Below are 60,948 nucleotides of genomic sequence, written 5' to 3'. Positions count from 1 at the left end.
TGATAACAAGTCATGTTGTCTGGAGCACTTCCAGGCTTTATGCAGTGGGAGGTAGGTTATACTGGAGGGTGCCTCTGATGTGTCTTTCTTTTATTATTAAACTTTATTGTCATTGTACCTCGTACAATGAAATTAAATGCCATCTCCAGTGCACCTTATAAATATAAAAACCACAGAATAAAAACCATAGAATAAAATAGAATTTAAATACGATACTGAAGGATGCATACTTTGCACTGTTCCTGAGCTTGAAAATAGATTATTTCAATGCAAATGCTTAGCACTTCAAGGACTCAAACTTTCACTGTACAGTAACTTTATGAATGAGAGTTCAGTGAGGCTTCCTTCCAAGTATGCAAGAGATGAAGTGTGAAAACCATGGTTAGTCCTTTTTCCAGAATGTTTTTCAAGTCTAATAAAATGTAAACCTAATAATAATAATAATAATAATAATAATAATAATAATAATAATACTGGAGGATATTCACTAGTGCAACATACATATCATAAACTGAATTATCAGTAGCAGCATACCAATCCACAGACACCTTTATCAAGTTTTTCTGTCTGCCAATCTATATATAGTTATAGAGTGTATGCACACTCCATATAATTAGTAAGTTAAAAGATCTGATAACATGTAAATGATAAAACAATGAGATGATAGCATGTGCATTTCCAAAACAATTTATCCTTTTGGAGTGATTTATATCTAATTTAACATAACAATGCCACTTACTTCTCAATCATTTACTTTGAAATTACTTATTGTTTGCATTGGTAAAAGAAATTATATATAAATACCATGCATAATGCCTATTTCAAATGCAAATCTGTAAATGCATTCACCACTAATCTACACTGAAACAAAGATAAAAAGCTGTAAGCTTACCAAAGTGCACAGAAAGATCTATGAATCAATCTTTACTAGGTGTCCATTAATGACTTATCAGTCAATCACTAAGAAATGAGGCATCAATTTTTTTTTCTTTCAAAAAATGTAATAGAGACAATCCTCCTTCCAAACAAGCAGTCAAATAAAACCTGAGTCCACATAATTAACTAAATAAGCACTGGCTGGTAAAAATTATTAACTGATATATACATTCTCTTTTTAAAATCCAGAAACAGTTGTATGCATTTCAGCTTTATCATATTAACTTGGAATAATCTTGATAATAAAATCATCAATACTATTTTATAATAAAATCATATAAACATCAGCTATTTCACCTAAATTTATAAATCTGGCATGCTGGAAGTTAAGATTTATTACAGGCATTCTTATTTATTAGTAAGGCCTGTTGAACACAATATTTCTAAGATATATATATATATATATATATATATATATATATATATGATTTATATCCCAACTTTTTTTTTTATTTTACAACTCAAAGCAGCATATATAATGCTCTCGCCTATTTTCCCCGTAACAACAGCCTTGTGAGGTGGATTGGGCTCAGAAAGTGACTGGCACACCCAACCAGCTTTCATTCCTAAGGGAGAACTAAAACTCCATGGTATCCCAATTTCTAGTCCAGTACCTTAACCACTGTACCAAACTGGCCGTCTCTTTTTCTCTTTTTTTTCCCTCACTCTCTCTTTATATACAGACATTATGTACAGACACATACATATATGTTATGTATATAAGAAGAGGGTATGAATATTGAACAATAGTAGATAAAAAATTAAAATCAAGCTTACTATAGGGACAAATGCTTAATAAAAGTTTAACAACAGCAGAGATATGACAAAGATAATATAAGGTGCAGAATAAATATTTAATGAATACTCTACTGCTTAAATTGCATTGTAATTTTTTGGATTTATGTCAATTTTGCTACATACTACTTGATGAATGTCAGTAGGCATCAGCGCAGTGTTCTATAAAGCATTCATAAATGCCCAGTCAATGATATTTATCTGTCAGGGATTTCTGAACTGCACTCAAATTTTATAAATCCTGGATACGCTGGAGAAATTGCCTTAAATTATTTTCCTTGGGCAATAAACATATAGGTTTAATAACCCTCCTTAGTATAGTAAAGCATTGATTTATAGGCCTTGATTAATGGACAAAATCTGAATTTCAGGCAGTAATAGACTTCACTACAAACAATGGTGATTTCTTTCAGACAACGTTTGTACATTTTATATATATTATATGCACATGAAAAATCTCATTTGCCATTTAACAACCACCTATCTCGATAAAGTGACTGGGATACGCTGTTTCCTCCAGCAGGGTAACAATCACATGTAGAAACTATGATGTTACCTTTGGGATCTTTTGTAGTTATTCCACAACACTAAATGAAAAGAAAATGTTTTAATTAAATAATAGTTGATTATCATTTCTACAAATCTCTAAGGCTCTGTTTTTCTGGCCTTCTCTTCCTGTCTCTACTCTTTCTTCCTATCACTTTGCAAAGCATGCTGGAACTGATAGTTTGTAAAAATACATATAAAAACCATATTGCTGCAACAGCAAATCCCCAGAATTCTAGCAAACATATTGTTACCTGCCAATCACAATATTGATTGATCACAGAAAAAGTAACAGTAAAATATGGTGACCGAAGAAATATGCTATCATTTAGACCATTCCATATTTTTCCTCATGTAAATAGCACAAGCACACTTCCAGGAAATCCCCCGGTTCTTTTCCAATTGTAAGCTTCCCTAACCCAGAAGCCAGGAAGCTTGCAGATGGAAATCATATTCCACAGACTTCCAAAGAAATGATCCAACTGTGGTGCTTATGGTCATACAATATTAATGGCATAGTTCCCCCTTTTTTCCCTTTAATCTTAAGATTTATTTGCCCCACTTTATATTGTCTGTATCTTATCAGATAAATGTTCAGTGTCAGATTCAGTCCAATATATCTCCCTAAGTTGTTCAGGAGAAAAACTGAAGGCGAGAATAGCATGCCTGCTGCCTTGAGCTACTGGAGAAAATGTTGGATATAAATCTAACAAATAAATTTAAAAAAAATTAAAAAGTGTTAAATCAATATACTATTACATATGTAAAACTGTTATTAGGGGTTTTTTTTTTTGGCCACAATAGATTTGTTGCTCTTGATAAAGCTGTAAGCAACGTATTTGTACCAGAACAATACAATGCAAACCAACGTGTTATAAGGTAGGCCATGAACCACATGGTTGGAAAGGAATCTGCAGTAGCAAATAGGTTGTTCATTCGACTTCTGTTTTTCAGAGATGAAGAAAGTACAGTAATGGCAACCCCTTTCCTAACTGTTCCTAAGAAAACTACATGGACTGTTGCTGAAATCACTAGGCACTGAACACAACTTTACCTATTTTCAGAGATGAAGTGATTTTTGTAAGGCTTCATTTTGTTTTGGAGCAAGAATAGGCTTAAATGAAAAAGGAGAACACAGTGCACAACTAAAAATCAAATGTCCCTCCAATATGGTTGATATCCTTAGTACTAATAGAGCAACCATAAGCATGCTTACTATAGAGGCAAAGATCATTCTGCTCCATAACATTTGTTCCATAAGTTTGGGACTGCTGTTTAAGTTTTCTTTTTAAGAAGAATGTGGATTTTGTATGCAGATAGGCCACAATGTCTGAAAATCAGACTAAGAAAATTGGTTCTCTCACGGCTTCATCTTTCCGCAGCAGCAAACAGAGTAATGCATGAAAGGCATCTTAATTTGAAGAAAACTCTTTGCCAAGTTGTAAAGGTCAAGGAGTGGCAGTCCTGATTTGGGTGCTAAAGGTGATTCTGAGAAAACTATGAAGCCCTGTGTAAGCAGGAGTCGTCATATGCTCGAGGAGCAGCGGGTTGGGAGGCCGGAATTTAACGAAGCATGGTGGAGCTTTTGGGTCCTGCACAAAGGAATTAGAAGGATATTCGCCTTGGGCAGCCCGAGAGAGACGTGGGAAAAGAAAGTAGGGATACCCTCCTCCTCCTCCTCGGCAGCCGGCTGTCTGCTTCTGGCCAAAGGATCACCGGCTCCTCTCGCCCCCATCGCTACGTGCGGAAAACGCCGTCGTCCTCGCGACTCCTGAAAAGCTTGTTTCCCGCGTCTCCTCCAAGGCGCCTCTCTCCAATGGGAGGCGAGCCCGCTCCGGGGGGGGGTGAAAGGAGGGGGCTAGAGAGGCGGCCGCTCGGCCTCTCTCTCAGTCTCCGGCTCCGACGAAACCCGCCCTTTCACTCCTGAGCTCCGCCCTTCAGCCCGTTATAGTACGTGAGGGGGCGGGAGCGCCTGCGAGTCGAGGGCTGGAGAGCGACCGCGGGGGCAAGCGCCGCGTGTCTGGGTCGCTGCGTGCAACAGGTATGGCTCGGCGGGGCGGAGGGTCCCAGGTTCTCTCAGCGGACTGCCTGCTCCTGGAGGAGCCTGTTTAGCTCCACGTGGCGGAGAGGACCAGAAGGAACGGGAAGGAAGCCCGAGGGCGGTGGGCATTTCTCCCATGAGAGACGTGGGGGGCCTCCTTTGGATCTCCCCGGCGCTCCGGAGGGTGGAACAATGAAAGGGAGATGGAGGACGATGGGGAAACGAGATGGAGGAGCCGAACCTGAGGGGAGAGGGCCGAAAGGGGAGGGGATGCCTGCCAGGGCTGTGGGTGGCGGGTTTCAGCCCCCTCGCTAGGGATTTCCCGGCGTTTTACTAATAAGGTCAGCAAACGCGGAGGCCCGGGATGGGCGGCCATCGTGCCACGAGGCCCGTTGGAAGTCATTCCTTTACTGTAACGATGTTCGTGAGATGCTTTTTAATGGCTGGATATTTGGGATTGGGTCAGCTCATCCCTGACTGATGGAACTATTAGTGATAATTCTGGGCGTGGGGAAGATCGGTTCGTCTTCTGCTTTTAAATCCAGTACGGGGAGGGGGGGGTGTTAAGTAGATTTTGGATTTACAGCATGAACGAATGTTCATTTCAAACACAGCTGCGGTTGAGTAGGGCTCGTTTGTGCACGTGGTTTGCCTTGTGGGTTCGCATGCCGCTTGGGTTAGAGACTCAGCGATTTCCTTGCTGCCCATGTGCTTCTTAGTTCTTGAATAATTCATTTCCTATATAAATGCGCCAGATGATTTGTCAGTTTTTCTGTATACTGGAATTATTTTGTGTTAGACAGTATATTGTTCTGAAACACTCGACGATTCATTCTTCCAGTGCATCCCGTAGAGTTTTTATGGTAATTAAGACATCCATACTTAACTACTTGATGTCTCATAACTCAGAAATTTGCTAAATGAGCTGCTTTCATCTTACTAGCATTAAGGTAATATGAGACAGTAAAGGGAAGTAATGTATCCATCAGGCTGATGAGCAGTGTGTGTGAAGCAGCTCTAAAGTCTAGCCAGTGTTTACTTAGTGTGGAATGTTGAGGTATAATGGTACTCACGATAAGGGGTGAATGAAATTCTTAATAGGTACATGGACTGTTCACAAATGCTGGTTCTAACAAACGAACAAACCTTGCTTTTTGAATTGGTTGTTTCTAATTTTGGAAAAAGAACAAGATTTATGGGAGCAAAGCTGTGCCTTTTTCTTGTGTGAGGACATAAGTATTGCAAAATGGATGGGGGAGGAGAACTTTCTCTTATAACTGTTTACTGTGTCTTTTTTTTAATGATGAACTTTAAAGAGTGCTGACATATCATACAAGATGCTGAAACATACTTCAGTTTAGAAGCAATTATGCTCTATTTTCTTTAACCCCAAGTATGCTCTTTAGTTAAAGCTCTGAATAAATAATGGGTTCATTCTACACTTCCTGCTTTTTTTTTCCCAAATGAAGACTTTCATTTACAGTTCTGAGTATATTACAACAATGTAATACTTGAATTGCAAGTATTGAAGTATATATATATTTCCCATATTTCCAAAATAGTTTATGTAGATAATTTGCATAATCTAGAGTCTGTATAAGTCTCAGTTCTATATAATGAAAGTACTGAATGTTACAGAGATTTTCATGTACTATTCTGAAATGTATTAGGTAAGGCTATACTGTTTAAGGAGAATAAATTTGCAATAGTACTGGAACTTTATTCTTTAAGTATTAGCTTGGTTTTCCAATTCTATCATTCTCCCTCGTCCTACTCAGAAAGGGAAATTAATGTTCTGGGTTTTGTGAACAGCATTTCATGCGTATTGCTACTGCAGATGTGTACTTTTGTGCTATGATGATTAACTGACTAGCTTCATGTATATTTTTAGGGCTGTCACTTGTTATGTGTGACTGTTGGTTGTGGCTACAGCTGGGTTGAAGCTCTTTTATAAAAAAAAAAATAACTGATCAGTTACAAATAGGGTGACTTATGAAATCTTGCTGGGAAAAAAATTAAATGGCTAGGATTACAGTGAATAAAATTGCTTTTTGTTGGTGTTAAATTGTGGTACTCTAGAATAATATATTACTTAGTCATTACAGATTATAATTATTCTTTGGCAAGAGTCTTGGGCTTAGATCTTCAGTACTTATTTTTTTAAAAATTATACAAACAAAAGTGATAGTGTATATTGCATACATTATGTTCTATATTTTTTTTTCTTTCAGCAGGGGCCAAAAAACCTTGGCTAGATTTTTCTTCTATAGTGGCAGAGTAATTAATTGGAGGAAAGTGATATCTACAATAGTATGACCAAATGGATGTCCTGTAAAATAGCCATATGTGGAGGGTTGTATTTGGAAACATTGCTGATTCAACAAAATTACTGCTTATTGTGTGGTAAATCATCACCGATTTTAGCCACTTAAGAAATGGCACGTACTTTTCTTCCTCCACATGTACTAGTTAATACTTTCTGTGCATTTTCTATAATCATGTTATGCTAGAAAATATGCAGAGTGATGGTGCCATTTCTAGTTGATCAGGAAGGAAATAAAGTTTTCAAATATGAAAACACTGGAGTATTTACTAAAGTTATACTTGAATCTGGCAATTTTTATAAAAAATTATCAAATATCTATACCACTAGGCTACGCTATTCAGTATCATTTATCTAGCATGTGCAATTTTTTGTGGAAGAGTGCTAAAACTGGTGAAGGAAAGAGCAGCTTTATTTTAGTTAGCCTTTATAAGCTCTGGTCATCATTCCCAGTACTGTTTATAACATAGTGGCTACAAATGTACCTGTGCCAAAAAGTGTTTCAGATCTCACTGTAAGACACAAGGATACTGTAGTTTGAGTACAGTCCTTTGCATGTTTACTTAGAAGACTTACTACATTTTAATAGAACTTGTTTACATGTAAAAGCCCATAGCAATTTCTAGCCAGCTTTGGTTGATATTAGAAAAGTAAGTGGTCACCCAGCCCACTAATGCTACTACTTGACTGGGAGACCACAAGAAAATCCCAAGGCTGTAGACTAGATTGGGAAGTAAAAAAAAAATATTGGAAGAAGAACTGACAAACCACTTCTAAGTTGTTAAGAAAACTAAATGGTGTATCTGTGAAATCATCAGATGTCACATTTGCTTCAAAGAAGACTAATGTAAGTACATATTGGACTGCACTGTTACAGAGGATATGCAGGTCAGGTGTAGCTTTTAGTAGTGAAGCATGCTCTAAGTCAAGCTAACTCAAGATAGGATTGAGTCTGAATTACATGTTACTCTGGATTGTTGAATCATACTTCTTAAGGGTGTGTGTACCTGCTTTTGAATGTGAATATCAGGTATTCAAACAAGACCATTTATTTGTGATTTATTTACATTACAGTTGGTAATGCCATAAAACTTAATATCCTGACAGTATTTTGCAATACTCAGCAATGCTGTTCAGAGTTTTTGATAAAAAAGGGTGTTGACAACAGTGTTCTTTGTCACATGACCTCTCACCTTAGCTTTTGTTCTATATTGCCTTAGAATTACTGCATATTTTCTATATGTGCACACTTTCCATCTCAGAATCATAGTTTTAATTTTGTATCCCCCCTATCATAATGCTGTATTTCTGCAGTTATACTAGTTCACCGAGTGTATATTAATAGTTTTGTTGTGATAGCTGATAGCTGTACATTAGTGGAAGCAAATGTTTCTCTCTATGCAAAAAATTGCTAGGAAACATTAATGAGATGTCTACAGTGATCAGGCATAAGAGAGTAGTAAATAGAAAGTAAGACTTTGGATCAGACTCATAGGGAAATGTTCACATTTCTTTAATGAAATGCCTCCCTTTCTAAAGAAGAAATCAGGAAGTGAATTGCTAAATATAGACAATGTGTTTAAAACGTAACATGTCAGAGATACATGAATATTTCTTCATTCTCTTAACTGGTATGAATACAAGGGGTGAAGAGAGGTATTAACTCTCCTATGGCTTTTCTGATGATTTTTTTCCTAACATTGCAAATACATTTGGCAATTTACATTTTGAGAATCAGTTCAGAAAGCTGCTTAGGTCTTTCATAATTAGCACTATTGTAGAAGAAGAGTGAGAGTTTGTTAGAGAGTTCAGGGAACATTATTTATGAATAAGTAGTAGTTCCTCTGAGTAGTTCCTCTGCAATGCTGATCCATTGGAAAAGATGTTGGATGCATCTACAAGTTCTTTTCCTGTTCACCCTACTGGGAGTGCTCTTGTGCTCTTATTTCTGAGCAGATATGCATAGGATAGTGCCCTTAAACACACTGAATACTGCCTTCTTCATAAATTTAAATCCGCACAGTGGTCAGGATGATTAGGAGTTTCATTCTGATAACTCTTTGAATGCTGCACAAGAATTCTGCGCTCTCTGTTCTTCCCCTTGCTTCCTGTTCCTCAACCTCATGTTTCAAAGCTAGCTTGTTTGGAGGTTTGTTAGGAGTGTTTGTGTATAAGTAATAGCACAAGACTAGATCACAGAATCATATTAAGGGAGCAAGGTCCCTTGTATGGTAAGGGTTTTTTTTTTTTTTTTGCAGAGTATGCTTGACAAATCATTGTTTCAGTATTCAATATTGAATACTGCTATTACAAAACTTTTTTTTTTTTTTTTTTTTACATTTGCCAGTTTTCCAGCATTGCATCCATATTTTATTTAAGTATGCTGTATACTGCTGATAGTGTTTAACTACTGTATTTAGATTATGGTCTACTAATTTGCTGATTTTCTGAATTTTAGACTGTCATTTTGTATAGGCTATAGGCCATTTTAAAGCATTATACTTCCACAAAAAGAGCTCATTTCCTTGATTGGAAAGCCTAATTTTCAAAGTTTCCTAAAACCAAAACAAAAGGCCAATTAAATAATTTGGGAAGTTGTAGGATATCTGAAATAAATAATCCTGGAACTAGCAACATATGTCAAATAATGGAGCAAACTGAGCTGGTGTTCAGTTAGAACTATTAAAATTTAGACCTCATTAGATAGAGAAATCTCTTGCTGATTAATGCATGTTGATATTTTACTGTCTTGTCAGTTATAAAAACAGGACGTTTGTCTTAGAAGTATGTGAATGCCCTATGCTGATTCTGCTACTTGAGAGATAAACTCTGTCAGTTCTAATTAAAACCAAGCTGTGCAGTCAGTATAGCAGATAAGTAGAAACTGTTTAAGAGGTAGCACCAGATGATTCTACCTTATTTTTACCATTAAACAGCAAAATAAATGAGATTTGAGACTCACTGCCATGTATTTTCCATGCAAATGTAGATGAGATGGACAAGCTTTAGAATACTTTTGTTTTTAAAATAAAACAAAAATTCTCACAGAATTTTCTCCCCATGGAAGTATGTGCAGCTCCCACTGTCCAGGCATTTCATAAAGTCAAAACAATCTTATTCTGTGAGATGTCTGTCAGTCTGGAAATGATTAGTGTTTTTTCTCATGCTCTGCCTTAACCATTTTATTGGAAATTCTGTTACAATTTCTTAAATGGATTTATTTTCAGATATGTATTCTACACTGCATCTTGTGCTGTTGTTCATTAAATTCGTTAAACCAGTATTTGATCTGGAATTCATCCAAATCAAAAATACACAAAGTCAACTGCTTTACCCAATTTAAGTTATTTTTGATACAACTTTGGATGTTACAATAATTTTGGTTGAGTCAATATTGATTATGAATCAATAATTGATTCATGTGACTTCAGCATTCTTTATAATGTGATCCAAATCAGTTTAATTGCAGTTCTAAACATACTGCTTGTTTATTCTTTATTTATAAGATACATTTAGATCCTGCCATTACTGTTAAAGCAGCTTTTCCTAAACTAGATGTCCTTCAGATGAGTGGACTTAGACTCTCAGAATTTTCAGAAAGTGGGAATTCTGGGACTTGAAGGCCATAACTCTTGAAAGTAGGCAGGTTGAAGAAAGTGCTCTGAGAAGCTAAGATGGTATGTGTGGTGTTACTCTTCATTTTTATCCTTAGAACAACAATCTTAAGAGACAAATTTGAGAGATTGTAATTGTCTCAAAGGCATTCAGTGAACTCCATGTTCAATTTTGGGTCTCTGATTCCAGTCCAATATTCTAATATTATGGTATATTGATCCTGCAGTGTTTTTAGGAGGTACATTTTAGCAGTGACATCACAGGTACTTTCTGATAAAATATAATAAATAATACAATTTATTATCATATGACAGAGCTTAAAGCTCCATTAAAAGCCAGAAAGTTGCCTGAATATTTGAAATCAAAATTTCAGTCTCCTCAACTGTGTAACCCCTGCCAATGTGCATCTTTCCTCAGATCATGGTTTCTCAATTGCCCGCCTCAACGTCTGTGCTGTTCAATATTTTTTATCAGTGATTTGGATGAGGTTGTTGAAGGGATACTTGCTACATTTACTGGTGACACTGAACTGGAAGGGGTGGCTACTACTTTAGAAGAGAGAGAGATTTAAAAAATTTGAGGCAGACTTGAGCAGTGTGAGCAGAAATGAATAAAATAGAATTTAACAAGAAATGTAAAGATCTGTGTCTGGATGGAAAAAAAATGTAAGATGGAAATATACATGATTAGGGAGAAAATCCTGGTAGTGATAAGCTCTTTTTTTTTTTTTTTTTGCTTTTTTAGAAAAGTGTTGGCATTTGTTCTTATCAAGCATTTTCTTCTCTGAGCTACTTAAACAAAAAGTGTTATTTCCCATTTAACTACCTTCCAGGTTTTTTAACTGATCCAATTATCTGAAGTGTGGGGTGGTTTTTTTCAGTAGAAAGCATGGTGACGCAACTCCATTTTGAAAGTGCACATGGACTGATAAAAGACATTTAAACATAGTATGACCTGTGTAAACTAATCTTGGGTAGCAGAACTTGGGTAATTGCTTTGTTGATAGAGAAATATCTATTTTACAGTAGGATGGTAAATTTGTTGCTGGAAAACATGTTCTTAGTTATGGTTTACTGTTTGAGGTCTGATGCTGAGTTGGTATATTATAAACATTTAGTGTAATGTCAGAGTACAATTCCTACAATTAGGCTGACTATCCAATTTGGACATTAAACTTCGTTGGATTGTATAGCTTGAGATAAAACAAAACCTACTTATATCACTTAAATTGTAGCTAAATTCTTTGTAGAAAAAAAAATTAAGATGTCTTCTAACATGAATTCTTGTAACTCTTAGACTGCTGAAATGGAATAAGGATGAAGGATTAAGTTTGCTGATTTCCTCTCTTTAATTATCACTATCATTTATGTAACATTCTTCTCAGAGGATCCAGTAACAGTGAATGACACAATAAAAATATAGTATTGCATAGCAAATATCCAACCACTTAATTAAAAAATACAGTGCTCATTAAACATAATCTCTTCCCCTTTATAGTATGACAAAATATAATAAATGAATAAACAGATTAGTATTTGTCGCTTCCTAATAACAAATATGAAATGTAATGGGGCCCTGACTTTGTAGTAAAACTTGGAGGGTTTATGGATCAATAAACTATTGATTATTTTCTTTTTGATTTAGTTTAGTTGTAACCTGGCTATTAACAAGATTTATATTTGTAGATTCCAGCAATAATTTGTTCCTCCATGTTGCCCAGAAATGAGAAATTGCACATATCTGTATGTAACACCCTGGAATTTTCCCTGGTCACTTGGAGATACACCAATAGAAAAATCAGGCATTGAGATTTCCCCTCAGTCATATGCTCTGCCTTCTAGAAAAGTAAACAACCTCAACCTAATGATTCACTGCCTTCAGGTATATTTTTTTTGTATGAACATAGCCAGGAACAGGCTGGCGTCATTTAAGCAACTTGTACATGAGAGAGTTACCATTAACAGAGAGAAAAAGAAGTCCTAAGGGTGTACTTTCAGTGTGAGAGATTGTGAGGAAGCTAAAAAAGAAACACAAGGAGCTGTTGACGTAAACAGTCAACAGATGTCAGCGTTTGTTAGTAGCTTATCTAATAAAAAGCAGAGTCTGAGTTTCAGAAAGCCTGGAAAGAAGAGATGCAAAACTTTCAAAGGGACTCTACCTTAATGAGCTCATAATAAAAGAGACCTGGATGTTCATATTGAAATCAGTGTAATTCTTACAGGACATGATGATCATAGCACTGAGCTCATGCACATGGTACCGCTTCAGGATCAGATTGCCAGCAGAACCCACTTGAACACGAACACAACAGTTATAAGCAAGGTCACCCAATGCCTGCATTGATGACTAGGTCCAACCAGCTTGGCGCAGAACCTAGTCTAATGGGGTAGGAGCTTATTTCCAAAACAGATTTGCACGGGGAATATGGTCCTGTTCCTAGTCAATTCTACCAGTCAGCCATCTGGGAATTATGGCAGTATGACTGGCTGGGAAAACACTATCATCAGACCAATTGGCTTGTAGGAACAGACAGTGTTGCAGCAAAATCCTACATGAATCATTAGGACAGTTCATAGTGCCTTCAGAGGGAGACCAAACACAGGGAGAAAGGGCTATTCATATTGGCGAATGCATAAAGGGGGTTGCTGACCACAACAGCAAACTGCCCAAGTCACCAATATCTGTCACAGTTAAAATATATCCTACATCCAGGGATTTTCTTAGACTTCAGCAACAAGCAGGTGAAGTCCTTTTTCTAGTTTCAAGACCTCTATAGCAGAGGGGAGCAATGCCTCTTAGCCTGTGGCTGAAAAGGTTGCTGTTTGTGCTGCCACATTTTCCAACACTATCCAAGGTGATGAGCAAGATGAGCTGTTCAACACAGGTAATTCTGATTGCTCCATTCTGTAAAGATGAGAGGCACCCATGTGTCAGCCTTACTAGGTAGACCAGACAGGAAGCATGATACAATGAGCTAATTCTACTTCCTTGTAAAGCAAGTCTGAAAGTACAATTCTCCCCCATCTCCTTTATAGATCAAGAAACTAGGAAAGGTCTCTTCTGAGTATCTTGCCCTGCCCACTATCCAGCTGTGAGTTATGCTGTCTCTTATCTGACCATTCCCTAGGCAGTGTCTCTTGGCCCAGTCTCCTAAGGTCTTTCCCGCATACCATTACACCATGGCACCTCACAAAACACAACATCCTGTCTCAGAGTACCATACTATTTTCCTAGTTGTAATAGCTACATGACTGGCAACTGAATGGAACAATTCCTGAGCATGGATCTTTCAGGTTCAATGTTAGGGACTATCTAACCAGCATCTGTCACTTGATTTGATATGCCTTTGAATGATAGTATAAAACCAGAAACATATGGCATTGACAGCAGATGTCCCTATGCAGGTAGTCCTTAGGTTATGATGGCAGTTGGGACCAGAATTTCTGTTGCCAAGCAATGCAGTCATAAAGCACAATGTCATGTGACTGCATCGCTTAGCAACGGCAATCCCAGAAGTCCTGGTTGCCGTCATAATCCCAGGACTGTGCTGGTCATTAAACAAGGACCCCATGACTGCTATGTGGGAAGAGGCAGGAGTCCCAGGCAAGCAGGTCTGTGAGTGAGAGCTGTGGGTGGATGCCACAGGAGGTGTTACGGAGCATGGGCGGACCTGCAAAAAAGCAGGGAGAGCAACTTGCAACCACTTGCCGGTTTCCCCATTGGTTCTGCTTATAGGAAGCCAGCAGGGAAGGTCACAAATGGCAATTCCACGCCCATGGAACCCTGCAGCCATTGTAATTGTGAGCTTGTTGCCAGGCACCTGAATCGTGATCATATAACTGTAGGGACGCTGCAGTGGCCACAACTTTGCAGACCAGTCGTAAGCCCCCCTCATTCAGCATCATCATAACTTTGAACAGTCATTGAATAAGTGGTGGTAACCTGAGGACTACCTGTTCTATTGTGCTTCCTGCAAGCTGCATTAAGACAGGCAGTCACTTTTTGGGACTTAGAAAGATTTCAGGCCAGCAGCAGGAGTGCTGATTTGTTAGTAACACACTCATTGTCAGTGATTCAGTTTTCTTGCATGGGATTTTGCTGACAGAGGATCCAAACATTGCCTTCTTCAAACCCATTACACAAATCCCTATTAACAATTTTACCTGGAAGATTTTCTTTTGTGTAGTTTAACCTTGCCTTGGAGGGTTTGGGAGCTAAGAATTGGGAAGAGCTATGTGTGTTTCACCTAGGACTAGTTGGTTTTAAGGGCAGATTGTTGTTTCAGGCCCAAGGTCAGTTCCAGATTTTGTCAAGCACAAGAGATTGTGCTCCCCACTTTCTATCCGGGCCCAATCTGCCCCAGAGAATGTACCTAGTTCAAGCTAAATGTGTACTGGTATGTTAGAGGGACAAAGGACTGAAAGATCAGGAGAGATGAGATTATATAGCTTGAAAATGAAGAGATCAGTGAAATATTCTTTCAGGATGTTAAGGGACAGAAAGAAATGGAAAAGAAATGGAAAATTTAGGTATCTGCTACTTTCAATTATCTTTCAAAAGAGATGCCCTGCCAATGTATAAAACAGTTCTCTAAGGAAAAGACGAAATAACATTACTGCAACTCAAGATGGGAAACACATTCACAGCTTCCCTTAAATGTTGCTATCTAATGGAACCTAGCAAGCACAACTTCCTGGTAGTGGCCCCTGCCCTTTGGAGCACCTTTCCCCTGAGATTTGGCAGATCCCTATTCTCCTAGCCTTCCAGAAAGCCTTGAAGACCTGGTTTTTCTCACAAGTATTGGGATAGAGCTAGGCTGTAGCCCAGTTAAATTATATGTTGAGGGGTGTGTTGTTTTTAGGGGTGCCAGGACTTTGGGTAATGATTTTTATGTTTCTTACAGTTCTTATTGTTTGTAAGCCTCCCAGGGTTATGGTGCATAAAATGGGCAGCTATATAAGTCTTTTAAATAAATAAAAATAAACAGGGACAAAACAGGATGCATATTTGATCATCTATATGATATAGGTTTTTCAGTGTTTTATTTCAGTCTCTCACTCCTTTTTTTCCTCTTGGAAAATATGAGTGCATCCATCTGCTAATTCTCCTTTGTCTATTAGTTTACTTTGTTTCAATTTTTTTTCCAAAGTCTCAAGATAAAAATGATTTTATAAAAAAAAAATTGGATGTTAACTAGTAAAGTGTATGTGTTTAATGCACAGTTTAAGGTACAAAAACATTGTAGGTAGTTCTTGCTTAATGACTATGTTCAGGTAGTCCTCGCTTAATGACTATGTTCAGCAGCCATTCAAAGTTACACCAGCACTGAATTAATGGTAGTTATGGCAAGTCGTTGAAGTTATGCCATTACAACACCCCCATGATCATGTGATCAGAATTTGGGCACTTGGCAGCCCACCCACATTGACAACTTGCAGTGTGTGCGTCAGCTCTCTACCACCCACCTATCTCTCCCCCATCTCTCCCCTTTTGACTGCCCTGCACTCCACCACTTGTCCCTGCCACCCCCAGCTGACTTTTGCTGTCTTCTTCCTGCTACTGATGAGCATCCTTAGGTGAGGCAGCTGCTGGTCCTGTGTGAGGTCCTCACCTAATGATGGTGTGGTCCTCACCTAACAACCGCAGCTGGGACTATTGGAATGGCCATTGCTAAGTGGTGCGGTCACGTGATGTTTCACTTAATGACTGATTAGGTCCCAATTATGGTCATTAAGCAAGGACTATCTGTATTCTGTTTCTCAGTCTGTACATACAGGTAGTCTTTGCTTATCAACAGTAATTGGCACAGGGAACTCTGTCACTAAGCAAACCAGTCATAAGGCACAATGTCGTGTGACTGCAGTGACTTACTCAGTGACTCAGGTAGTTACAGCAGTCCTAGCTACCATCATTAGGTGAATCCTATGCGGTTGCAGCAGTGACCTCCTGCAGGCTTCCATATTGACTTTGCTTGCCAGAAGTTGGCAGTGAAGGTCACAAATGGCAATCACATGACTGAGAGACACTGCAACGTAATTGTGAGCCAGTAACCAAGCACCCAAATTGCAATCACATGACCCTGGGGACATTGTGACGGCCACAACTAAGAGGACATGTTCTAAGTACCACTTCTTCAGCGTCGTCGTGACTTTGAATGGTTGCTGAATGAGTGGACATTAAGTGAGGATTACCTGTATACTAAAAGACTTGAAAAGGAAACTAGAGAATCTACTGATGATGCAGATTTATTACACTTTCTTTTGATTTACTCTTCCATTCTAAAGAAAAGTTCACATTTAATTGTGCTTCTCAAAGGTGAAGTGAATCATTGAATTTACATTTCTTTTTGCTGCCTCTTATCATAATGTCTCTTTCAAACACATGGGTTTAGTTAACTTGCCCATAGACAGATGGTATGTATGGAACCAGAATTTTCAAATTCTAAAACTTGAAGTACAGATATACCTCGCTTACTGACTGCCTCTTGCAGTGAGAATTCAAAGTTATGTCGGTGCTGAAAAAATAACTTTGTGACCAAGATGCGCATTTATGACCTTTGCAGTGTCCCTCAGTCATGTGATTGCCATTACAGTAGTACACATCCTGTGCCTGACCCTTTTTTTCCTCCCCCTCCCCAGAGTGGAGGAATAGGAGAGGAAAGGATTACAAGAGAGTAAGCAGGCACACAATGGGGAATATGCTGGCTGTTTGCATAGCATGCTTGTGGATTTTTTCAATGGGTGTCCCCCATCAAAAGGATCCACTCTTGTAATCCCTTCCTCTCCAATGAATGTAAATACAAACATTCCTTCTTGTTAATTATGCCAGGACCATGGTGAGCATTCCAAAGGGCAGGGAAGTGGGGGAAAAGGAAAGCTGAAGCAAAATCATAAGCACAGTTGCAGTCATGTGATTTCCCACTTAGCGACCAGTTGTCAGTCCCAATTGTGGTTGCTAAACGAGGATTACCTGTACTGAAAACCAGAAGCAGATTTGCTGACTTTTTCTTTTTTTTAATAATAAACACAAGTGGAAATAATAAATCCAATATTTTTACTTCTGTGGGATACATTGATAAAGCAAGAAGTAAATTCTAAATGCAGATTGCATAAAATAATTTTAAAAATGAAGTCAAAATTGTTCATTTACAAGTAATCAATCTCCTAGAGTTGTTAGAAGAATTAGGTGGCTGAATTTGCAACTTTATATATTGTAATTTCTTGCAGGGAAGCAGGAGAACAAATGTCATCTAAAAATAGGTGATGTGTTCCTTAATTCCTTCATGTGAAAAAAATAACCTTTTACCATGTTTCTTGACAGTTTACATCTGGCAAACTTGGTCTATTCAATCTTACTTGATTCATTTATGTATAATTAAATTTATATCCTGTCTTTTCTCCAGGAGTTCATGTTATTGCATTCCATGTTACTGGACTAAAATAATCTAGTCCATGATCAAGGCTGTCCGTGAATGTGGGTCTACAAGTTCCGAGTCTTAACATGTTATCAGCTACCCAATACTAGCAGTTCAGCGCAGACAAATAAAATAAATGTCTGCTATTAAGATTATCACTTATATAAGATAGCATTCAGGTGATTATATTTAGTTAATGTACCCTTCATTAGGGATTTCAGTTAGAATAATTGGAGACATTGGGATTGAATCTACTATGCCTAAAAATGCAAGTGGATCACTGTCTTATCCTTAGGGCTTCCTTCCACTTCATCCCTTAAAAAGCCTCATTCTTCCTTTGTTTTTTCTGCTATGAAATGTATGATGACAGAAGTGAAATTGAGTTCCCAATGAACTGCCATTTCAAAGAGAATCCAGAACTTCAAGATGGGGATTTGCTTATAATTTGCCTTTCCCAATAGTGAGGAAGGTATGATTGAATCTTCAAGTGCAGTATCCCAGTGTTTTGTTTAGCCTTTGAATCTTCAAGTGCAGTATCCCAGTGTTTTGTTTAGCCTTTATCGTTTTGGTTGGGAAAAGCTGAAGGAAGAACATAGTTGGGACTGCAATCAATTCATGAGACTACTGGTGTTTTTAATGATAACTCTGAAGAGTCATGGCATCAGTGAGAGAGCCTCGGGGGAATTTTGCCCACTGATGTAATCCACTGCTGAGGAAGAAGTCCTGGGGAGTGAACTGTCCTCTGATTCTGTTTTCTGCCTAAGTGTCAAACAGGTAGCAACAAAAAGTGGACAATTATAGAATGTAAATTTGCTGCATAGTTCTTTTTGTTTAAACTTCTAAGATTTGAGATCGCCATCTAAAAGAAATTAAAGAAACACCACACAATTGTTTTGGTGCAGAGTTGCTGGGAGTAACTGCCTAGATTCACTGAGAGTCGGATGGATGATGATGATGATGATGATGATGATTTACAAGAGTTCTTGTGATTTCAGCTGCAAGTTTCTGCATCCCATCTTGATTAAACACACTACCATGTCCAGGCTTGTTAATTGTGATGAATTTTAATCATGTAACTGAAAATTGCTAGGTTTATACATTGCTTTAACCATGGCTTATTTTAATCAATCTAAACAGGCTAGAATACTTAACATTGCGCAAAGCCAAAATCAAAGAAACCACATGCTTGTTTAGCGTGCATTTTATATTTATCCAGTCATGCTTTAAAGCTTGTTTATTTGAAACTAATCATAGGTAATATAAATGACAGTTTATTCAATCTATAAGAGAAACCAGGCTTAAACAGAAGCAAAATTATTCTAACTCTTCTTAGTCAAGAGGAGCAAAAGATGAAATATATAAGTGCCAAAGTTTGCTGCAATTTATTCACATTGTATTAAACTATGATTTAATATGAGGAACAAATGTAACCATCCTTTTCCTCAACACTTTGAATCAAATTTAGAGCTGAGCCTGTGTTCTATCTGCTACCAGGTTACATATTTCTCTTTGCCTGAATAGAATTCATTCAGTCTTCCTCCCTCTCTGCCAATATCTGGTCTCTGGCAACTAATTTTCAGTCTGGTAAGGAATATGATTTTTTGCTGTGTCATTTTTGATTCATCACTCTTAATTGCTATAAATATATATATAACGTATTTAATTCCTATACATGGCTGGCAGTTACAAATTCAGTGCCAGGCATGTCTGACACGTAGCTGTGTTTTCCAGTCAAAGCTGGAAATGTTACAAATTGCGCAACTGACTTTGAAGAAACTTTGTATGTGGATCAGGCTGATTAACTTAGCCCTTTCTTTTCTTTCTACAGTGAGAAAGAACAGGAAATGTTCCGAAATTAAACTATTAGATAGTATAAAATAATAAAAAATAGATCTGGTATAAAATAAACACAGTGTCATCTGGTTTGAATTTAAATTGATCGGTTCAAGAACTTCCTGATAGGCATTGCATCAGTTTGCATAGGATGAAATTACTGATATTCTTCTTTACCTAGTGCTTAGAGACAGAGTGCTGTATTGCTGTTAGCTCCAGAAGCCAAACGCCAGAAGCCAAATTACAGTTTTGGACATACATTGCATCTGTTTGCTGCCTCTGGAGTTGACTCTATCCCTTCTTTTGATGAATTATCAGAATTTGGTGGCGGTTATCTTGTCTCACTGTTCTGTCAATGGGAGTAAATGGCTGATACTTAAATGTCGGCAAAGACAAAATCAGCATGTTCACCTGGAGAATGGAATGTATTTGGCATACAGAGATTTAAAATGATTACTTCTAAAGCAGGGTCCTGGAGAAACTCATCCCCAGAGAAAGCAAGAAATATTCCTAATAGCCAGATCACCACTCTGTTCAAATTAAATGAATTATCCTACACTACTCCACTATTTGGAAGGAAACTTTTTTATTGCCTTTAGGGCTGGTCTTACAATATTTGGAGAGCATGGTAACCATTTGAACTCCATATGATGGATAGTTGGGGAATTGCTGGATGTTATGTATTAGTGGTTTGTCTTGTATTCTAAATTTGTTGCCATGTGTGCAGTAGAGAGTACTATTTCACTGCTACTGTTGTACCTTATTTTGTTACCTTTCCTGTGTGGAATGGGAGGGATGGCCCTTTGTTTCAAGCAGCAAAAAGGACAACATTGGGAGATGTTTTCTTTTATATGGATTTTCTCCAGGTTGGAAAATAGTGAAAGGGCATAGACAATATATGAATAGCTCATAAAAAGTCAGGTGGTAACTTGTTCCACAGAGCGGGTGTCAGGCTTAGCCCAAGAATGATGAGGAAACAGTACAGTTCCTTTATTTGCGTATACTCTCTAGACAGAATCTTGCCAGACTAACTCTACACTACAGCAACTAGTGGATATACCATGTGATACTCTAGGGAGGATCTAGTCTAAACCTCTTCTTCTCATGGTCTTGCTGTGGACTGAGAAAGTGCTTGCCTTGTCCCCTTTCTGGAATGTACTACCTCCCTCCTGATAGCCTTGATCTCCCATATCAGTCTCTGCCTTGCAGATACCTTCCATTACAGCGTGGGCCGTGGCAGAAAAGGCACTCTTCCTAGACCTCACCAGTCGAAATTCCTTGACTGGTGGGATTGGCAATATGCCCCTTCTGCTGGACCGAGTGGGGTGGGCTGATATAATGGGGGCAAGACAGCTCCTCAGTTAACCTGGTCCTGCAGCATGAAGGGCTTTAAAGGTAATAACCAACACCTTGAATTGGACCCAGAAGCAAACTGGCTACCAGTGCAGCTTGTGTAACAGAAGTGTTATATGGGCCTCCCAGGGGCAATCAGAACTGTCCATGCCACTACATTTTGCACCAGCTGTAGCTTCCTGATACTCTTCAAGGGTGGCCCCATGTAGAGTGCATTGCAGTAATCCAACCGGAAGGTGACCAGGGCATGAGTGACCATGCGGAGAGCCTCCCAATCCAGCAAGGGGCATAACTGATGCACAACACAAAGTTACACAAAGGCCCTCCTAGGCACGACTGCCACCTGCTCTTTGAGCAGGAGTCATGAGTCTAGAAGGACCCCCAGATTATGCACCAGGTCTGTCTGGGGTAGTACAATCCCCTCAAGACCCAAAGGTGATAAACTCCTAGATCTTGAGGCTCCCTGTATCCACAGCCACTCCTCCTTACTAGGGTTCAGTTGAAGCCTGTTGTCCCCCATCCAGGCCCCTACAGCCTCCAGGCGCCACGAAAGGGTAGCCACAGCATCACTTAGGTCGCAGGGATGGAGATATATAATTGAGTATCATCAGCATACTGATGATACCTCATCCCATGGTGCTGGATGATCTCACCCAACGGTTTCATGTAGAAGTTAAATAGGAGTAGGAGAGCACCGAACCCTGAGGCAACCCACAAAGTAGGGGCCGTGGGTTGGACCTGTCGCTCCCTGTCAACACCGATTAGGTTCAGCCTTGGAGAAAGGAGCTGAACCAACACGGAGCTGTGTCACCCAGCTCCTACAGCTGACCCAAAAGGATACCAAGGTTGATGGTATTGAAAGCCGCTGAAAGGTCAAGAAGAGCAAGGATGGGGGCACTACCCCCATCCCGCTCTTGCCGGAGATCATCTAAAAGTGTGACCACTGCTGTTTCTGTCCCATAACCGGGCCTGAAACCTGACTGATAAGGGTCCAGATAATCTATTTCCTCCAGGATTCTCTGAAGCTGTCATGCAACCACCTTCACCACCACCTTTCCTAAAAAGGGAAGATGAGAAACTGGATGAAAATTGTCCGGAAAGGTGGGATCTAGCTATGGTTTCTTGAGGAGGGGGCAAACCAGGACCTCCTTAAAAGGCTTCAGGAACACCCCCTCCTGCAAGGATGAATTGACCACTGCCAGTACCCACCCTAATGTCACCTCCCTGGTGGCTTTAACCAACCAGGAGGGACAAGGATCTAAAATGCAGGTAGCCACGCTAACAGCCCCGAGGACCCTGTCCACTTCCTCAGGTCCAACAGGATCAAAGTGTTCCATAGTGTATTAAAGATCATACTGTTCCAGCTAATCTGTGGCTGACTTAGCAGAACTTCCAAAATGCAATGGTTTTGTTACAGATCCAAAGCCAAACAATTTTCCCAATTTGTGTCCATCCATAATTGTTAATATTAGTGTGACTTGGTCTATGTATGATAGTCATGTGTTGTGATGGTTTTAAGCAAGAAAAATAAAACCAAATAGAATATCCCTGTAGTTGACCTTAAGCAGGAACTACATTCTGGAGGAAATACGTTATTTATGTATAGTGGTCTTCTGATGAGCCACAAAAATTGTGGCCTGAGCATTTTGTGTTAATGTGCACCACATAGTTCAGTGTTATCATTCCATGCTGAACAAAATAGTGCATATCTTTTTGAGGTAATTCATGAACTTGCTACTCCATTTTCCCATGACAGATTTTGTGCATAATGCCCACTTTTAAAATTAAATCTTTGGGACAAATCTTTTTCTCAGCAAAATTGTTGGTGACGTAACAAATCTCTCTCCAGGTGTCAGGTGTTCTTGTGATGGGATGTACTAATCAACTCTCCTGTCTGTGTGTTACATCAAACAGCTTAATTACTCCCCCCCCTTTTTATTATGTTGTTATAGATCTTAATGTGTTGTGTTGTTTCAATACATTGATGTTTGTATAATATGGTTGAAAATTAACATCTATTATTGAGAAAGCTTAGAATACTGAGAAGAGAAAGTATTCTATCAATGTTAATTTCATTTTAGGGTGTCAATATTACAAGCATAAAATTATTTGGCTTTTTCATCCAAAGTTGAGTATAACATTGAAAAAGAACCACTACAACTCACATCAGAATATTTGTTATATACTAGAAGTTTTAATCTTAAACCGATTACTTAATATTAACATCTCCCTTGTATTGTTACTTAGTATAGTATGTATGTATGTGTGCATGTGTGGGTGGGTGGATGTATGTATGTATGTTAAGAAAAGGGAAAAATAAACAGCAAATTTAACAATCAATTACCAGAAAAAGGGGGAAACGAACAATGATAATAAAAAAAAGAACTATTGGGTTTCTCTTCTCACCCCTTAGAAGCCAGACTATAAGTTATTATATTTGCCATGCTGCGTGATGTGCTGTACGTATGGGAACCATTCTTGCTTAAATTTAGTTAAATTTCTATTGTGTATATGTACTGTTAGTTTTGCCATTGCTGCGTATTCTCCAAGTTTAAGTTCCCAGTCAGATCTTGTTGGAATTGTGTCTTTCTTCCAAAATCTGTTCTTGTTCTGTAAGCATATATCTCATTAAATTATAATGTTTCTTGTTAATTTTTTCTAAGATTATACCTAGTAGAAAAGTTGTAGTTTGATTTCATTTCCAAGATTTTCTGCATTATACAATGTGTGTCTTTCCAGTACTTTTGGTTTGTTTGTTTTTTTACATGTCCACCACATATGATAGAATGTTTCTTCTCTTTCATGACATTTCCAACATTTGTTGCATCTTAGATATTATTGATGGAGTTGTATATTGTCTGTAAAAAATTTTGTACCAACTTTCCTTTAAGTTATATTTTGGTGTAAATTTTATCAATTTAGTCCATAATTCTTCCCATTGTTGTGTTGTAATTGTTTTTTTGAAGTTTTGCACCTATTTTATTATACAAGTTTTTTGTTTGGTCTGTCTCTGTATCATATCTAAGTATAAGTTTATATATACGCCCTAATAGATGGTGTTGGTTTTATATTAGTGTTTCAAATTCTGTTTTTTTCCTTAATGTTCCTCCTTCCTTCTTGAGATCTGATTTTATCCTTCCTACAATTTGTAAATACATCAGCTATGGTATATTCCAGACTTCACCAAGTAGTTCTTGCTATGTTTTTAGTCTGTTCGTAGAATCTGAGTGAACCATATCTGCATATGTAATTACATTTTTCTTGCTGTAATATCTCTGCCATGAAAAGCATTTGAAGGAGAAGATAGAGGTGAAATTGTTGGGCTTATTATTCCCTTTGTGGAATTCCATACTTTTATCAAACTTACCAAGTTTTTATTCTCCTTTGTATCTCTGTACCATTAATATCTATGAAGTCCATTGGCTAAGCCCGCTCCTTCTAAAATTGCCATTCTGCTATTTGGAGATTTTTATCCACTCTGTTATCCATGACAGGGAACTTGCTTTATAGTACAATCAAAAGTTTGGAAGGGCAAGGCCATCTCTCTCTTTGGAATCCTGTAGAATTTTTTGTTTGACTACATTTTTTTTCAGCTCCATATGAATTTACTGACAGTTTCTTGCCATTCCTGTACGACTCTCTGAAATTCCAGTTGGTGTCATTAGGAATAAATAGTTTATTTGGATAATAGATTCATTTTGATAATTGCTATAGATCCTAACCAAGATAGCTTTGGGATCCTCTACCTTTCAAGGTCTCTTTTAATCTCTTGCCATAATTGAACATAGTTATTTTGATTTTTTTTTTATTGTTTCGTGTCAGGTGCAAACCTAGATATTTTGCTGAGTGATCTGACAGCCAGATTCTTCTTGCAAAAAATTGATTTTATATCGAAAATATTCTCCCTAATTATAAATTGTTTTCATTGACTGTTTTATTGCCTTTTGTGGTTCTGTGATAATTAATACTACATAATCTGTATAGCATTTAAGCTTATATTCCTTTCTGCAAATTTTGAAATCTTTTATTTATCACCTCGGATTTTTTATGCCAGTATTTCTAATGCAAGCAGCTTAATTACTTGATTTAAATCTAATTGGCTGATTTTTTTTTTTAAAAACCCATGCTGTGACAGAGAAGTACATCAATATGTGAAACACAAAGGACTACAAATGTTGCCACAGCGTTACTCCAGAGACTTTGATAAGGGAACTCGATTCAGCAGGCTTTCTTAAAGGCTCCTGATTGATTTATTAACAGCCTCATGAGCTAATCAATTAGGTGGCACAGTGGTGGTCAGGTAGGTAGGTAGCTATACATATTGGCTGATCCTAAGAACAGTTGCTTTTAATTCAATCTCTGAAAGAAGCACATTAGCACATTACCAGTGGGAACAGTGCATGAGAAATGAGAGTATGGGACAGTTCTCTGGTCTTTGCCCAAGCAGAATGAAATATTGAGGCAATACAGCACCCAAAGATAATGTGTTCTCCTTTGGCTCCTCATTCTCTCAGCTGATGTACACCTGTTTCAGTGCATTTTTAATATCACTTCTGTGTGCTATGAAAAAGTTGTGCAGGTGTACCCCGGTATTTTTAATGTGACTAGAAAGACAAAGATAAATGGAATATAGTGGGATGAGGAAGAGATGATGTAAAATTGGTCAATCAGTATTTTCTAGCTGATTATGTCTTTCCCCAGCAGCCATTGTTCAAGAGTACCCTTAACATATTCTTATAGTTCAAAATGTGCCCACCAACTCCAAAAGTCAGTGGACCCCTGAGCCAAGTGTCAAGATAATTAAGGTACACTTACACATGAAAGAAGTGTGGAGTCCTTGGGGTTCTCTGAGCTTGGTTGTTTTCTTGCAAATGTTTCGTTACCCAGCTAGGTAACATCTTCAGTGCTAGAATGGAATGGGATTTGCTCTCTGTTTATATTCAGTGGCATGCCCTGCCTGGGTTGGTGGGGGTGTGGGTTTTGTTTTGTTTTATTCCCCCCCCACCCAGTTCCTTGATTAGGGTATTGTTTACTGCTTGATTGTATGTCTGGTGATAATCTTGATGTTAATCTCTGCTTATCTGAGTGATGATTGCTGGTGAGGAGCTGTTCTGGTCTTTTGTTTTCCTTTTTATTGTCTCTTTTGAATAGTGTGTAGATGTTGTTTGTCTCTCTGTGCCTATTGATGGCTGCTTTGTCTGAATACCAAGCTTCCAGGAATTCCCTCTGGATTTAGCTTAGTCTAAGATGCTGACAGTTTCCCAGTTGAAACTATGGTTAAGTCTGTCCATATGTTGTGAGATTAAGGCGTTTTCATCATTTGTTTACATCTCAGAAACTACCAACAGACTTATTACAGCCACATGGCCTCTCTGTAGCACACAAACCAACTAAAGCCCTCCAAAACATCTTAAGCAAACAAAAAGACCCAGTAGCCCAAGAAGAAAAAACAGGAGTCAGCTACAACATACAGTGTAAGGACTGTAACAACCACTATGTAGGACAGACAGGCAGAAGGCTAGCAAAGCGCATCCATGAACACCAACTAGCAGACAGAAGACACAATGAAAACTCCTTAATCTCACAACACATGAGTAATATCCATCACTTGTCACAGAACTATAAAATTCTGCTTTGTGGTTTTAGTGCTGAAGCTTTGGAAAGGAATGTAGCTATCAATGTATTACTATAGTGAGAACTTTGGATTGTATTTTACAGTTTCATTTGTTGATAATACAATTTTGGTCTGAAGTTAGAACAGTTATGGCGGATATATTTTGAGCCTATAGATTTCTTTTTTAGCTTCCAGTTCCATTAACATTTGACTCTGTTTTGTTTTTTCTTTTCTTTTCAAAAATAGGATTTTTGTCTAAGTTTATTATGGAATCAGTGTTTCTCTTATATTGCAAGATAGAGCAACTATATATTATCATAATTGACTAAGTATTTGGGGATCATTGCCTTAAATTGATTTTATCCCCCAAGCTATGAGTACTTATTACTATATTTGAAGTATATATTATATAACAAAGTGCTAGTAGTGAGAAATCAATGAATCCTCTCAGTGCATCTCCAAATTGCCAGTTTTTTCAGAGGGGCATCTGCTTCATGAGATGCATTCCAGGCAAACGGATTTGAATTTCTCATGAAGTATGTGAAAGGCATGTAGATACTTATCAGAACTTTCCACTATTAGCATTCACTGCTAAGCTTAGATAGATTTACTGACCTTCAGTGCCCTTTCAAGAATAACTTTGGAGGATATGGTATTGGAACATTACCATATGATGTTCCTGCCTGTCCTCTCATGTTCAGGCACTTTTAAGCATTCATCAACCTTACGTTTAGGGGGAAAAATTCAGCAGAGTACAAAATGTATTTATTTATATAAAATCAGTGTCCTCTGAGCTGATAATGAGATCTTTTTCTTGTAACATATTTATGTAAATTCGAAGTTAAGTATGATAGCCATTAAACATAGTAAAATCTGACAACTGACTAAGTATATGCTCTGAAAAACCAGTCTGCTACTATTCATGCATTTGGAAAAAAAGCTCTGTACAATTCCATAAATGTACAGAACAACTGGAATCTAATGTAAAATAGTTCCTCTTACCCCAACAGGAATTGTGTGCAATACAGCCAAGGAGCTGTTGGCAATATATGTCCATCAAATCTCTGTGGTGTTTTAGAAAATCAGGTGGCATCAGGGATTCTTGGGACTAATGGTGAACTAGCTGAAAATACATTTTAAGAAACAAAAGAAAAGGTGGTTCTAGAGCAGCTATTAAGTAATTGCCTGGAGAAGTAGAAGACAATAGAATAAATGTGCAGCAAACCCCATACTCACTTGCACTGATGATGTTACCTAGATGGATGATGAAACACTTGCAAGCAAACAGCCATTCTCAGAGAGCACCGAGAACTCCACAATTCAACCCTGAGCTGAAAATATTCTCTTCTGTTGGAACAACAGAATAAGAAAAGGCAGCAAAGAATCAGCAAGAAAAGGGATGTGTTTGAGAGAAAAAGTTTAATGCTGTTTGCTTCTATTTTTGATGTTTGACTTATTAAGGCTATGGATACTTACAGGCATGATTAAAAAATAATTTAAATTTTCAGGGTCTGGTTTATTCCCCATATTCTTCCTTTTTCCCTGGGACTAAGGGACAATGCTTACAGAAACATTGGCATGCTCCAGACAAAGGCTTCTTAATGTTCACAATCAGAAACATTAAGGATTTTCTGTTTGTCAAATATAATCAGACCAGTGAGTAATCTACAACATATTTTGCAGAAGAAACTGTGTATTATGGAATGGGTGGTTTGATGTGCATACCAATGGTAGTTGAAGAGATAGGGGTGATTTGAATTGACATGTAACTTTGAATCATGGGTGCCTGAAAAAGAAACATAAAAATGATTAAGGTTACAGTATAAATTAATCTGCCTGAAATATAACAGAGTTTCTTTTTAAATTTGGCATTGGGTACAGATTAAGTTGTTCAATTATCCTTGGCATTTTAAAGATACACAGTATTTCAACAGGGTTTATTTTCTGAACCTAGACTATGCTGTTGATGGAAACAGACCAAGTTCAAACTATAAAGTAATTTGTTTTCACAAGCTAGTTAAGATTAACCTAAGATTAGTTTAGAGTTGGGACAACACTTAATATCCTTAACTGCCTCAACAGAGGAGGGAGGTGAAATTTATAAGCCGAGGAGGAGTTAATCTTACTTGCTCTTTATATCTAAGTCTTATATTAACTTTATATCCCAGTCTTGCCTAAAACTTGGTGATTCCGTATATAGTCTTAACGGCACTAGAGACAAAATTTAACAATGTTCAGAGAGGCTGTTCTTTCTGAGTGCTTACTGAAATATTTGCTGAAGGAAACACTAACTGTCATGTTTTCTTTACAGATCTTTTAGTACCTGTTGAATTACTTCAGTCAAGATGCCACCAGCAATTGGAGGCCCAGTAGGATACACTCCACCTGAAGGAGGATGGGGTTGGGCTGTGGTTGTTGGTGCCTTTATCTCTATTGGTTTTTCATATGCATTCCCCAAATCCATTACAGTATTCTTTAAGGAGATCGAAATCATCTTTGAAGCATCAAGCAGCAAAGTTTCCTGGATCTCCTCTATTATGTTGGCAGTTATGTATGCAGGAGGTAAGTTTGCAAACTAAATAAATGACACTTTTACTGTGCAGCTGTCTCAATAATAATGTCATGCTTTAGTTGGAGAAAAAGGTATTAATAGATCTGTAGGTAAATTTGAATATTACTACAGTACCCAAAGTAGGGAAAAATAGGCCAATCTGTTTAGTTTCTTTGCAGCTATGTAAATAATTCCTTTCCAAGGAATTAATATTTGAATGATTCTTAAGTTGTAGTTTCCACATCAGGGCTGTACAGCTTGTCAAGGGGAAAGGGCCACATTGATAAATTAAAAGTCCTTGTGGGCCACAAAGAAACAAGTACCAATCAGCTTTTCCATGGCTAGCAGAGCAGAAGAAGCGCTGAAACTTGTGATGGTGGCTCTAAATTTACTACTTTTTAAAAAAACATCAGTGGACCGTACAAGGCTGCTTGGCGGGCTGCATGTTGTGCGGGCCTGCTCTACAGTGTGCCTCTTTGACATTATCTTCCAGAAGACCGATCTTAAGTACTTAAAGTAAGTGTATGACTTGCTTCAATAAGAAAATAAATGCTAAGCCTTGCAAATTACAGGCAAACACATAGCAAATAAAGATGTGAGCTGAAATAATTTTTTTTAAAATTACAGCACTAGGAAATATGGTCTGTGTAGTCATCACTTTGTGTACTTATTTTCACCCTGCTTTTTTTTGTAACTAGAATAGAAGTATATGTTATCAACATCCTCATTTTTGTTAATATGTGTTCTGTAACTTCTGAATATAGGTATACTTTTAAAAACTTTCCTTATATTTTAATGCAAGAATCCATTAAGGTTACTTAAAATTAAAGCTATATTTGTGATAATGTTTAATGTGTGTAGAGCTCAAGACCAATGAGAAATTAATAGTAAAGATTTATTCAAGAGTTAAAGGAAATTGAGGATGTACAAAACATCATGCTCTGGATATGGAATGTTCCATTTTTCTCCTTGCACATGCTCTGTCAGGGCTGGAATACCACAAACTTCTTCCTGCCTCAGAAGTTTACTTCCAAGCAAGTATGAACTGGGAGAATTTTGGAATTCTAAGTTCTAGAAAATTTTGACTGAGATGTGATGTTTTGCATATACATGAAAGAAATTACTTTGTAGAATGAAGAAATGGAGACGCAAATAGGGATTTCTGATTTGGAGATGTTGCATAAGGTTTTAGTTTACTATAGGCTATCATTCTTGCTCTCCTGAGAAATTTATACATGGGGTGTTTACTGGGTTTAACATTAAATAAATGTAGACTACTTTGGGAGGCTTTGCTTAGAAAAGCAAGGGTATGATTTCTTTCATTTAAATTTGAAAAATGAAGAAATTATGTTTGAAAATCTGTAAATCATTTACCTTACATAGTATATGAAAATATACCAGCGCTATTATGATCAGGATATTATTTAAACTATACTGTTTAATAATTTACACTGTATGGTTTGGGGTACTTAATATTGCAGTAATAAAATACAGCTTATTAATCCTCAAAACTATTGCTCATAGAAGTCTTAATCATGGCAAATTAGCAATAAGTCTGATGCATTACAAGAAATAGGGAAAATGTTTCAAAGCTTATGAGTAGCAGATCATTAAATCCACATTTATACATTTATTTTTACAAATTTTTGTGTGCTATTTACTTCACAGAACTTGAGGCAGTTTACATAGCATGAAAAACATAAGTAGACATAACCTCTTCATGCTTTCAAAACAGGCCTGAATGCTTGTGGCTTCACTACTGCTGAAGTATGGTGGTTGAACAGTCAGCCTTGGCTTTGCATGTATACCTAAAAAGCAAGTAGCTCTGCTGCACTGCATATGAGATTTTTCTTTGGAAGAGAACAGTCTTTGTCCTTATTTGGGTAGTGAAGCAATCAGCACATTTTCTTTGCCCTTATTCGGCTAGTGAGGCAACAAGCACGTGAACTTTAACAGTCTTGCCATTGTTTACTTTTAATAGTTTAGAAAATTCATTCCATAAAATAATCAGTTGCACAAGACAGATACAATCAGTAATGTAAAAAAATAAATAGCCAACAGTGCTAATTTTTCCTTAGACTGAAAAACCTGTGTTGCTTTATTAATAAACTCTTTTTTCCAGAAAATATCTATAAAACTTTGTCTTAATAATTGATTCAGTACTGATCCATTATTGGTAGCTCCTGTGAAAATAATAAGGATCTCCAATTTTGAGCAGCTCCTGGGTACCTTTGGGTGCCATTGGTGGGGCTTCCCTGGTCAAATTTTGCAAGAAAAATAAAGTGACCAACAATGCCTAGTTATCCAGGTTAAAGGGACATAATAGGGCTGAAAACCAATGAGTATTGACAAACGTGGCTATCTGTTAACAGAGTCAGTATTCAGGACATGTCTTTCTAGTTGCATTTAAACAGGCTCTAGAGTTTGTAGAATGTTTTTCTAGGTTGGCCTTCCTTTAATCACTATTTATTTTAGATTTAAGCTCTTTCTGTAATGAAGTATTTTAAATATTAAACGTAAATCAACCCCAAACATTTGGATGGTAATTAAAGGACTATACATCTTGTACATAAAAGAGTTAGAGTAGAGTTGATTTAAGCCTTTATTATGTCTATTGTCTGGCTTTGAATTGAATAACACTAAAACAACCCCATTTTGTTTATAGTGCATTGTAGTTAGCTTGTAACTATTTTATTCATCTTTAACCACAGTTAAACTGTACATCATTCATCACTCACAGTTGTTTTGTAACAAGAAGCCTCTGTACACAACTACTTCAGTATCTACAGTCATGTGAAAAAGAAACTACACCCTCTTTGAATTCTATGGTTTTACGTATCAGGACATAATAAACATCATCTGGTCCTTAGCAGTTCTCAAAAGTAGGTAAATACAACCTCAGATGAACAACAACACATGACATATTACACTATGTCATTATTTATTTTACAAAAAGAAAGCCAAAACGGAGAAGCCGTGTGTGAAAAACTAAGTACACCCTTACTGCTCCCATAGGTATGAAGAGGGTAAGTAGCAGCCAGGTGCTGCTAATCAAATGCCCTTGATCAATTGATCATCAGCAAGTGTGACTACCTCTGTAACAGCCAAAGTTTTAGGAGTTTGCTGGTCTTGAGCATTGAGGTGTATGTTAACACAATGCCAAAGAGTAAAGACATCAGCAATGATCTTAGAGAAGTAATTGTTGCTGCCCATCAATCTGGGAAGGGTTATAAGGCCATTTCCAAACAATTTAAAGTCCATCATTCTACAGTGAAGAAGATTATTCACAAGTGGAAAACATTTAAGGCAGTTGCCAGTCTTCCCAGGAGTGGATGTCCCAGCAAATTCACCCCAATGTCAAACCGTGCAATGCTCAGAGAAATTGCAAAAAATCCAAGAGTTACAATTCAGACTCTACAGGCCTCAGTTAGCATGTTAAATGTTAAAGTTCATGACAGTACAATTAGAACAAGACTGAACAAGTATGGTTTATTTGGAAGGGTTGCCAGGAGAAAGCCTGTTCTCTAAAAAGAACATGGCAGCACAGCTTAGGTTTGCAAAGTTGCATCTGAACAAATCACAAGACTTCTGGAACGCTGTCCTTTGGACGGACGAGACCAAAGTGGAGATGTTTGGCCATAATGCACAGCACCATGTTTTGGCGAAAACCAAACACAGCATATCTGCACAAACATCTCATACCACCTGTCAAGCATGGTGGTGGAGGAGTGATGATTTGGGCTTGTTTTGCAGCCACAGGACCTGGGCACCTTGCATGCATTGAGCTGACCATGAACTCCTGTATACCAAAGTATTCTAGAGTCAAATGTGAGGCCATCTGTCCGACAGCTAAAGCTTGGCCAACATTGGGTCATGCCACAGGACAATGATCCCAAGCACACCAGCAAATCTACAACAGAATGGCTGAAAAAGAAAAGAATCAAGGTGTTGCAATGGCCCAGTCAAAGTCCAGACCTCAACCCGATTGAAATGCTGTGGTGGGACCTCAAGAAAGCTGTGAATAAACAAATGCCCGCAAACTTCAATGAACTGAAGCAATGTTGTAAAGAAGAGTGGGCCAAAATTCCTCCACAACGATGTGAAAGACTGATAAAGTCATACAGAAAACGATTACTTCAAGTTATTGCTGCTAAAGGTGGTTCTACAAGCTATTGAATCATAAGGGGTACTTAGTTTTTCACACATGGCTTCTCCATTTTGGCTTTCTTTTTGTAAAATAAATGATGGCATGGTGTAATATGTCATGTGTTGTTCATCTGAGGTTTTACCTACTTTTGAGAACTGCTAAGGACTAGATGATTTTTATTATGTCTTGATACCTAAAACCATAGAACTCAAAGAGGGTGTACTTTCTTTTTCACACAACTATAAGTTCATTGACCAAACTAAACTATATTTGTTTTTGGCTAAGCATTACATGCAAATAGGGTGGGGTTCATCATGGATTGTTTTAGGATAATACACATTTTGAAAACAAGATTTGTCTTACTGATTGCGACTGTAGGTTATCATGATGTGTTGATGAGAATGCTTAATTTAATGCTTAATTCTGCTCTTGTCTGGTGCTTCACCCAAGCATCACTAATCCAGAGTGCAAGGCAAGGGCTGCCAAAGATGGAGGGGAGAACAGTAATCAGTAATAATAATTACTTTTCTTGTCCTCAAGATTAATTATGACTTGATTCTGGCTTTTTCAATAAATCATGGTTAAGATAAACTATATGTTTAGAATACACAGATGCAGGTTGGTTGCTGTAGGAAAAATCAGCTGTGTTAGTGTACTGCAAGTGGTTCATTTTCATCTACCAATTCTGCTTTATGCAGTTGGTTTATTGGATGCTGATATGATGTAAGCCTACAGTATTTGACTGATGTTCATAGAGTTTGGGTTACGTTATTTGCTTTTACTTAATTATATTCTAATTGAATACAGTTGGTGCTATTATAATAAATAACCAAATAGGCTTTGCATTTGAGATAAAAAGGAGGTCACAAAATATTTGCTGTTATTATTACAGTTCTATCCGGTGGTGTGCTAGAGCTGGCTTGTACTGGCTAGCAAGAGCTGATTGTTAAATTTTCCAGTATTTTGCGAGCCATTTGAGAGCAGAGCTGAGCCCTGATATCTACCCTGCTAATCAGCTGTTCTGTGGCTAGCAGTGTGGTGGTGCAGTGGAGCTGGGAGAGCTGTTTTTTAAACATTTACCAGCAAAGCACTGGTTATATTCCATCTTTCCTCTGGGAGCTCAAGTATTATACATTGGGGGAGGGGCATCTCTCCATGTTACCCGGGTAAGAACCTTAAGAGGAAACTGTGGAGTCCATTTTGGACCAGCTTAAGTTTCTGGATGATCTTCAAGGACAGTCCCATGTAAAACAAGTTGAAATAATCTAAGTAATACAAAACAATTACATAAGTGACTGTTCTCTTTGCATCCAGTTTCAGATAAGGCCACAAGTTTTGTTCTTAAGAGGGTATTTGAATCTAGGTCTTCCCAGATCCAGTTAAATGTATTCACTACTGTGTACTACACTGGCTGTCAGAATGGAGAGTAACAATGTAGCTTTTATATGTAAAGAAAATGGGCAGTAAATTCATCTACAGTATTATTTTGTTTTTCACTGTAATACGGCAGTTGCCAGGAATCAACACTGATTCGAAGGCACAAATACATATGTGTGTGTGTCTGTGTAGACACCTTAGTACTCGGGTGAGTGTGGAACCTCCAGAGTAGGAAAGCTTCCATCCAGCTTGTTAAAACAAGTTCAACTCAGCTCTAAATGTAAATTTAGAATATCATGCTTAAAATCATAAATATTCTTGCTGTAGTTTAAAGTGCTGGTTCCAACCTATAAAGCCTTTCATGGCACATGGCTAGATTATTTGTGGGAACACCTGTCTCTGATTATTTTTGCTTGTCTTGGAATATCCAGCATGTTCCATGTACCTCTATTAACAGTGCCATCTTATGGAAGCCAGGAATGTATCTTTTTTGTCGCAGTGCCTGTTCCATGGAATACCATACTCTCCCAAGGTTCATATGGTCCTAGTCCTGTTGGCCTTCTGCAATATATTGGAAACCTGGCCCAAGGATTGTGCCAGGGGGTTAGTTGAGGCCATTTTTGTAATGGTTTAGGAGAATGATTGTGGCCTCAAATGTATTATTTTTATTTTTGTTTTGGTTATTTTTTTACTTATCTGTTTTAACTCAATGTTGGTGGCCCAGAGTTAGAGTTTTGAGTTAGGTGGCCATATATATTCATCAATAAATAGATCCTGCCATTATTAAAAGCTTTAGGAACCATAACTGATAATAGCTGGTATGTTAAAACAATCCAATTGTTAAGCAGTTGGCCGCTACCCATCCCCTTATTGTTGGTGATACAAATTAAATGTAACTTTTGTTCATTTGGAGGGTGTGTGTGTGTGTGTGAGAGAGAGAGACTCCAAATTACGAGGATCCACCTTCCCTACGTGCTATCCTAGTGGACTAATATAGCTATTCCTCTGGAAGCTAAATTGTGTGCTATTTTGCATATGTGGATCAATCATTAAAAAAACAGGAGTAGCAACAAAGCAAATAAGGTGTGTGTGCTAAACCTGGTTATACAAATTATGCCAAAACATAAGCATTCACAATATCTTAAATAATTTATAAACAGTCATATACTTTTATAAATATGACTGTTTATAAATTATTTACAAAATTTTTGTAAATTTCTTTAAAAAATTAATATTGACTTCAAATGTACTAGGAGGAATTTAGAAAATATCTGAAAACCAGGTATATGTATAGAAATAATCAAGGAACTTTTAATTAATGATTAAATAATAAAATTCTCATACAAAGCTTCAAGAGGCTATCTGTCAGCGATAAAAATAAGGTTTTTTTGGATCCATAATGGTAATCTTTGGTGACTGATCTAAAGTCTTTCTTAAGAAAATACCATCTTAATAATGCATAACTCAATTATTAGAAGTCTTTTAAATTACATTTTTTCAGAGAAAGTTGGTTTCATTATACTAATCAATAGAAACGAAAACATGTATTTCCCATATAGTTCTTTGCTGTAGACTACATTTTAGCTGTCTACCAAGCTTAGATGTTCTTGGGTTAGAAACCAATCCAAAAATCATTTAAGCTCTTGATTTAAAAATACTTCAACATTTTTAAAAGGTGAAATCAAGGCCTTATAGAGTGAACTTTTCACTAGGTTGCCAGCTAGTTACCGTATATGTATCTTATGGGTAACTATTTAGAGCAGTGGTTTGAATTGTAATGCCAGCTTAACAAAATATTTGTTTTGCTGAAGTTGATCTAACTTGGATTTCAGATGGGAAAAACAATTATGGAACATGTTGTATCTATACTACTATATTTAGCAGATCAGATGAATCTTTATTGCAATATAATGGAAACTGAATAAATCTTTAAGCAGAAAGGACTTTAAAAAGCAAGGGCATGTAGTTCTTCAGGGAGAATGTAGGATGTTTCACTTTGCCTGCTGACACACCACTAAACCAAATCCAGGTTAACAAAATATAATTGGTCATTTGCAGGAAGTAGTGATAGATGAATGAATAGTTTAAATTGGACTAGTTAAAAATAATAATAATAATAAAAAACCTTTTGACTGTGTTTTTGGCTTGTACATTTCCATCTGATTTTTTCCCTGTCTTTTGGTATGCACTTATCCATAGTTATATTAACACAGTAGTGCATATTCACTGTACAGTTGATGAAACATACTTTAGGCTATAATTAGAATACAGTGGACATTCATTTCTGCAGTTGGTATCAGTGAGGTAGTAGCAATTGATTAAGAGTAGCTTTGATGCTGGAATGTTCTTTTTCATTTTATTCATCTCTCAGTTGTAATTACCTCTTCTAGGAGAGTTAACAAAGATACAGATGCTTTACCAAAATGTAAACAAAAATGTACCAAAATATTTAAATAGAAGGAAACCATAATCATTTACAACTAGCCCCCACCCTGCCCACACCCAGACCTAATCAAATGCATTCTTAGCTTCTCTGTAGGTCAGACCATCCACTTTTTTTGTTCAGACTATCCAGAACACAAGCCATGATATTCTCTCAGGAGCAACTTTTGGAGGCTTGTAATGGGAACATCTAGTTTTGTAGTGTTTAAACCAACTCTCTGTTTCTTATATGATATTCAAAGTCTTCAGAAATCTATGCTTTATTCCAAAGATCAGGAAATATATTGATGGAATTTCATGTTTGAATAATTTAATTATTTCTTCTAGGCCCAATCAGCAGCATCCTGGTGAACAAATATGGCAGCCGGCCAGTCATGATTGCAGGGGGCTGCCTGTCAGGGTGTGGTCTGATTGCTGCCTCCTTCTGTAATACTGTAGAAGAGTTGTACTTCTGTGTTGGTGTTGTGGGCGGTAAGTGACACACCTATATAAATGTAGATGTATAAATGTAGATACATGTAATTGTATAATTTTGAGAGAGCAGGAATCTAACTCTCTATTGAAGAAAACTAATCTAGATTATTGTTAAGTAAAGGCCTGTACTTCATTTCCAGGATGACTAATCTCTTGAGCTAGATTTTTTTCCATGGCTACTTTTTTCCAGAGAGGGAGTTTTTTCCATTCTAAATAGGATGTAGGCCATTTGAACATTAGTCAAAAGAGAATTCAGAATATCTCCCATTCCATTTAAACAACAGCTTGGGAACCAATAGATTATCTCAGGGATATTTCAGACCTTTTTTTTTTTTTTTTGCCCATGCAGTTTCTGAATACAAACAGGTGATGGCATTTCTCTGTGATGTCTCTCCTATAACTGCCTGGAGAAATTTGTTGTCTCTATGGTATCTCCATATTTGCCCATGGTTGTTTGCTTGCTTATTTGTATATTTATTTATTTGCTGTTGTGCACTTCAAACTTTCTGGCTTTGAGGTGGTTTTTATAACTGCTCTTTCAAAAAAAACATTTTTTTTACTTTATATTTAATGTTGCTGACTTTTTAAATATAAAATATACTTGTGCAGAATCCAGCAATTGGAGAAGGGAATGTTCTGGAGAACTTGCCATTCTGGAGGGAATGGATTCAGTGGTTGCTAGAAGTAAATTCCCCAGCTGGGAAGGAGTTTGAGGTGTCCCTGAGCCTAGTATTCCAGAATGCCTTGTCCTCTGGTCCAGGAAATTTATTTCCAGAAACCACCAAACCACCCTGGAACAGCATAGTCCAATTGACTTCAGCACAGTTAATGTGGGAGCACTTCATTCCAGAATTCTCTGAAATGTTTTGTTCCCAAATCATTGAATTTTGTACATTCATACTTGAAAACAAAGGATTTGTTAGTATAAGGATTTGTCAGATATCACTGAACTATCACTAAGTATTTAGTGTTGTGTTTTGCATTCTATATCCTGAAGTCTTTTAAATGTGTTAAGGGAGCGGTACTATTTCCTAAAACCCCAGCTAACAATTTAAGATGATGGATATAGTGTGCATGCCACAGTATCAGTAAGAACATAAACTGATTCTAGAATACAGGATTTGTAGAGCTGTGTTTGTATGTGTTTATCTTAATAATTTAATGTAAATGTATTTCTATCCCCAGGTCTGGGACTTGCATTTAATTTAAACCCAGCCTTGACCATGATTGGCAAGTACTTCTATAAGAAGCGTCCTTTGGCTAATGGATTGGCCATGGCAGGTAGCCCTGTATTCCTGTCTACGCTGGCTCCTCTGAACCAATATTTCTACAGCATTTTTGGGTGGAGAGGGAGCTTTTTAATTCTTGGAGGCCTCTTGTTGAACTGCTGCGTGGCTGGGTCGCTGATGAGACCAATAGGACCTAAGCCTGATCAGCTGAAGAAAGAAATTGATAAGGAAGCATTGCAGGAGGTTGGCAAAGTGACAAGAAAAGAAGCAGGAGATGTCAATACAGACCTTATTGCTGGGAAAAATAAAAAGCAGAAGACTACAGCCTTCCAAACTATTAACAAATTTTTGGACTTGTCCCTCTTCACACATCGTGGCTTCTTGCTTTACCTGTTTGGCAATGTGTTCATGTTTTTTGGACTGTTTACACCATTAGTTTTTCTCAGCAACTATGGAAAGAGCAAGGATTTCTCTAAAGAATCTTCAGCTTTCCTGTTATCTATTCTGGCCTTTGTAGATATGTTTGCCAGACCATCTATGGGTTTGGTAGCAAACACCAAGTGGATTAGGCCTAGAGTCCAGTATTTTTTTGCTGTGTCTGTTATCTACAATGGAGTATGCCATCTTTTGGCTCCTTTATCTACTACCTATGCTGGCTTTTGTATCTATGCTGGCTTTTTTGGATTTGCTTTTGGCTGGCTGAGCTCTGTCTTGTTTGAAACACTGATGGACTTAGTTGGGGCTCAGCGATTCTCCAGTGCTGTTGGTTTGGTGACTATTGTGGAATGTTGCCCAGTCCTTTTGGGACCTCCTCTTTTGGGTAAAACACTTATTTCACCTTTGGGATGGGGAGGGGAGAGAGACTGTATTAGCACTTTGATGACCTGCAGGTCTGACCTAAGATAAGTAGGGGAAAGATAATTTGTGCTGTAAACAAAAGTATTAGGATTCAGCTTATAATTATGCCTTATACTAGGGGTTCTTAAACTGTGGGTCATGAGCCTCTGGACCAAATCTGAGGGTAGTTGCAGCTACCTAACATGTTTTATCCTTTTTCAGCTCTTGGCCAATGGCTGGCCCTTATGTCTGCATAGATGATACTGAGTTACAACAGCAGCTACAGCTCTGTACCTTTCTCCTCAACTGAGCTGGGCTAAAAATGACTTTGCCAAATTTGCCCTTTAACTATATAATATTGGCAGGGAGACTGAGCCTGCCTTGGCCCTGGGTACACATTTCCCCACCTACAGACCACCTTCACTGCTTTGATGGGCACATTCTGAACACTACTGCAGGATTTGATAGGCTCAGTGGTAAAAGGTAAACCTAAGAGAAAAGGGTTGTTTCTAAATGGAAAGGTGTCAAGGTTAAGGCTAGAACAAAGTCCGATTTTTAAAGTAATTCCCTGCCGTTCATACCAACACATTTCTGAAGAGAAGGATAATTAATATTTACATTACCGTTCTTTGGATTCCTTCCAGTATTGCACTAGTAAAAATATTACATATATTTGTGTCTCTAGAAATACTTTCGCCCATTGCTGTTGGCCTGTTCCTGCCCTGATACTTTTACAGTCGTGTCCCTTATGGACAGCCATTATTTTCTTCCATCTCCCCTGCCCCTCAGGCATTGGGATCCTGGCCTTGCCTTTTTTGGAGTTTGAATTCTGTCAGTGTGTCACATGCACAGAGTTACTGGGAAGGAAGACATTTCCAGGACTAGTTTCAGTTGGAGTTGGCAACTCTAGGTTGACATGTATGGAAGGTGGACATAGAACAGATTTCCTGCCAATTCTGTTTTGAGAAGGATGGTCTTAAATTTACTAAAGCTGTGCCAATTGGCGACTTTCAGTGGCATCTAGTATATTGGTAAGCTTTGTTCATGAGGGTAGGGAATGTCACACAAATTCACCACAGTGTTTGAGAACCCACACATTATACAGCTGATGGAACAATCATGCCATTGATCCATAATACACTTCCCATAGTCCTCTGTGGACATCCCAAAATGAACTACTAGCTTGACTCTGTATAACTTCTATAAACCCAGATAATAGATTCTCAGTTATCTAGAAACAGCCTGATAATGAGAGGAAATAATTACTACATTCTTTAGCATTAAAGTTAATACCTGCATGTGTGACCATTAATTATTCTGTATTATTTCAGAACAGACACTCTTATAATGTATTACCCACCCTCTGTTTTTGCCTTTTAGGTAAACTCAATGATGCATATGATGACTACAAATACACTTACTGGGCATGTGGCATCATCCTTATTTTCTCTGGGATCTTCCTATTTATTGGAATGGGCATCAATTACCGGCTGGTGGCAAAAGAGCAGAAGGCAGAGGATAAGCAGAGTGCTGAAGGAAAAGAAGAAGAAACCAACATTGATGAAGCTGAAAAACAAAAGGAGTCCAATGAAGTAGTTAATCTACCTCCAAAAACCACAGGAGATGATATAAAAGAAGACAGTCGTGTGTGAGATTGGTCTTTTAAATCTAGGAGGGTATTGTAATAATTAAAAATACTGACGTGTGGAGGAACTGCTGGTCTTAATGAACAGTGGTGAGAATTATATAAATCAGGCTTTTTAAAAATACAAAACCTGAAACTGCAGATAGTATTTTTATCAGCACCTGACGAGTAACATGTCAGTGGGCAGTGCTAGCATTTTAGTAGGTTGGGGGTGGGGGGAGGAGGGAAAAATGTATACTCTGCTTCTTTTTTTTTTTTTTTTACAGTAATGTGAATGTACTAATATGTGCCTTAGAGCTTCCACATCTAGGCTATTTTAGCAAAGCCTTAACACTGTTCTGTAAATTGTTTTGGCTCCTTTTTTGGGGGGGGGGGTGTCTATCAAGGCAATATTCATAAAAGATATCTGACTTGCTTTATTAGTAGGGTTTACAGTTAAGTGTTAAACAAAAACTACTTCATATGCTCCTAAAACTGCTTACTGCCAGTTTCATGGTAGGTGTACAAATATCTTGGGCACAGAAATGAAGAAAAGGTTGGCGGATCTTTTTTTAAAAGATAGTGTTGCAGACCTAATGTATTCGAATACCGGATTCAAGCTACCTTGGTTGTGATTCTGATAACTCTTAAAAACTTACCCAACTTGCTGTTGGGCTTGTTTGAATAAAATATGTGAATATTTTCATACTGTCTTCACTTGATTTTCTCTGGAGAAGAACTTGTTTTCTAATTAGCATTACTTTTTTTGTTTGATTTGCTTTGAAAAAGTACCATTACTCTGAAATGAAACCAGGATTGGTACAAGAGGATAGCGCATGGATTCATCAGTTATTGAACAAAGCTAAAGATACAGTATTTTCATTATCTGTTTAAGCTTTGAAATAAGAGATGCTATAGATATGGCCAAACATGCTTACTTAGAAGTAAGCCTCACTGAAATCAGTGGTGCTTACATTTAAGTAATGACATGTGTTTGCACTGTTATCATGTACATTGATATTGACATCTAGCTTTCACTTACCAGTTATGCTACTCCCAAGGGGATATATTTTTGTTTCATGTTGTGGCTTTTTTAAAAAAAATACTACTCAGTTTAAGGAGGAAAAATATTTATCCTTATTTTGTATAGTATAAGTACCCAGAGAATACTGTCTTAACACCAGCTTTTGTGCCAGAACAGATAACATCTTACCAAGCTGTGCTCAGAATAGAATAGTTGACAAGCAGCATGGAAACTCTAAACTGGAACAGAGACTGATATAATATTCATTTCTTCATGCTTTTCATGTTGATTTATTCTGAGTGAGTTACAATTTAAACTGATATGTAGCTGCTCAACTGCATTTTTTAAAATTATTCTGTAAAAGGTAAAAACCTGTGTGTGCTCTCTTTCTCTGTGTGTTCCTAGTATTGGAAAATATCACACATCATTCAAGGATAAGTGGAAAACAGCTTTCTGGTCATAAGCCAGAAAATCAATCAAAAGTTTAGATTATGTTCCAGTTGTTCTTCTACATAGTTCATTCATTAAATGTAAATAGTTCTTTTCCTATTTCAATTATATGTGTAGTAATTCAAGTATGGGAACAAATCTGTAGGAGTCCTTGGGAGGTAATTGATTCAGATGGTCTATTTGTCATGTAAAATAATACTCCACAATGACATAATATAAATAATTACTTAAATTTCTTAAAAGTTGTGAGAAACTGACATAATTATTTCCTTCCTTCTCTTGCAAACTGGTGCTTGCTTTGGTGAGTGTAGTGTTTGATATCACTACTGAGTGAAAAGCAGTACACTGCTAGAATACTATTTTTAATAAGGCAAAATATTTTAAAATTCTAGTAGCCTAATGGGGAATATATGACAAATAAAATTTCATTTCTGATTATACCATGGTGTGATATGCTCCTGATTGTCTTACCCTACTGAATCTCATTAGCTACTGCTTAGACAAGAATGGACAAAAACTAGCAAAATGTGCGTTCTAGAGTTCTAGAATGTGACAAGAAAAATAGATATTAGACTGCCAAGACAAGGCAGTACAAAGAAATACTGTTAATGAATAATGTCAGTAACATTTTGTTGTATGCTTATTTCTTTTAAGGTTGAGTCTGCATGCTTTTTAGCATATTTTTTAAACACTGGAACATAGTCTGATATAAGTCAAATTGTGCAATTATATTGTAATTTTTATTATCCTGTAAGATGATGTTTTACTACAGAGAGACAAATAGGTACTCATAAAACTGTGTTGAGTTTCTAAACTGGAGATTGTTCTTCAACAAAAGCTTTTATAGTGAATGTAGATTCTCTTCAATTTTTCTCTCAGGTAAATGACTTTAGATGACATCTACACAGAAAATTCCTGTAAATTTGATTTAGCACTTTAGCAGTATTCCAAGAATGTAGAAATTCCAGGGTATGGACCATTTTGCTCCAGTTAAAAGTATATTTACTGTGGCTGAGCAATTCATATTTCGTTTTCTCTGCAGAATGCATGGCCAGTGATGTTCCTGTAATGGCCTCCAGTTGTAGTACAGGCATCTTATCAGGTACCCACATGTTCTTTTAGTAAAACAAGAAAAACATTTCTGTGACCTAAAGGCAGTACCTGTGAGGTCTACAAATATCCTAGCATGTATGATGATACGTGACTGAGTTGCTGAAGTCTGTGGAAGGTAGTAGGTTGTTAAACAAAAAAGCACACAAGGCATATGCAGAATAGATCCTTGGTAGTATTGGAAATAATGACTAATATGATCTTTCTAAGAATTCTTAGGTCCCCATAAAAGCACCATGCAGAGCTATCTTTAAGCACTAATCATAACAGGATATTCTACTGCCTCCTCACTAACTGAAACTAGTAGATTTAAATATTATTTAATAAGTTTGATCCTTAATGTTCCTTAATGTGTTATGCACATTTATTTTGTGTAAACCAAGTTAGAAGTAAACCATTCTTTCATGAGATACTTGCTTTGTCAAGCCTCCTACTTCCTGAAATTCAAGTCTGCTTCTTTGGAATGCGTGAAAGTGACTGGTCCAGACTTAAAAGTTTACGTAACTAAAGTGGAACAAATTGGGCTTTTCCATCCCCCTTCCCAAATATGTAGATTCTGACAGGTTAAGTTTCCTTTATTAAAAAGAATTTGTGGAAGTCCCTTGACAGTATTAAAAATGCACTGTGAAATATTCTAATCTCTTGTCTTGGCTGCTGAGTTTATTAGAGGTTTTTTTTTTTTTTTTAGTGTATTGTCCAAAACGATACAAAAAAAAGCTTATCAGGGTATTTTCATACTTTTTAAGTTTGTACATTCAATAGAATATTTTGCATACATATGTTATTGTACACTATTAAAATGTGACATTATAAAACTTTGTGTCTCATGTTCAACCTCGTGTCAAGAATGCATAATAACTAGTTCAGATTGCAATAAACTAACACTGAAAAGCTAATTTGAGCCATGTTCTTGTAAGTATAAATAGTCATGATGGTAACTAATATATTTGGTCTCATTTCTTTATTTTACTTGGTGAATTAAAAGATTATTATCATAGCCATCCTAGAAACACATTAATTTTGGGGGGGAAATAGTTATAATAAATAATACTGTATTTCAGGGAGCATGCTGAAATCCTTTTTGCTTCAAATATTTGATTAGGTATCATTGAAATGAACAATATATTAAATATCAAAAGTACAGAAAATAATTAAATAGGTTCTCAAAAGATTCAGCTGTCAAGATCCTCAAGGAGAAATATAACAAGCATTATTATTATTATTTATTATTATTTTGCAAAGAATGATTGCAGCTTTTTAAATGATACTTATTCCAGATCCAAATACGATCCCTTATTAATCATGTATTTAACCAGTAACAGCACTATCTTAGTAATTCTCAAAGAATATTAAATAGCACCCCTAGTACAGGAAAACTTTTTTTGTATTTTTCTTTACACACAAAAATGCTAAAATCTTTTTTTCAACCTAATAAGTATTATAATATGAAATACATATTGCTGCTGGCCCCAAGACTGGTAGAAATGTTTCTTTAGACATTAGTGCAATGTATACCTTTTGCCAGGTGCTTTTTTTTAATCAACCAAAAATGTTCAGTGAATTTAGAAATATAGGTAATTTAATATACATCTTCATAGATACACATGCTTACCTAAAATTACATATTCATGTACTACAATGCTCATGTCTATAATAGCTTACTAAGCCTCTTAACAATTTTTTAGGTTAACCAGCCTGTAGCTTTCTAAATAATCCTATAAAACAGACATCCTTAAGTAAAAATAAAAGCTGACAATCTAGCAAGCGGGTAGCAGTGCCAATGTTTCTGGACTTCTACTTTTTTAAGTAGGATAAAAGAGTATATGCTGTCTTTTGGAATCTAATGGAATAAATCTGTGGAATAAGATTTAGCAGATAATAGTTCAATGTTTTCTGCTAATCGTTTACAGGTAAATAAAAGTGTAGACCATGAACAATTTATTTTAGTAATTGTCCATATGATAAAATATTCTTAAAATGCACTAGATGAAAACTTCAGTGAAAAATATGTTTAGTGGAAATATGTACTTAAACACATATGTTGATATGTGTTTAAATATTATCAAAGGAATTTTTAATCCAATCAAAAAGTCTTTTAAGGTGTCAGTTCCTCAGTTCAGATTTTTTTGAGTCTTTTCTATGTATTAAAAAGAAAGGCCTTGTATGGTGAAAATGTTATAAGTAACCACACATTATTGTGCTAAAAAACTTTATGCATATACTAACTAATAGTTCTACAGGATTTTCCCCCATTTCTTTGCACTGTAGTTTATATGTCCTATTGAAGAAGACCTATGCAATAAAAACATTTGGCAATCATTTCATGTTATTACGAACAATGTAACCACAGCTTTGCTTAGGCAAACTCAAACTGGAATCTACACACTTTTATAGTGACAGTTTCATTGGTATAGTTTGTGATACAGGAGACAACTAGTGTAAACTTTTTAAAAAATGCAGTACCTTCATGATGATGTGGTCGGCTATTTTCAGACTTTCAGTGTCAAGTTAATACAGTACTCCTGATACTGATAAAATCTGTTTCTGGCTGTCAGTGCGATGGTCTTCCTAATTCATGCATCTTAAAGGGACCGGTTTCATGTATGGGTGGGCTGTGTCAAGAGTTTTTCAGCAGATGGATCGGATGGGAATATGGGCATTTTGGTAGTGCATTACTAGAAATCAGTACGTACATAGTGCATCTGATTGCTTCCTTTAGCGCAAGTAAGAATACTGTTCCTGTTCATGCACACTGAGCTCGGATGTGAAATAACGAAACAAGGGCAAGATAGAGGATATTAAATCATAGGTTACCAGAGTTAGTTTTCTGTATTTCTTTGGTGCCATCTAATGGCTGTCTGGCTTTTGCAGCCCCAAATAGCTAGGGTTTTCCCCCCCTCCCCTCTCCTATTTGCCCAACTTATAAATAATGTACATATTTCAACTTCCATTTGGGACCACTGTATTTCCTTTAAAGGAGCCAACTTCTACAGAGAAGTGGGGAAAAGCAACTCTCTACTTAAACATTTTTACTAAAAGTTGTAGGAATGTTTTGGACTACAGACTTGTTCTTTTCAGGACTTCAGTTCTGTACTTTATATTTGACCCTAGATTGCTGTATGAGCCACAGCTTTAGTAATGCTTTTTTGCAAGGAGCAGGCCTGGAGTGATGGCTTAAGTAAAGTTGCAGTGTGAGCCCTTATTCTCTGTTGTTTGGCATTTTGGACTTGTGGAGATCAAACATTTTGGCCCTGTTCCCATAATTCACTTAACTAGGATAACGCAGGGAGTTAGAGAAGGCTGACAGGAAGTCAGTTGATCCAGTCAACTAACCCTCAAACCGGTAGAATAAGCCATGTGTTGCACAGGGTTAAAGTCACTCCACCAAATCAGAGCTGGTGTGGGAACATCTAAACCCGCATAGTTGCCCTCTTTTGTCTTAATCCTTCCAAGAAAAAGAATGACTGAAAAAGCAAGTCTTTTGATTACAGAACTCACTAAGAAGGCCTGGCCTGCTAGTCTGGCCCTTTGGGATGAGCAGTGTAGTAAAACCTTTCCTGCTGCAAGGGTTCATGAGATAATAGTGAACCCCCTTTCTAGGAAAAGTGATTGGCAATTATTGACCCAGTTATGTGATTGTGGGCTACTAGTAAGATTTGATTCAGTGGCTGGTTGGGACTAAATTGGTTGAGTGAACAATGTCTTCTAGTTGCGTTCCTTTCCACAGTAACAAACCCTTTCAGAATGTTTGTATGCTCCAATATCCACTTTGTGATGTGTAAGAGTATGAAAGTACAAGGGAAATTTCTACTCAGTAGTACAGTGTTTCTCAACCTTGGCAACTTTAAGCTGAGTGGACTTCAGCTCCCAGAATTCCCTAGCCAGCCATCCTGGCTGGGGAATTCTGGGAGCTGAAGTTCACTTATCTTAAAGTTGCCAAGGTTGAGAAACACTGCAGTAGTAAGTATGCAAATGATGGGTTCTGCCTGAAAAATCATAGCTTTGGCTATGATACTTGCTTTTCCAAGGCATAAGATTTTACTAGCAAACAAAATGAGAACAGCTCAAGATGTGGAAATAGCATACCTTTATCTTGCTATTTCAGAGTCTTTGAGACTCAGGAGTAGCTTTTTTAGGCCTAGGATTCAAGGTCTACAGTAGTAGACCAAAATGTAACATTCAAAAAATAAAGATCTCTTTATTGCCAAATAAATATAGGCACAACAGTGGTTTCTGAGCAGATTTTCATAGCTACATAAAGAAACCCTTTCAAGTGCTCTTTATGCCTAAAAATAGAGAGATGTCTTTTGAACAGTTTCTTTGCAGTGCTCATTTTTAATAATTTGCTCTTGTAATAATAAAAAGTGACTTAGGTATCCCATGCAAATCTTTTATTTTTCCTTAACTCCTTTAATACTGAAATGAGAACATGAATAAAATAAAATCAAGCACACATTTGGGAATGTATAATGGTTGTACTGCCAGCTTATCTCCTGTCACATTCTGCAGTTAGCCATCATATCCTCAAGTGATTCTTCAAGTATATTAAACTGAGAAGTGCTGATTTGATATTTGACAGAGTTCTATAAAGAAGTGCTTCAGAATTATCCAGATGACTCTAGTTATCCCAGAGGAACCCAGAATATACAAGGAACAGGAAAGTCCACAGATCTTGTTTACTGTCAGTAAAAGAAGAGAGGCCAGGCCATCAATGCTCCTTCCATAGATATTGCAATGGCACAAATGAAACCATTGTTAAGGGATTTATTGCTGCCTATTCTAAACCCTTTCAAGTGCTGTTGCCAAATACTCTCTTATTCTTTTCCTAGCAAATCTTTACTGTAAAATGGATTATAGCATGTTCTTTCTCTTCTCTTCCCTCTCTCAGAACAGTTGTCACAGTGGTGATGCCAAGGGACTAGTCTATATCATTTCACTAATGATATAGTGAAATGATATAGACTAGTGCAGAATAATGATACAAAAGAGAAAAGAGTGTTCTGCAACTGATACTAGCAGAACTGAAGACACAAAAAACATCCTGGATAAAATGTGCTTTTGGGGACAAAGTTCCATTAAAAAGAGGAATTCCAACTTAAATCTTGCATAGATCAAGGATATCTTTTAACAGCAATGGAAAATAATTGTTTGGTTCCACAGCAGATTGTATACCAAGCAGCTACCATACATACATTTATTTTTGCAGGCTTGATTTTTGTCCTCAGCTATTCTTAAGACGATAATTCTTCATTTGCTCTTCCCTAATATGTTAGAAACTATGACTGATTTCTTGACCGACAATTGCATGCATATATTTGTATGCCACTTCATCCAAAGATTTTACATCTTCTAAAAAGAGCTATACATGAACCACATACAACAGCATGCTGCCAGAATATTTTTGAATCCACCTAAGCAGTTGCCTCCAATAACATCTGCTGCTCCAAAGGCTTTCTGCAAAAACAGTTTTCACAGCTCTCTGGACTTTTACTAAGGATGGGGCCATCCTCACCTTAGAGGGTGGGAAGCTATTCTAGAACAAGGGTGCTGTGACTGAGAAGGCTTGTTTATGAGCTCCCACTCCCTTACCATCTTGGGTGGGGGAAATCTGTTGCATGCCCTTTTGGCTAGTGCATAGTAGGTAGACAGATACACTTGGAGAAGACAGTCACAGAGGCAGCACACACCCAAACCCTAAAGAACCACATAGGAGATAAATGGAGCCTGAACTGGACCCAGTAGTCTACCATCAACCAGTGCAGTTCATACAATATCAATGTTATCCTGCCATATTGGTTCTGACTGATCAACAAGCAGGCAGCTGCTTTTGGTACCAGCTGTACCTTCCTATCTATTTGTTCATTCAATCAATTTATGTGGCTGCCCATCTCCCAAGTAGTGACTCTGGCTGGCAAAACCGATCAGGAAAAAGAAAAGCCAGTCACAATAATATAGTGACAGCTGAGGACAGCAACAATCACAACCATAGCGGCCAACACATAGGCCCCCTTAAATTGTCTTCAAAAGCAGCCCATATAGAGTAAATTGCAGTAATCCAAATGTGAGTTAAGGATATGAATTACCATTGCCAGAGCCTCCTGGTCCAGCAAAGGCTGCAACTGGAGGACCAGCTGAAGCTGGGCAAAGGCCCTCCTGGTCACAATCTCTACCTAGTGATCTAGCAGAAACTAATTGCAGGGGGACCCTGTTGAGAACAGCTTGGATAACAAAAGCTTCTGGACAAACAGTATCTTCATCTTGCTGGGAATCATCATCCTAAGTCATTTCTGTCCCATCTAGTGTCACACAGCCCTCAGGCACTGGGTCAAGACCTCTGCCATATCAGCTGCTTGGCAATGTGCAATTAATTATAATCAGTGTTCTTATGCTTTCTCAGTACTGTTAAAAAGAATACAGGAGAGGGCTAAGCCTTGGGGCCTGCCACATTAGAACTTCGAAGAGCTTGACGTCTCTCTCCCACCAACAGGGACTGTCCATTCAGAAAAGAGTGGAATCACTGTAACACAGTGCTCCAACCCCCAAAGGATACCATGAATGATGGTACTGAACACCACTGAGATAGGAAGTCAGGCAAAGAATGGCATATTCCCTCATCTAAGTCCCACTGCAGGTCATCCACCAGGGTGGCCAATGCAGCATCTCTCCCATGCCCAGGCTCAACCCAGACTGGAAGGAATCCAGATAATCTGGATTATGCAGGGCAGAGATAACTCTCTGGGTGGGCAGTTCTGTCTCACAGCATTTTATTAAAAAAGAAGGCGGCATATTCATTCCCCATTTTAAGATTGGACGGCACTAGATTGAATAAATGCCATTACTGACTCATTTGAACAATTCTGCACATTATATTGAATAGGGACTGTCATCAGGAAAGATTCTGCACCACTATGGCTGTAGCCATGCTGACGAAACTGCCATCATCTATCTTTTTCCTTGGCTGGAGCTTAAAGAAAAGACTGGCTGCCATTAAGCAGATTTACAGCTTAGTGTGTAAACATGTTCTGCCCCCTGCTCCCTCCCTTTTTACTTACCAATTTGGTTGGTCTTAGGCTGTTCTGGAGGCAGAGAGTTCTCTATTGGAGATAGAAGAAAGTACTGATCAATCTAATTCACTCCCTCTATAGTGGTTTTGTAGCAAGGATGATTAGAATGATGGCTGCCAGAAAAATCACAAGCCAAATTCCATCACCTATGGCATAGCTATACATCCATGAAATTCTAGTTAGGAAACTGTTCTCAATAGATGATAGCCCCTGGCTGATCTTGTCTAAGAAACCAAGCAACATTACACCTGGTTAGTACTTGGACAGAGGCAATAGGCTAGCCTGGGAAGTCAAAGCATTGGCAAACCCTTTTCATATAGCTGTCAAAATAATTCTGTGGAGGTGTCCATGAAAACACATGAAAGAAAGCTCAATTTGAAGCAGACTTTCCTTTTATTATTTTGTGCTACAAAATCCTTTTCTAAATTGATTATGTGCCATTAACATATGTCAACTCTTAGCAACCACATAGATTTTCTCTGTCGTGATCTCTCCCTAACCTGGTCTTTCAGGTCTTCCAATGGTTCATTCATCGCCACTGTAATTGAGTCCATCCACCTCTTGCTGGTCATCTTCTCTTTCCTTCCACCTTTCCCAGCATTAGAGCCTTCTTCAAAGACCTTTTCTAAATACATGTTGTAATAAGCACGTCCCTATTTTAAGTCTGATATTTTACTCATCTGACACTGAGCCCCTTCTACAATTGACCAATCTTATCAACACAGCATTGTTCTTTATTTCAGTACATGCAAGTAATGGCATGCCCCTAAAATATCTTCCTCTCTAAAGCCAATTCCTTTTCAGAAAGTGATAGATAGCCAGGTCACATGGTTTTTCAAGCTTTATACATGGAGAGGAAAGCAGATGACTTTCCAATGGTTCTGTCCTTTTGTGACACTGTAAAGAACCTTCTTCCTAGCTTCAGGTTGTTTTAGAGAATATGCATTTTCCCTCATCAGCTGCAGTTTAAAGAAAGAGATTTGCCTGCATGATTAAAAAAAAAGAAACCCCTCACCTTGTAGAAATGAAAGCCCCTTTCTACATTTCACTTGTTGCACAGTTGTATGTAGCATAGTTACTGTACAATACATGTGTACATTTCAGCATGTGTTGGCTGAGTTTTTATGGACCATTTTCTATTTGAAGAATAATTTGTAGTGGTGTGGCTTGTGGCTTCCATATGAAGCAGAGCTTCTGTTTTTATATGGAGACTAAGCATATGGCTGGTGACACCCCATGTGTGCAACTTGCAAATGTTTTCATTTTTTGTAAGTTTTATTGAAGAAGTTTTACAAGGTTAAAATAAATACAAGGCAATATAAAGAAAGAGCTAGAAAAAAGTGTTAAAGCAATAAAGAGAGAAAAAGAAAACAGATTAAGAAAGCAGCTTCCGATCTTCTTCACAGCAGTTATAAACATATTTAAAACCATTTCTCCCCTTCAATATTGCATAACATAGTTCTCCCTATATTCTTCCCTTATTAATAAGTAAATACAGAAATCATCAGTTCATTCTTATTCACTTGCAGCAAAGAGTCCATAAAGGGTTTCCAGCCTTTTATACAAGTAGTAGTTGTTCCCTCCTTAATCAACCTGCAGATGTTTTCAGAAGCAATAGAATACTGTTTTACACATTTGTCATAAAAAGAGATCTCATGTTAGAACTTTTGTATTTTCAAAATAAACAAAAATTGGTTATCCTAACTTAGACAAAACAGTGACTATTCATTAGACATTGTATTGATCTTGAAGGCTTCAGTTTATCTTGCCGGTAGAATTTCTCATACATTTTAGCTAAACTTCTAAATGATAGTGAGGCAAAAAGGCAGTTTGATTATAACTTCAAAATTCTTGCCTTTGACAATGCTGGGTGGGACTTACTGGAGCCAAAATAGGAGGGCACTAGTTGCCTGGTCCAGATCTAGGTAAAGGTGCCTCATAGATACCAATATAAATAAGAGACAGTGCACAGGGGCCAGCTCATAGGCTTCTGGTTAAAGTTTCACTTCTTTGTTTTCTAAGTTAAAATTTAAATGATACAAAATTTAAATTAATACTCAGGATTCAGGGAAATCTACTCAGATCTCTATGTAGTTTGTCTGGTATGTTGGAAGCATGTTGTTGGAAGTAAGCATTTGGCACATTTATTTTAATCATCCTGCCTACTATATATGATGTGAGAGCCAAATTGTTTACTGAGGGCCAAACAGTTGTCATGTCCCAATGAACTTTTCTATTACTAAACCTGCCCTGCTTTGAAATTATAGTCCTCTCTTTAATAGGCACTGGAGCAACTTCCCAGTTACCAAGCATGTACTATATACAGGTTACTGGAGGTGCTGTAGCTCCACCTCGTTGTCTGCAAGTGATTCTTTTTAATTGTTCCATAACCATTTTTCTCCTGCTGCAGCCTGGATTGAGGATGACATTGCCTCTCCTTGATCCACTTCCTGGCAGAGAAAAGACCTGGCCTTATGTTCTTCCTCTTGACACATATACAGGCTGGCATTCAAGCAATGGCAAAGCAGCTTAATGATTACCATAAGGCACTTCAATCTCATTCATGTGATGGCCACGAGGAAGAGATTGCATTCTTCCTTGTCTGCCTTTCCTCTTGAGCCTGGGAACTGTTTTACTTCTGCCAGAAGATTTGAATTGTGCTGAATTAGAAGCTTTTTTCTGCATAGCAGAGGCTGATAGTCTTTAAACAAGATTATGCATCCAAACATGTTGGGGAAAATAGCATCTTGGGGAAGTTGCATTAAAGGTATAGGCAGGCTGAGAAGGAATGGTTAAGGAACTAGTTGGAGTCACAAAAGTAGGAAAGTACTTTTTTGTAGTGCAATGCTTCTTTGTTTTCTAAAAAACTGCAAGAAGCAGCCAAGTTGGTGAGACATCTTTTGATCCTAGAACAAAATTGCCTTTTGAACTGAAATAGGCACATAGTTGTGGGAAAGATGAACTGGATATGCAAAGATGAATTTACATTGTTGCCATCATGGATGCAGGCCTATCTGATAGAATGCTTGGTATCTGAAGAAACTCTTGAGGTTATCTGTGGACTAATTGCTTGTAGATAATTAACAAGACAATCGTATGGAGTCTTTGGTACTCTCTGAGCTTCATTGTTTGATTGCAGACATTTCATTACCTGACTAGGTAACATCATCAGTGCTTGTGAGTGTGGGGTTTGCTCCCTGTTTATATACTGTAGCTTGCCCTGCCAGTGTTGGTGGAAGTGTGTTTTCTTCATTGGTAGTTTCTTGATTAGGGTATTGTTTTCTGCTTGATTGTTTGCCTGGTGTTAACCCCTGCTTATGTGTGTGTGGGCTGCTGGAGAGGGTGTGTTCTGGTCTTTTTGTTTCCTTCTTAGCTTTCTTATTGTCTCTTTTGAATGGTGTGTAAATGTGGTTTGTCTCTCTGTGTCTATTGATGGCTGATGTGTCTTGCATGCCAAGCTTCCAGGAATTCCCTGGCATTTTTGGATTTAGCTTGATCTAGGATGCTGACAGTTTCCCAGTTGAAACTGTGGTTGAGTCAGTCCATGTGTTGTGAGATTAAGGAGTTTTCATTGTGTCTTCTGACTGCTAGTTGGTATTCATGGATGCACTCTGCTAGTCTTCTGCCTGTCTGTCCTACATAATGACTATTACAATCCTTACATTGTATGTTGTAGATGACTCCTGCTTGTTCTTCTTGGGCTACTGGGTCTTTTGGTTTACTTAAGCTGTTTTGGAGGGCTTTAGTTGGTTTGTGTGCTACGGCAATGCTGTGTGGTTGTAATAGTCTGTTGGTTGTTTCTGAGATGTTTTTGATGTATGGCAGCATTATCCTTTTCCTAGTTTGTGTTGGTTGTGCTGTAGTGTAGTTGGTTGAGTGGTCAGGGACTTTTTGATAAATTTGCATGGGTGTCCATTTTGTTGGAAGATGTTGTACAGGTGATCTGTTTCCTTTTTCTGGTGTTCTGGGTTGTTGCAGTGTGTTTGTGCTCATCTGAATAATGTTCCTACACAGTTCCTCTTGTGGGAGGTTGTGTTGTTACTTTGGTAATGGAGCACTTGGTTAGTGTGGGTTGTTTTTTGATAGACTTGTATTTCTAATTTGCCATCATTTCCTCTGCTGATGAGGATATCCAAGAAGGGTAGTGTGTTGTTGTTTTCTTCTTCCCCTGTGAATTTTATTTCTTTGAAGATGTTGATAGTTTTATGTGTCTTCTCTAGTTGTTCCTTTTTTATTATGATGAAGGTGTTGTCTGTTTTGCACCATTAGGTGCAAAATAGACATCCATGGGATCACCACTCTCAAGACTCATAGCATAGGCTTCAATGCAGCATCTAGAAATTATAGCACTCCCATGCATACAACCAAAAATATGGATCCAGTATGTAGACAACACCTTCATCATAATAGTATGAATCCAGTATGTAGACAACATTCACCTTTTTTATTTTGGTTTGTATACATACCTACTTGGAAGTAATCCTCTGTGGGAATTGCTTTTGAATAAATATGTATAGGCTATTGTACAAACAAAAAGGAACTGAAGTCCATGTAACGCATTCACCTGTGATGAAAAAAATAGCTTAACAGACAGCTTTGCACTTTGAAGTATAATATAGTACTAAAACAGAAAGTATACCATGCCAGCATTTTTCTGTGTATAAGATTTATACCTTACTATCAACAGATGGCCTTCAGGGCAGCTAATTAAAATATGAACAATGATGCAGTTAAAATGTAAGTAAAATATAGTTAAAAACGATCATTTTTTAAAAATGCTCAGCACATCAAAACACATTAAAATTTGTTTATACATCAAAGGCCTCTCTAAATAAAAATTATTTTGCATTGTCCTAGTCATTGGATCCAATGAAGCACCTACTTCAAGGGGAGCTAAAATCAATGTTGTAACTGCTAATTTGCTTGACCTCTTGCCCTGGAGACATGCTGTCAAGTGTTCTTTACCCTACTATTCAGAGAAGAAGCAACAGATCTGAAAAGACTGATTAATCCCCATAGTACCAGAGCTAGTACTAGAGACCACTAATAAATACCTGCTGAGATCTTGGCCTCAAAGGAGAATGGCTGGCAGAGCCCTTTGATCCCCTTTTTATTCTTCCTTGCCATCACTACCTATTCTCTCTCTCTCTGTGAAAACAGGAGCCTAGATGCAAAGAGAAGGAGCAGAAGTAGTTTCTGTCTACTCACTTGCTTAGCATTTTTCTCTAGTGGGTGGTGGAGATTGGCTAGAAGGAAAAGTGACTGGGTAAAAGCAACTGGTTAGCAAAGACATTTTGCTTGAAGTACCATATCTGGTATTTGGATAGCCTGCATTTTACAATCTATTTCTAGTCTAGGACAGGGTTTGAGAATGGCTTATTATAACTGACAAAGAACTGTCTTTTAATGTTGAGCTTCAGGGTTTTAATCTTCTTTTTAACTCTATACCAGGATTGCATTGCCTGGATCTCAGGTCCTGCAAAACCTAAGGTGTGCCCCACCAATTTTTTCTGAAGTTGCTACCAAAATGAAATTGTGAGATTTAAGAGGAAAATATATTAAGCACTATAAAGGTACTTACTCAAAGTAATCTAGTTAAATTTTTAATAAAGTCTCATTCAGGTTGAGCTTGGTGACTATTCTTGAAAACAATATAGAAATAGCTGACCATTGCTTTCTTTTATTACCCCCCCCCCCAATTTCTTATACTGAACTACAGCTCTGCCTTTCTTAATAATCTCTCAGTCTTATCCAGATCTGACCTCATTTAGCTTTCTGAGATCAACCAAGATCAAATAGGTGCTTTCACCTAACTAGGCTAATTAAATTTACATTAAACAAAATTAGTTTTTTGACCTGGCCCCAATAACTTTTAGCGGTATGGCCCTGGGCATATTTCACAAAGGGCAAATACAACTGTTGACCCCAGAAAATCTGGCCACCTCAGTACAGTAGTAATCAGGCCACGTCTTTCTCCTCCCCACTGATATTAGTGCATTGAAGCAATAGTGGAATGAGATTCATAGAAACCTTTAATTTACAAATGGACCTTTTTAATATTGCATGATATTGGATACTGAATTTTTGTGGGACAAAGCTAAATGTCATGATGAATTTGCAGAATTGTAACTAAACGATTCAGGTACATCTAAGCTTAGGAAAAAGTAGAAGTAGTTTAGAAACGTAGTGTCAGATTCCTTTGGCTGCCACGGCCTGCTGTTTTGCCCAAGAATTAATGGGAGGGGGATAAGAACAATTCAGGGTTCTGTTCCTGCATATCACGTATAACAGCAAGTTGAACTGGCCAGTCATGCTAATCAGATTTAAAACAAACAAGCCAGCCTAACTTGGAAACATGAAAAGGTGTGGCTCCAACACAATATAGCTAAAATGCATTTCTGGAACACCTTCCCTTGTTAATAGGCTGCAAGGATCTATCACAATCCTGGACTATTCACCTCTTGCATTAGAGATAAGAAAAACTGGAAGAGTTCCAGTTTTGTCAGCTTTGGTACAGAACGTTCCTGGGGATATCGCTGTGTTAGCCTAAAGTTTGACTTGATTTTGCAGCTTAGGACATCCTCTAGTGGCAGCTGCTCTGATTACAGCTCTTAGTAGTAATCCTGAAGTTAGACTATACAGGTGGGTGGTTACAGAGCTATTGCTGACCTACAGTGAATACAAGTATTGTATCTTTAGAAAGGTGCTAATATTCTTAGTACAGTTATTTGAAAACGATTGCAGAGGAATATCTTACTTGTGTATAGTGATTGTTTTGTGCAGATAAGTACAAATAATCAGTCGCTGCATCCTCTTTTTTTAATTTCCCTATTAGTTTTTATCTATACCCATGACATAAAAAGAATTTTAGCCTCCTGATAAATATGTTTTATTTTGGGCGAGATGGGCAGCATATAAATTTAATAAATAAATAAATAAATAAATTTATTTTTGATTTATTTTGATCCAGGCTTTTATAATGCTCAGAACAGTTGTTTGTCCTTGAACAATTATCGTTATAAACATTGCAACCAAATATGCTTTGATGGTGGGAATAAATAGCCCACCCAAGATATTTTATTACCAATAGAGGTGAATCTGTGTAGCTCAGGGTTGAACTGTGGAGTTCAACCCTGAGCTACACATATTCGCCTCTATTAAAGGAAAAACCCCACCCCCACCAACACGGGGAGGGCATGCCACTGTATATAAACAGAGAGCAAACCCCATCCTATTCTAGCACTGAAGATGTTACCTAGCTGGGTAATGAAACGTTTGCAAGAAAAGAACCAAGCTCAGAGAACCCCAAGGACTCCACAGATTTTATTACCTGAGACAAGCTACAACTGTTGAAATGAATTATTTTTCCTCCTCTGTTATTAAACATGTAAAAGCCATCCTTTTCTCCTTCTGCAATTGACCATTTGCAAGAAGTAGAAATTACATGATAGCTTTTTTTTCTTATTATACCACCTGTAAACTAGAAAAAAAAAATTTGGGGGATAAATAACAGCATGATCACCATTACTACCACTACTGATTCATAGGATCTGGGTGACAGTCCTAAAAGCTGATAACAAACAGAAGCCATTGTACTGATGGTTGTCATGAGAAGTTTCATGAGGACTTTAAGGTTTTTGCAAATGAAAGAAGTAAATTGACAATATAAACAATACCCAGGGAGATAATTTTAAATTTTCCCAGAAATTGATTATTGCAGGAACTCACCCTCTTATTGAAGATTCCAACTGAGCATGAATAAAAATGAAAGGGATTATAGATTACAAAGTTTAAAGAGATTTGTATGTGGAGTCCCCGGTACTTTCCCAATTAGGTAACATCATCAGTGCAAGTGAGTGTGGGGTTTGCTCCCTATTTATATGCAGTAGTGTCAGCCAACAATAGACCCATAGAAATAAACCACATTTACAGTACACACCATTCAAAAGAGACAATAAAAAAGGCTAAGAAGGAAGCAAAAAGACCAGAACACATCCTCTTCAGCAGCCTACACCCAGATAAGCAGAGGTTAGCCCCAGGCAAACAATCAAGCAGAAAACAATACCCTAATCAAGGAACTACCAAGGAGACAACCATACCCCCACCAACACTGGTAGGATTACTACCAGTAGCTTTATATAAAGCTACTTTATATAAATAGGGAGCAAAACCCACACTCACTTGCACTGATGTTACCCGGTTGGGTCATGAATGTCTGCAAACAAACAACAAAGCTCAGAGAGCTCCAAGGACTCCACAGTTCAACCCTGAGATACATATATTGTCTTCTCTTAGATTTGTATGTGTTTCATGTCAGGTTAAATATCTGTTTGTGTGGTAGAAATCTGAATTATTCAATATGCATCCCCATCACAGACTCGATAGCATACATTTCTAAATCTTTCAAGGATAATATCACCATGCAGTTTTTAGCAACAAACAAGAAATTCAGGAGACAATGAGTAATAGATATACAAAACAAGAATGGCTTGAAGTCATAAAATCTTATGCCATCTTTAACCAGAGCTCATGAAAGGAACAGAGTGAATCTTTGATATAGCTAAACTTCTGTAATTCTGTATCTCATAAAGTTTCGGGCTCCAGGTCACTATATTCACATGACATAAAAAATTACAATCTAGCTATCTACATGTTAGCCTAACATGCTGTATGAAACCAACTATATTTGGTAATTCCAGGTGTCAGATAGTTTGGTTTATACATCATACTGAGATGTAATATAGTCTACTTTGTCTTTGTATGGTTTACAAACCACAGTTTATGTCTTTGCCTGTGAACCCAGGCAATATGTTTTATCCAATAAGGTATAGTTAAAAACATCATGGTTTGGCACAATATGTGAACTAAGCCTTTTTGTTGTATACTGTATATCAGAGATAAAATGCCCTCCTCCTGCATGATATTCATTTTTTTACTAGGGTGTATAGGGTTCAGAGAAGGATAGGCCCCTTTCCATTTGCATACCCACAAGGGAATTCAGTCCAGACACATGCTAAGTCATATTTATTTAACTATGCTTTATTGAATAAATTGCAATTGATGCATTTGTACAATATGCTAAACCATAAACCATAATTTATAAACCATTATGGTTGGATTTAGGCAACACAGTTTCAGCCTTCCCTAATCTAGTACCCACTAAATATGTGGGATTTTCACTCTTATGGTTCCTACCCAGACTGGGGAAGACCAACTTTAGATTTTTTGGGGGGGGGGTGATGGTGGTGGTCTTGTGCCTTCAAGACAGTTTTTGATTCTTGGCAACTGCCTGGACTAATCCCTGCAGTTTTCTTGGCAAGGCTTTTCAGAAGTGGACTGCCATTGTCTGCTTCCTAGGGCTTTGTGCCTAAGATGGGGATAGAACTCACGGTCTCCCAGTTTCTACCTTGATGCCTTAACCCAGTGTTGTCCAAACTTGGCCACTTTAAGATGAATGGACTTTAACTCCCAGAATTCCCCAGCCAGCATTTGGTACAGATTTTGCATTTGGCATCTTCTTTGTTTAATTCTAGCAATGGAGAAGGAAAGACTTGGTTTGTTGCACGCACATACTCATAATTTGTGTAGGTGAATCAGATATCTCAAAGTCAACATTGCAAATGGAAACTAGGTGTTACCTCCAAACACATTTTTCAAGGTAGACAATTCACGCACATTACTGTGAGTAATTGAACAATGCCATATACAGTGCTGTGATCTTTGCCCAAGGAAGAGTCTTTGAAGAATGACGTCTTCCATATCATACTTTTAAACTGACTTTTTCTGCTTGAAGAAGAAATCAGCCATTGCTGTCATTTGCTGAGAATTGGGGAGTAATTGCATTAAGGGAAAGGTAGCACTAAATAAATCAAAGCAATCTGATCTTGATCATAAGGAGCAAAGAATTAATTAATAGCTTACCTGTTGACAAGACTGTTAATTGCTTTCTACACAAAAGGGTAGGAGAAGAGAAAGAAAAAAATGTATGTATTTAACATTTAATTAGGAGCTGCACATCATAGAGGAGAATGAATTTGTTTCTTGCATGTGTAATCGTTTTCAATTAAAGATCCACATCTCACATTCCTCTTCTTCTTGTCAGGCAATTAGCCATCTTCCTTTTGCAGTAGGTTTCACCCAGTACATCCA

At 37.5% G+C, this 60,948-nt stretch overlaps 1 protein-coding gene across 2 annotated transcripts; it reads left to right on the top strand.

Annotated features, from left to right (window-relative positions):
• The first annotated feature begins 4,162 nt into the window (after window positions 1-4,162).
• On the top strand, window positions 4,163-41,857 carry SLC16A1 (solute carrier family 16 member 1). Of its 2 annotated transcripts, none has more exons than XM_007429930.4 (5): window positions 4,163-4,318; window positions 28,782-29,032; window positions 37,315-37,458; window positions 38,647-39,510; window positions 40,908-41,857. In XM_007429930.4, the coding sequence occupies exons 2-5, from the start codon at window positions 28,816-28,818 to the stop codon at window positions 41,177-41,179; spliced, it is 1,497 nt and encodes a 498-aa protein (XP_007429992.1). In that variant the 5' UTR covers window positions 4,163-4,318; window positions 28,782-28,815; the 3' UTR covers window positions 41,180-41,857. The 2 variants fall into 2 exon arrangements, with proteins under 2 accessions (XP_007429992.1, XP_087984655.1); XM_088128529.1 differs by lacking the exon at window positions 4,163-4,318 and adding an exon at window positions 4,340-4,439.
• Window positions 41,858-60,948: the final 19,091 nt, after the last annotated feature.

The sequence above is a fragment of the Python bivittatus genome, unplaced genomic scaffold, assembly GCF_059951505.1.
Source record: "Python bivittatus isolate LINGU-HERP-01145 unplaced genomic scaffold, Pbiv_v1 ctg000700_np1212, whole genome shotgun sequence".
NCBI classification, from domain to species: Eukaryota; Metazoa; Chordata; class Lepidosauria; order Squamata; family Pythonidae; genus Python; species Python bivittatus.
Note: the sequence above shows the minus strand (reverse complement) of the source record. Positions and strands in the feature narration are given on the sequence as shown.

Excerpts from the sequence above, each read along its gene's own strand:
- SLC16A1 (XM_007429930.4), top strand. The coding sequence starts at position 28,816 with ATGCCACCAGCAATTGGAGGCCCAGTAGGATACACTCCACCTGAAGGA. Across the intron at positions 29,033-37,314 it reads GGCAGTTATGTATGCAGGAG|GCCCAATCAGCAGCATCCTG; the intron begins GTAAGTTTGCAA and ends TATTTCTTCTAG. Across the intron at positions 37,459-38,646 it reads CTGTGTTGGTGTTGTGGGCG|GTCTGGGACTTGCATTTAAT; the intron begins GTAAGTGACACA and ends TTCTATCCCCAG.